At 37.0% G+C, this 71,280-nt stretch overlaps 5 protein-coding genes and 2 long non-coding RNA genes across 10 annotated transcripts; 6 read left to right on the top strand and 1 right to left on the bottom strand.

The window, feature by feature from the left end:
- The first annotated feature begins 26,731 nt into the window (after window positions 1–26,731).
- Window positions 26,732–35,200, top strand: SOS4 (pfkB-like carbohydrate kinase family protein). Of its 3 annotated transcripts, none has more exons than XM_008231013.2 (13): window positions 26,736–26,913; window positions 27,030–27,144; window positions 28,339–28,432; window positions 28,585–28,689; window positions 29,422–29,505; window positions 30,225–30,298; window positions 30,606–30,670; window positions 30,864–30,927; window positions 31,995–32,060; window positions 32,521–32,577; window positions 33,745–33,789; window positions 33,887–33,940; window positions 34,892–35,200. In XM_008231013.2, exons 1-13 carry the CDS (start codon window positions 26,846–26,848, stop codon window positions 35,030–35,032), a joined length of 1,032 nt encoding a protein of 343 aa, XP_008229235.2. In that variant the 5' UTR covers window positions 26,736–26,845; the 3' UTR covers window positions 35,033–35,200. The 3 variants fall into 3 exon arrangements, with proteins under 3 accessions (XP_088907127.1, XP_008229235.2, XP_008229236.2); XM_008231014.3 differs by having other exon boundaries at window positions 26,774–26,913; window positions 27,026–27,144; XM_089051001.1 differs by lacking the exon at window positions 31,995–32,060 and having other exon boundaries at window positions 26,732–26,913.
- Window positions 35,201–36,509: 1,309 nt separating this feature from the next.
- LOC103328611 (uncharacterized) lies at window positions 36,510–43,721 on the top strand. Its single transcript, XM_008231011.2, has 13 exons — window positions 36,510–36,738; window positions 36,877–36,959; window positions 37,114–37,171; window positions 37,298–37,357; window positions 37,753–37,882; window positions 39,697–39,920; window positions 40,054–40,146; window positions 40,228–40,299; window positions 41,084–41,116; window positions 41,755–41,883; window positions 42,102–42,158; window positions 43,125–43,220; window positions 43,311–43,721. Exons 1-13 carry the CDS (start codon window positions 36,529–36,531, stop codon window positions 43,368–43,370), a joined length of 1,305 nt encoding a protein of 434 aa, XP_008229233.2. The 5' UTR covers window positions 36,510–36,528; the 3' UTR covers window positions 43,371–43,721.
- Window positions 43,722–50,847: 7,126 nt separating this feature from the next.
- LOC103328610 (uncharacterized) lies at window positions 50,848–53,608 on the top strand. The gene is made up of 3 exons (XR_513873.3): window positions 50,848–50,987; window positions 53,287–53,387; window positions 53,469–53,608. It is a non-coding gene; the product is annotated as an uncharacterized LOC103328610 (long non-coding RNA).
- Window positions 53,609–54,067: 459 nt separating this feature from the next.
- Window positions 54,068–55,678, bottom strand: LOC103328626 (mitogen-activated protein kinase kinase kinase 20-like). Its single transcript, XM_008231029.3, has one exon. It carries the CDS (start codon window positions 55,211–55,213, stop codon window positions 54,206–54,208), a length of 1,008 nt encoding a protein of 335 aa, XP_008229251.2. The 5' UTR covers window positions 55,214–55,678; the 3' UTR covers window positions 54,068–54,205.
- A 139-nt stretch (window positions 55,679–55,817) lies between these two features.
- LOC103328609 (uncharacterized) lies at window positions 55,818–57,384 on the top strand. Its single transcript, XM_008231010.2, has one exon. The coding sequence runs from the start codon at window positions 55,942–55,944 to the stop codon at window positions 57,154–57,156; it is 1,215 nt and encodes a 404-aa protein (XP_008229232.1). The 5' UTR covers window positions 55,818–55,941; the 3' UTR covers window positions 57,157–57,384.
- Window positions 57,385–58,837: 1,453 nt separating this feature from the next.
- Window positions 58,838–64,479, top strand: LOC107880967 (uncharacterized). 2 transcript variants are annotated; one of them, XR_016126201.1, is made up of 3 exons: window positions 58,838–59,015; window positions 62,585–62,995; window positions 63,905–64,479. It is a non-coding gene; the product is annotated as an uncharacterized LOC107880967 (long non-coding RNA). The 2 variants fall into 2 exon arrangements; XR_001677674.2 differs by lacking the exon at window positions 58,838–59,015 and having other exon boundaries at window positions 59,022–62,995.
- A 4,658-nt stretch (window positions 64,480–69,137) lies between these two features.
- On the top strand, window positions 69,138–70,732 carry LOC103328608 (myb-related protein 308-like). The gene is made up of 3 exons (XM_008231009.2): window positions 69,138–69,325; window positions 69,459–69,588; window positions 69,790–70,732. Exons 1-3 carry the CDS (start codon window positions 69,196–69,198, stop codon window positions 70,244–70,246), a joined length of 717 nt encoding a protein of 238 aa, XP_008229231.1. The 5' UTR covers window positions 69,138–69,195; the 3' UTR covers window positions 70,247–70,732.
- The last annotated feature ends 548 nt before the right edge of the window (window positions 70,733–71,280 follow it).

The raw sequence follows: 71,280 nt of genomic DNA, 5'->3' as shown, positions 1-71,280 counted from the left end.
CGGATCGGTGAAGAAGCCGTAACTGCCGCTCAAAGCCTCCCAAAGCTTGAAGTAGATTAAAGCTCCGCCAAAATTGAACTTTGGTATCGATTTGTAGCCAAGCCCAAGTTGAAGTTGTTGGAGTCGATCCGGCCGGGCATATCAGTCTAGCTGGATTGAAGTCTTTATCCAGGACAAAAATGGAGTTCAATTTGTCTTTTGTCTTTCTAGTCTTTGATACTCATGTTTATGGTTTGTAAAGGCAATTACTGGCGAACAACCGATTTTATATCGAGATAAATTGTGAAAGTCCTCACCAGTGCTGGGGCAAGAAAAGAACTTACTTGGGAGATATTCCTCACCCAAATTCACAATCGTTTGTTTTAGAAATCAATAACTTGGGGCACAAGTTATCTATTCTAGAAGAAATCTGCTAGAATCTTCATTGCTAGCAGATGGCATGCTCGCATATCAAAGAAAGCTGACTTGTTGACCAGTCAATGGTTTCCAAGGCGTTGTGGGAACTTTGCCTTCCATCTCGTGAGTAAACACAAAGCGGGTGAATAATTTGGCACGCCTGGGACTTCTCAAGATACATACTGATAGAATTCTTTTCAAGTTTATGAATATTGGAAGCTCTAGCCGTAACCCGCACTACACTATGGAGATAAACCGTAGCTCTCGTGGAAGGTCCGAGTCAAGAAAGTGAGGCGGTAGTCAGCCCATGGCAAGACAGAAGCGCACGCTCCAGACCGGCCTAAGAAGGATGAATCAAACACAGAATTTGTGCTCCGGCAGAGGTTACAATACGAGAAGCCAAGATACTCTGAACAACATGATGCCATGATGCAATGGCAGTTAACAGCAATTCAGAAGGATCGAGAGGTGCCATGGCTGTGGATCCTAACCGGATCTTGTTGTCCAACTAGACCTTCCCTATGGCCCTCCACAGATTAGTATGGCCTATACCAGAAAACCTCTCATTGCAGATTGCTGAAATACGGGCATGGAGAGATTCGAGCGAGACAAAGGGAGGAGCCCTTCCCATCCAAGAACGTGAGGCTGGCCAAGGCCCTGCACCAATTTAGATCTTGCAAGAGAACCCAAAACCTCACCCTATTCCACAAGATCAACCTTTGGCACCACACTGAGCCACCAGCAGTTGTTGCCTTATAGACCTGAAGGATGGATCCCAATCCATTCCTCCACCGCAAGAGGCAAAAGAGGCGAGAAGGGGTAATAACCTTTTGCCAACAATGACAGAAGCAGTGTTGGGGCAATCGGAGGAATAATCCAGATCCGAAGAACAGGGAAGAACATAGGGAGGAAGTTCTCGCCATGCCAAACAGAGCTGAGCCTAGGATTGATTACGCACCAGAATAGGGGTGAAATCACCACCACCATCAATGCTCTAAATGACGAGGGCATTACAAAGGATGATCGGAGAGATGATGGAAACTCGAAGCCAAAAGAGGAGAGAGGCCCACCTATAAGAAGCCATATCAAACCGCTATATCGATCGAATACTTATCCTCGGGTTCTAAAGTGCCAAACTTCACCTTATTCAACTGAAAGGATCCCCATGCTTCATCAGGCTTGAGCACATAGGCAGGTTCTCTCATTCAAAGGTATAGCCATAGAGAATAATCTCTTTGAAGTTAAGGCTGAATCTTTCTCTCTCGACAAGCTTTACTTGGTACACCAACCGCCACTAATTGCATTCAAACTTAGCGGATGGAAAGTGTTTTCCATGACTATTATTACAAGATTTAGCCAGAAGTCACCATCGTGACCTTTGCCTCAAACAGCAGTGAAGATTAACCTACTCAAGACTTCATAACGAGGTTCGTGAAGCTCAAAATGAAGTGCCGAATCCCTATGGAAGAAAGACACTTCATCCGGATGGCTCAAACTTGCCCTCAAGATCTCTCCGAGAAAAGACTTGATGGGATGTCGTTTAGAGACCTCGCGTATGGCGATAAAGCATCCAAGTATGAGGAACTGCTTAGGGAAGAATAAACAGAAGAGGAACTCATCCAAAGGCATCGTATTACATAAGTCACCTTCCTCTTCAATACATTTGGTTCAGGTAGAATCAAAAGAGGAAGCAGAATACTCAGAGGAGGAGAAGTTGCAGTAGTAGAAATGGCAAAATTGAAACATCCCATCAGCTGCAAGACCCTTACTAAGCCACCAAAGGATCAGAAGCCGCCACCTTTCACATGAGGGTTTGTTCCAAGCAAACCAACACAGAACAAGGTTTATTCCTTTGATCTAACCAAGGTGGATGCTTTATTTGATGAAATGTTGTTGCAAAAGGCAATAGAGACACCCACAGGATGCCCAAGCCAGAAGAGCTCAAGGCGGAGATGTGCAGTGGCACAACTCTTGGAACCATTCTACCAATATTTGTGTAGTTTTCAGAGATGTTATACATGAAGGAATAACAGCAGGAAGGTTGAAACTGGTAGAGAAATCTCCTTCAGTCACAATAGATCCTTTTCCCCAACCACAAGTCAACATTGTCAACTTAAATTGGCCAAAACAGAAGAGAAGCAGCCAACGAGCAGATTCGCCTAAAGAGAGGCAAAATGGTTTCAAGGGAAACTATTGAAAGGCCAAAAGCAACTATCTCAGCTGGAGTAGTGCTCTGCAGCAAGTGCAAATGTGAAGCTGAGCTAGAAGTAGTCCTGGACAGGCAGAGTCAGCCCATTCCAAGTGTTTTTGACAGATTGGAACCTCATCCCGAGATAGAGCAGGAGAAGGAGTATCCCGAGACCAGCCCAAGACGGAGGATGTGAGTAGCCCAAGGAGGAAATATCAATCAAGATGCCCGGGAATGAGAAACCTCTGGTTGGTATCATAGAAGGAAGGTGGTATGCTGTCGGGAAAAGTGGCAGACCAACTATGGAATTAACCAGAACCCATAAGAGGAGGGTTCAAAGGCAATCGCATATTCCTCAAGAACAAAAGTGATGCACAGGTACCTTCGGAGACCACTTCTGATAGGGAAAGATCCAAATACCTTCCCAGCAGAACAAGTAATCCGGCCACATAAAATGTTGAAAGTGGATCTCCAGTTAAGCCTTCTATCCATCTTGCTTCATCCTCAGACAATCAATTTAAACCTTCACAGATACAAGGAGAATCAACCTATTCCAGAGGAATGGCAAGAAGACTGACTGAGGAAAATGAAGAGGAGAGCTAGGTTATGAGCCATCTGCAGATGACTGTAATGCACTTCTCAAACAGAGAACAGGAAGACTGATGTAAGAATTCGGGAGGAGCAGATGGAATATGATGGGGAGTTAGATGCCTGAAGCTTTTGGTGCAGGTGGAAAACTGCGGGGTAATTTGGGCATCAACATGGTGTTCATTCGCCAGAAAAGTTCGTGAGCTGCGTAAGGATAAGAAAGCACTCTAGAGGAGATGTTTTCTCCTAGGAAAGTTTCAATGCAGTTAGCGTATGATGAGGTACTGTACAGTGAGCAGCAGTCCCTGTGACAAAGTGAACTACCAACAAACTAACTGCAGAACAACTTTGTTTCTCCAAACCAACCAAGGAGATGGTCAATCATCTCAGACCTTTGTTTATAACAGCAAATTTTGGAGGTTTTCCTATTCCCAAAGTCATGGTGGATGGAGATGCAGCCATTAATCTTCTGCCTCACAGAATGCTGAGCAAAATGGGCATAACAAAGAAGGACTTGATCCCAACACGTTTAACCGTCACCAACTTTGCAGGGGGCATCACCAAAACTCATGGGATCCTAGATGTGGATGTCATAGTTGGAAGCAAAGAGCTGAAGATTGCATTCTTTGTGGTAGACACCACTTCCACCACCTATAATGCACTGTTTGGCAGAGACTGGATTCACTGGTCTGTGTGTTCCTTCACTCTTCACCAGCAATTAGCTCTGTGGAATGAAGAAGGTTACATGGAGATAGTAGAGGCCGATCCACGCCATTTCTGCCTTCTGCCATGTGTTTTGAGGCAAGGTATTACCATGATGACCTTGGTCCTTTCACTTTCCTTGGAGTCAACCAGAACGGTCGTCCCCATGGTGTCACGGCCCAGAGGCTCATTGAAGATGGTCTAGCTAGTTCCTTAGAAGACTAGAATAGACCTTTTGTTCTAAACCTCCAGAACTCTGATGTTTAGTTCCTATCAACAAGAAAAGGATCGAGCTGCAACAATCCGATCCACTACAAAAAGATTGTTGATATATTGGGAGAAAAGGAAGCTCTTCATGCAGGATCCAGCCATCAATATGGCAGAATTCACTCATGAAAGCACGGCTGACCAGGAGGAAGAAAGTTTACAGGAGGAAATATTAGATTTTGCGCCGATTGGATGGCTCTCTGCGAAGTGGAAGATCCTTTACAGGAAATAAACTTAGGGACAGAAGAGGATCCAAGACCTACTTTTATTAGCGCACTGTTGAAACAACCACTTAATGGTGAACTTATTGCACTTTTGTAGGAGTTCAGAGATTGTTTTGCTTGGCATTATCATGAAATGCCAGGATTAGACAGGGAATTTGTGGAACACAAGCTGCCAATCAAAGAGGGATACCTTCCAGTTAAACAGGCCAGAAGAAGAATGTCTATGGACACAGAACTGAAGGTCAAAGAAGAAATAGAAAGGTTGCTCAAAGCAGGATTCATTAGGCCGGCCATATATGCTTTGATTGGCTAGCTAATATTGTGCCAGTTTGAAAAGAAAAACAGGGGCAGTCAGAATTTGTGTGAATTACAGAAATCTCAATGAAGCATCTCCCAAGGATGAGTACCTTATGCCGATGGCAGATATGCTAGTAGATGGAGCTGCTCATAACCAGATGCTATCTTCATGGATGGCAATGCAGGTTATAATCAGATCATGGTGGCAGAACAAGACATCCACAAAACAGCTTTCATGTGCCCAGGACATATAGGTGCTTTTGAGTACACTGTAATGCCTTTTGGCTTAAGGAATGCGGGAGCCACTTATCAAAGAGCAATGAATTCTGTTTTCCATGATATGATAGGGCATTCTTTGGAAGTACATATTGAAACCATATATCAAATCTGAACAAGAAAGAACTACAGAGTCTCCTAGGAAAGATTAATTTTCTAAGGAGATTCATATCTAATTATGCAGGAAAGATACAGCATTTCTCCTCTTTGTTAAGATTAAAGCAGGAACACACCTTCAAGTGGGAAGAACAACACCAACTAGCTTTTGAGGAAATCAAGCATTACCTCTCAAATCCACCAGTTCTGTCCCCACCAAAGAGAGGCAGACCACTCAAGCTCTATGTGTATGCATCAGTATCCATTGGAAGTCTGTTAGTTCAAGATAACAAAGAAGGAAGGGAACAGGCAGTCTACTATCTGAGAGAACTCTGTAAGTAGAAAGAAAATATTCTGCAATAGAAAGACTTTGCATAGCCTTGTACTTCACTGCTGTAAAGCTTAGACACTACATGTTGCCATATACCATCTACATCATTGCCAAGACAGATCTAATTAAATACATGCTGACCAGGCCAATGTTGAGAGGCAAAATTGGAAAATGGACCTTGGCCTTAACTGAATTTGCCTTCAGATATGTTCCTCAGAAGGTGTCAAAAGGACAGTGTGGCAGATTTCTTAGCAAATCATCCTGGGGAGAAGATTGAGAACATAGACTCTTTGGACATAGCAAATGCAGATCTGTTAACTAGTGCTCACACTTGCCTTAACAATCCTATCTATTCAGTTCATCTCACACCTTCGAAGCTGTATTTTGATGGATCAAAAACTGATATAGCTTCTGGGGCAGTGATTGTTTTGAAAGAACTACTTGGAATCAGACACTGTTATTCTTTCCAGTTAGATTTAAAGTGCACCAACAACAGGGCAGAATATGAAGCTCTTGCTTGTATTAAAACAGATTGCTGGGGAATACAAGTGCCTTAGTCCTTCTCTTGCTGTGTATCTAGTGGCAGCTAGGAATCTTCTAACAGAATTTAGAGAAGCTACTTGGGAACACATCCCAAGGGAGGAAAACTATGCAGCCAATGAACTGGCCCAAGTAGCAACAGGTATACAAATGCCCGAAGACCGTGTATAGAGGATCATCAAGGTGGGAAAGAAAAGCCTGCCATCAGTTCTGACCAGAGGGATGGAGATAGATGTCAATTCTCATTGAAGATGATTGGAGAAATCCTATCATAACCTACTTGCAGTATTTCGAACCTTACCTTCTGAAAAAAAAAAGTCAGAATCATGGCTCTGAACTACCTTATATGGAATGGAGACTTGGTACGGAAAAGCAAGGATGAGGTACTATTGAGATGCCTTGGGCAGAAAGAATACATGAAAGTCATGGGAGAAACCCATGAAGGAATCTGTGGAGCTCATCAAGGTGGAAGGAAAATGTGCTGGTTAATTAGAAGGCACATCTATTTCTGGCCAACCATGATGAAAGATTGCATTAAATATTCCAAAGGGTGTGAGTCTTGTCAAATACACGGCCTAATCCAGCAGGCTCCTTTAGTTCCCATGAATCCAGTGGTAAAGCCATGGCCTTTTAGAGGATGAGCAATGGATCTTATTGGCAAAATCTATCCACCCAAAGAACAAGAAAGACTGTTTTATCATTGTTGCTACGGACTATTTCACCAAGTGGGTGGAAGCCAAGCCTGTTAAATTCACTACATCTCAAGAAATCATTACCTTCATAGAAGAGCAGATTATACAGAGATTTGGCATCCCATAATCAATCACAACTGATAGATGGACTTCTTTCATATCTGGAGATATCCTAGATATGGCAGAAGCATTTAAATTCAAACTGCTTCAATACACTCCTTTATTATGCTCAAGCTAATGGACAGGCAGTAATCAAGCAACAAGGTGATCATCAACATTATCAGAAAAATGCTTGAGAAGAATCCAAAGCAGTGGCATGAGAAGTTGTCAGAAACTCTGTGGGCATATAGAACTTCAAAGAGAGAAGCAACGCATGACCCCTTACGCTTTAACATATGGCCATGATGCAATTCGCTATGGAGATAGTTGTCCAGTCCTCAGAATTGCTCATCAACATAAATTGGTTGGGGAAGACTACTCTCAAGCCATGCCGCTAGAACTGAAGGATTAGATGCAAGCAGAATCGACACCCTCAACAAACTCTTGGCAGGAAAGCAAGCTGTGTCAAGGGCCTACAACAAAAGAGTCAAGAACAAGAGTTTTGAAGAGGGAGAGATAGTCTGGAAAGGCGATTGCCCCTCGAAGACATGTAGCTGATTATGGAAAGTGGTCACCTACATGGGAAGGCCCTTTCATAATTAATCAGATTCTTGGAATGGGAGCATACAGATTGCAGGATCGAGATGGAGAAGTTCATGCTGCCCCAATCAATGGCAAGTGGTTGAAGAAATTCTATCCAACTATGTGGGATTCTCAAGTCGCACATGACAGATCCTAGGATAGAGAAGGAACAAGATCTAAACGTTTGTTTCAAATTGCATTCACGTTATTTTCGCTTTGAATTATTTAAAGTTTGTTTCCCTTTCATTTTTTATATTTGTTTTGTTCAGTTCAACAAAAGAAAGCAACAAAAAAAAAACCAAAAAAAAAAAAAACCAAAATTATGACAAATAAATAAACATTTATTTAGAATAAATAGCCATCCTCAGGGCAAAATTGTTCAAACTTGAAAACAAAAATGAAAATTGAAACAGATAGATAAAATTCAAAACCCTAACTTCCTAAGGGTTTCTTGCAAATTGGCTTTCTTGATGGAGAGTTCTTTATGAAGCAGCACCCCTTGATGAATTGAAGCCTTTGAAATCTCCAGAGCTGGCCTAAAAGCTGCAACCATGCTGCACAAGGAAGGTAGCCTTGGTTTTTGAGCTCAATCCAGCCCCAAGCTTGTTCTGCACCTCCGCACTCGCCAATTGCTTTTGAAGCTCTTCAACTGCTTCTCCAGCTTTGTCTCGCAGTGGCCTTGGCCTCCTTGTATCCCAACACCATCCGTCCGGCCGCTGCAAAATCAGCCAGTTGGCTTCTGAGTAGCCTTTCGAACTCGGAGGTCTTGAAGGTAGGCTTGAGATCCTCATATCGATCGTGGAGGTTGAGCACATCTCTTGCCAAGCCAAGGCTCATCTCAAGTATGGGCTTGGGAGATATGTTCTGTCTGTGCAGCAGTCCGAGTCTTTCATCACCTGGTCAATGGCTTCCTTATCCTCATCCAGCTCCCAAATTAGTGGATGCGCAGATCTTCACCTCTCCATAGCTTCCTCCACGCTTTGGAGTTTGCCTTGCCAACAAGAGAACTGAGCATCTCCAATCATCCATTAGGCATCTAGGTCCATGGCTTCAAACTTTGCCAGCCTGATCAAAAAGGAGGTGTGGCGTATGAACTCGAAGGGAATGAATAGGCATCCGCAGAAGAAGTATAAGTTAGAACCAGGAAGAAATAGAAAAGAAGAAGACAAAATGTGATGACACTTACAAGAATAATTGAGGTCGCAAGGGGTGGTCACCATTGCCAAGGTCCCAAGATTCTTGGTATTTACTGTAAAAATTTGATGGTTAAAAGGACAAAAGATCGTGCCAAAAACTACATAAGACAGGAAAAGATGGAGTGAGAATGAACTCACCATAATGCTAGGAACAGAATAAACCACTTTCACTACGGTTTGGAACTGCAACACTTGTTCTCCTGCTCCATGTGCTCGATCCAAATTGCTCCGCTTGCTCTCAAATTATCGGAACCGCAGTGGAATGTTCTCGCCTCTGATCTTCAAACAGGGCAAACTTTGAGCCACCAACCTGCCCTGTATCTTCCTATTGCTTTTGAGCCAAGGCAATGCTCTCGCTATTACCTCGGCAGGAATTTCCAACTACAGATAGATAGAAATCGAACAAGAAATAAAAAGATGAATATGACAACCAGAGAAACAAGACTCACCTCTTCTTCCACTGTCTTAGCCTTGTCCCGAGGCCCCTCTCCTACTTCCTCCAGTTCTTCCAACTCCTTCTCTTGCTCCACACTTCAAAAGCCTCTCTCAGCTCCTCATTTGTGCCAGGTTATGGTAGAGCTGCTGCAGTTCCTTCAGAGCCACATACTCCTCCACAGTTCTCTTCCTAAGACGTTTTGACTTAGTAGGAGGAAAATAAGGATCTTCAGCTGCAATGGACAGAAAAAGATCATTAAAACATAGATTAAGACAGGCAGAACAAGACAGAACAAAATTATGAAGAACTTAGAAAATTTACCTGAAATTGCAGGTTAAGTAGTTTCCTTTCTCTTCCTTCTAGTAGAAAGAGTGGCCTCAACAGGAGTCTGTTCTGCCTGATGTTCCTCCTCTTCTTCTTCTTCTTCTTCTCTAGAAGGTAGCTCCAGATCTCCAGCTGAAATGATAGAGGTGACTGCACAGGAAACAGATAGGTTAGAAAATCAATCAAGCATATGAAGGAACAGAGGGAACAGAATGAAAAGGAACTTACCAATCACTCTGCCATCCTAGACAGATTGCCCGCCTGCATTTCCTGCTAAGGAAGGATCTGAAACAAGATAGAACAAATGTTAGACATCATCACTAAAGGCAGAATAGCTAAAAGAACAGACGGAATTGAGAGTTACCTTCTATAACTTGGGCATTGATGTCTTTGATGGTCTTCATCATAAACTCATTTGCCTCCGGTGATGCAAAGACAGTCCAGCTGTCCCATCCATCAAAAAGCACCCTAAAAGCGAGTAGCAGAGCGAGGCAGAACATGACATTTGGCCTTCCACAGGCATCAAAATTGACAAAAGTGCAAGAGTTAGGCTCCCAGGATGGATAGAGAGCATCTGCGCTATTATTTATCTTATTCACTGCACACCTAGCATCCTTGTGCACCTCTAGGTCGTCTACATCTCTCCAGGAAGAGCCTCGATTGCAGCTTCTGTATGACTTGAGTGGAATAAGCTGAGGGCAGCCAAGCCGCCTTGCACGAAGTTAGGATGGTACACTTCTACCCCCAAATGATAATTTGGAGGTCTTCCTCCTCCATAGGCAGGTCTCTGGGCAAGGTCACACTCAGAACTTCTTCCTCAAGCCGCCTGGCAGATTCTTCTTCTAGCTCCTTCTCGAACAACGGTATCCAGTGGAACCAAGGATAGGTCCTTCGATCACCAACCGCCACTGAGCGCTGATCTTTTGATGAAGTGCCAAGAACATCAAATATTCTTCAAGGAGCACTTGGGCATTTCTCACGACGCCAAAGGTCGAGCGAACTTGATCTTCAGCAGAACTATATCGAAACCTCGATTCGAAAGTAGACTGCAGCCAGATCCAATCATCCAAAGCACCAAGAGCGCATAAATTCAGTGGGTTCTCCAAGGTGGCAGCAGTGTGTTCTTGAACAGATGAGCGAATCGTGGGACCAAGCCCTACATCAAGTATGATTATGCGAGCTTCCTCCAGTGCCTGTATTCGCAGAATCAGAGGAACGGTTTGGGAACACAAACCTGTTCAGCCATTATAAAAGGAACAGATATGCCGTTGATCTCGTCCTTCTCATAATCAATTTCTTCAAATAGTTTGAGAAAAAGGCGATTCTGTTGATCGTGGCTGGAGAGATGGTGAAAGGTCCGGACACTTCTCTGGTTCTTCCTCCTATGATAGTCACTAACAAAGCATCAACAAGCCTACCATGGGGCTTGAACCCAAAAATTTGCACCAAATCCAGAGAGTATGAGCCATGGGGCCTATGCGAAAGTCGAATGTGTTGGCAGAGTTCCGAAACACAGCGCAAGAATGGCAAGCGTATTCTCGTCCTCATGATGGTGTTTGGACAGAGAATGGCATCATATATGCCAGCCCTCTTCCAGTTGAGCTCCATACCGGGAATAGCCTGTCAATCCACTGCCCATTTCACCGGGCTGTTTCTCACTTCACTAGATGGAAATGAGCGGCTCAGATTCTTGCTCACCCAGGAGTGAGAAACCAGAGCAGAAGAACTTTCAAAGCACAAAAGGGCCTTAGCGTCTTCCTCGAATAAATCCGACATTTCTTTCGGAATCGGACCAAACCAGTGTGGACCCAAAACCAAAGTGTTTTTAAACAAATGAAGGACGTTCTCGTCCAGATTTTTCTTGCCAAAAGGATGGAGCTTACTCCGAACCTTGATGGCATGATTATCAACTCCAGCCCAGTAGTGTAGTAGGAGGAACCGAGATAAGGAAGACTGAGCACGTGTTTTTAGAGAAGACATTTCTCAGGTTTTTGATCGAAAACAAAGAAAATAATAGGAAAGGTAGTTTCTAGCAAAGAGAAGGATGGAAATTTCGAAGGAAAACTCAAAAAGCAAGGTCTGAAATGCTAGGTTTTCAAATGCACAGGAACTGTGGGTTTTGAATTTCTTTTAAGGAGCTCGAAAACGTGGGAAGAAGAAGAAGATGCGACACCTGATAATGACTAGCTAGTAATTGACCATTCCCCCATGAAGTCTAGTTCGTGCTAGTCTGAAACCGTTCCAAACGATTCAGGCTTAATGGGGGCATTGTTTGGGCCGAAAAATTTGGCACACCCAGTCCAAAAGACCAAAGCCCATGTTAATCCTGGGCAGCCACCAGCATTCTTTGAAATTGGGCCAAAATCTTGCAAACCCAGCCCAAAATCAAGGAACCCAGAAAATCCAAAACGGCAAACCAAGACTGATCAGATTAGCAAGAAAATATTGGGCTTCAAAAAGCCAGCTTTTTGAAGGAGCCCACCACTAACGCAGATAAGATTAAAAATATCACAAGATTAATTAAAGCTTATTTTTTAGGAGCCCACGTGACTACCAGAAATAGAAAAGTCAACAAACTCAACTGAGTTGATTGGGAGTTAATTAAAACATGGCAGATGCTGGCAATCGGGAAGGGACATCTTCGATAATCGGAAGATCAAAATCCTCTCTTACATGTATATATATATTCAGAGATATTTTCTCTATTCCGAATAGGGTGATTGTCCTAAGAGATAAGCAGGCCTTGTTATTTAAAGAAGAAGATAGGCAGAAGGGCAGAGAGTTGTTCAAACAGGAAATCAAGCTAACCATCACGGTTTGAGATCTCACAAGGGCAGTTGGGATTAGAAAGGAGTTAGGTTCTCTTTCAAAAACAGAGAAGTGACTATTGAGAGCTCGACTATCAAAAAAATAGATAAAATTCCTTTTCTTGTGTTTTAAAATTAAAAAGATCTTTCTTAGAAAATTGCCGCCCATTATTAAAAAATTAAAAAATTACCCTGCTCCAGAAAACATTTTTCGATAAATAGAAGAGAGGGTGAACGGGTTCAAAGGACTCAACAATCAATTCATCAATCAAACAAACAACCCAATATCAACCAAAAAGCTTACTTGAACTCCAAGAAAAACCAGCTTTAGATCAGAATTCCCAAAGTTCAGACTTAGAAAATAAGTCATTCAAAACGAGATCTCTCTCGTTACAAATTTGGTTCAGCAAAAGCCAAAGACAAGCAGAGTTTGAGTTTTTCACAAATATGAAAACCTCAACAAATTTTACAGTGCAGTTTCAGCTCACTAAATCCTCAAGAACAGCCACTTCTACCCAGTTAGATGAAGAAGCGTAATTCTGCCGCTCAAAATCCTCCCAAAGCTTGAAGTAGATTAAAGCTCCGCCAAAATTGAACTTTGTATCGATTTGTAAAGCAATTGAAGTTGTTGTGATCCATCCAACCTGCATATCCAAATCACTGGATTGAAGTCTTCTATCCGGACAAAAATGGAGTTCCAAAGCTGTCTTTTGTCTTTCTAGTGCTAATACGCATGTTTATGGTTTTGTAAAGGGAAGTTCTGCTTAAAACAGTCCAATTTTTATCAACTATTCGCCAGAACAACCGATTTTATACTGAGATAAATTGTGAATGTCCTCACCAGTCTGGGGCAAGAAAAGAACTTACTTGGGAGATATTCCTCACCCAAATTCACAATCGTTTGTTTTAGAAATCAGTAACTTGGGGCGCAAGTTATCTATTCTAGAATAAATCTGCTAGAATCTTCATTGCTAGCAGTGGCACGCTCGCACACCAAAGAAAGTTGACTTGTTGACCAGTCAATGGTTTCCAAGGCAGTGGGGAACTTTGCCCTTCCATCTCAGGAGTAAACACAAAACGGGTGAACAAATATTTGGAGTTCCCATACCACCCATCTTGATGGATGGTAAGCCAACTCTAGAATTCTAAAAACTCAAGAGGCACAAGGCTCCACCAGATGTTAAGATGAAATCTTGGAGGTCAAGGCCCAAGCCACGGATTCACGCCCAAGATTCGGAGGTCAGTGTACATGTGATGGAGGCCTCACAAGGAAACAAATCAAGGAGATTGATGATAGTTCAACATATTCCAAAACATGAGAGAATCAAGCAATCAGAATATTTCCGCCAATGTGATCCCACGAATTAAGGGGCTTCAAAAGGAAAGAGTTAACATTTGGCCATTCAATGTCCAGCCCATGGGCTGACGGATGCCCTATATAAACCTCACCAAACGAAGGCAAAAGACACACAACATTAGACAAACAAACCTACTTTTCGTCTCGCGCACTTTTCTTTTCATAGACTTAGGATTTTACTTTTCATGCACCTAGTGTAGCGAGTTCTTCCTTTTCTTAGTGTAAGTTTAAATTCTCGTTCAATTTATATTTTCTTGTCATTTAAATTCAAGTTTATTTCAATTGTTTTACTTTTCATTGTTATCGCACTTCAATTAAGTTTAATTTCAAGTTCATTTTACTTTATCGTTCTTATCGCTTTCATTTCATTCTTGCTTTACTTATCGCTTTGATTTATTTTGTCGCACTTTAATTCTCGTCTTTACGTTATTTATCTTTCGCACTTTACTTTACGCATTTGTCTTTAAATTATATTTAAATTCAAGCACCTTTTACTTTACGCACGTGTTCTTCGTTTCATTACATTTCACCTTCAATCTTCATCTTCACCCACTCCACATCATTTGGTCGCTCACATAAAGCCTTGACCCCGAGGTAGTGAAAGAACCTAGACCGTGAAAAGGTTCCTTGCTCGACCGAACAATCGTTTGATTAAAGTCAGATCTCGAACACAACACATCCATCTACTCACATTCCATTCAAGCCCAAATTCGGGGCTTGGTGGTGGCACGCCCCGCACTCAAAAAAGAAGGACCAAAAGTTCCTTCCGTCGACCGCCCTGGCCGAAAAGAGGGAAACACTCTTTTTCTTCCTCTTTCCTTCTTTGTTCCTCATTTCTTCTTCCTTTCCTGCCCACGGCCGTTTCTTTTTTTCTCCTTTTCTTCCTCTTTTCTTCTTCCTTTCCTTCCCCACCCACTCCTCCTTCCTTCCATGGCATGAATCCCATACACCCATCCATCTGTTTCCTTCCCCTAAAGATACTGGAGATCACTAATTTCTAATAAGGTCCAAATCAACGCAAACTTCATCTAATTATCGAATTAAGAACACAATATTTTCTGGAAGGGATAACATAACCATCTTTCATTCCCTCATCTGTTGGAATGAGTCGGGTCCAAAACTCGAAGAATAAGAATGCAGATGAAAGCATGATTTTATCAAAAGTCAAAGAAACAAAACAGAAAACATAATTATCCCAACATTGTTTTCTCCTCCATCTGACAAAAATGGTTCCCAATAATTGATTGCATTCCCACATCTTCCCTACTGTTTACCTGTTTTAGTGGTTTTCTTGCTTTCTGTCTTACCAATTTGTGGAGTCTAATCAAATTGGGGAGGGTGGGATATCAATAAGTAGTTCCATCTTGAATCGTGCCCCATCCAATAAGACGCCAATGCTTCTCAACTCGCCGACTGAGCGCAATTTTCTCTCCTCTGCTGGTGCAAACTGGAGAGGTGAGTTGCAGCTTTGCAAAAGACCACGCGAAGGAAAAGAAGAAGAAAAGAGGAGGAAAGAAAGAGAGAAAAGAAAAAAAGAGAAACAGAGATAGAAGGAGAGAAGAAAAGAACGGGGAAGGAAATTAATTTTTTTTTATTTATAATTTTGGATTGATTTGACGATTATACCCTTGGATTTAACAATTTTTTTTTACAGAAGGACTATTTAAAAGCACTTATATTAACGTTAGGGACCATGAGTTATACAAAAAAACTTTAAAGATGCAATGTGATAGTTTCGCAAACGTCAGAGACGTTTTGTGATAATAAGCCTTTTATTTTTATAATTAGGTTTTGCATGGCTTGAGGTGCAAGATAATGATATTGAAGAAAATGTACTAAAGTTTCTGGTAAAAATAATTTGTGTTTATCTGGTAATATAAATTAGCATGTCAACAAAATGAAAATTCAAAAGACCCTTGCCCATTTTGAAAGAGTAATACTGGGGACATCGATTTATTACAACTACATTTTTTTTCTTTATAGTACAAACGATTGGAGAAGAGGTTTACACAATATTACAACTTTTAAGACATTAACTGATATGCTAATGTTACGTATGTTTTTTGTCTACACACACTAAATCTTATTTATACACTGCAAGTAAAAATTGCCCAATTAAGTGACAACCAATATTTGGTGTAATAACTTTTGATGCATAATGAAAAAAAAATAAAAAATTTGTGGTGCTAGTAATTGATGCTTTTCACTTGCACTCAAAATTAGGGCCCATGGTGAAGCAAGTTTTTTTTAAATATATATTTTATTATTATTATTATTTTTACATGAACCTAAAACCATTCCAACCTTCTGAAATTGGTATCTGCAGCTTCTTCTCTTAAAATCAAAACCAGTTTTTACTCAAATGAAAATTATGATTATGTAGATAATATGCAATTGAGACGAAACCATATTAAAACTGAATCTTTAGATTTGAAAACAATGAAAACTCATTTTCTAAGTGTTAGGTGAAGACTCACAGCTGAAAAGAAGACCAAAATAGGTGAAAATTAAAATTAACCAGACAGTGTCACGTGATCACTTAAACTGAATCGTCAAAATACATGCACAGAAAATTAGTACAGATGACTAGTGAGAGTGCACTAGAAATCTAAGAATAAAAACTGCACGTTTTATAGAGAATCTAGTGCAAGGCATGGACTATAGTTATCTAGGAATAAAAACTGCCAGAATTATACAAGAATGTCATGCCAATGCATGCTTTACCTTTGGAGATCATAAGTTTCAGCTTGTATCAACCTTGAGATAACTATGTCTAAACATATCTAAACCTAGACTAAACATTTGAACTTGAATCGGATTTAGAAAATTACAAGCAAGATTACAAATTTGGCAAGGAAAGCCAATCATAACAAATCTAGAACCTAACACCTTCCTTTGTGGCGTCCACAGCTTCCTTTGTAATCATAAGCAATGTTTTCCTCTAACGAAGTTAAATTTTGGAATTGAATTTGGAAATGTAGGTATATATGCTTTAAATGAGCTTCTTTTTGTTATCATTTTCTTGTTTCTGTATTTTGTTAAAGATCCATGCATAATGCATTATGCGTACATACTGAACCTACAGCTATAGAAGCTGTGGCATAGTGGAATGTGTTGGTAATTATCAACCATGAGTACCTATCTCGACATCAGGTGGACATACATGCATGCTCTGGTTTCTCAATACATAATGTGATATAAATCCTGTTACTTTAGCCACTTTTGTTGCCTTTAATCTCCTCATGGATCATTTGGACACAAAAGGAAAAATCACCTCATGGATCAAATGATTTTTTTTTTAAATTTTAAATTAGTCTGAAACGTTTTGACTGATTCGAGGTTTTTGTCTTATAATTAAATAATTTACCTTTGTCAATGAAGAAGAGAGAATTCAAACTTGGGACCTCTTTTAACATTGAAAAGAGAAGTACCACCAAACCAATAGCTAGTTCGCTACATTTAAAATCACTAAAATCACAACTCAATCTATCCAATTGTAATGGGAAAAAAAACCTTCTTGTTCAAGTTTAACAATCTAATAATTGTTCCATTGGTTATCCAATTGCACCTTCGCAGGGTGTTTTAATGAATTAATTCTAATTTCATATATAGAAATTGTTAAAACATAAAATTTACAACTTCATCATTTAAAATTTCATTATTTGGGTGTCATGTTAGTAAATTATTGAAAATAATTAGAAATAAAAATTAAGTGATGGTTGGTAATACCAAATTTTTATTACGGAAACATTTATTAGAATTAAAGATTAAGAATAGACATTTTGAATTGTTGAAACATAAGACAGAGTGAGCCCTACAAGATTGTCCCTTAAACAAGTTATTTGAGACATTCCTCAATTGAAGTTCCAACTGAAACAATCATAGAAAATGACGCATGTGCATGGTACATGACTTTTTTTAGCAGAATTCTTGAAGGAGTTAGCATTAGTAGACATATTTCAAATTATGAAAGATCGAGATGACAAGTTGTAAGAACTTTCGAGCTCGATCATTAGCATTTGGAATGCTATGTGATATAAATAGGTAAACCCATGATATATTAACAGGAACGATGATGTTTGGCTGAAGTTAGAAGTACGTAACCAATCATTAATTTAAAGGGTTAACTATTGATTTGCCCCCTAAACTTGTACATAACTTTCGATTTACCCTCTATCCTTTTTTTGAGAAAATTAAGGATACGAACTCTTTTTTTCGTCAATTTCCCCCCTCCCGTCTAATCCTCAACATTTCATCTAATTTTCTGTTAAATAATTAAAAATATGTTTTTTTGGAATAGAAAAAACAAAACCAAGAAAAAAACCTTACCCCACCCACAGACCTAGCGCCCCCTCTCCCTCCCCTCTAGTTTTTTTTCTCCTTCTCTTCCTCTCGACTCTTCTCCCAGGCTAACCAGCCCCATCCCCATGACTCAACTCAGCCCCTCCAACCCCTCTCTCTCTCAACCCAAATGTATTTTCACTAAATATTGTCGCCTCCTCATCCTCCTCCTCCAAAGGATGCAACTATTTCCTCTCCCACTCATACCCACCTCCCCATCCCCCAGCTTAACCACTCCAACCCCCTCTCTCTTTCTCTTTCTCTAAATGGTCAATGGGAGTAATGGAAAGCTCATATAGAAACCATAAACATGATCAGAATGTTTTCTTTGTCTCTTAGCCTATCAATGGCCAAGTCAAATGGGTATTTAAAATAACAAATGTGTATTTGATGCAGCGGAACAAGAACAAAATATACAATTTTAACTCCGTTGATTCTAAGAATGCCCGGAACTAAACTCTAATCTGTTAATTCTGAGAATACCCAGGAAAAGAGTAAAGAGATGAGAGAAAAATATCAATCTTCATTCAATAACAAACATCAATCCCTTTCTTACAATTTCATGCATTATTTATAGATGTCTCTCAATCAAGATGAGATAACTCCTCATAACTCACAAAGATGAAAAGACTCTTCATAACTTTATTCATGAACCTACATAACTCCCACATACGAAGAGACACTTATTTGAGACACTTATTTGATATAGGTTATTAAGACTTTCCTCATACACGAACGTGATCCCAATGGTCCATGTATGTATTTGCTAAACTCACTGCATCATCCTCTCTGGGTTGACAAAAATTCGCCCTCGAATTTGGATCATCATCGGAGTTGGAGCCACGGAAAGGAACAAGATATTTCACATTGAACACATCAGACGTGCGAATATGGCTGGGAAGCTTCAATCTGTAAGCATTCAGATTAATCTTCTCAAGAATTTCCACAGGTCCAATTTTGCGAGCAGCTAATTTGTTATATTCACCAACAGGAAAACGATCCTTGGTAAGAATGGCCCAAACAAAATCTCCAACATTAAACTCCATAAAACGACGCTTCTTATCAGCATCATGTTTATACTTGCTAGTAGCGTCCACCAAGCGCTGTTGTGTTGTGCGATGGACATTTTGGAGTTGTGAAATCAAATCTTCAGCCTTGCCATGAACTCTCTTTAAATCAGCAACAGGGGCTAAATCAATTGGAGCTCGGGGATTGTAGCCATAATTGACAAGAAATGGACTAAAGCCAGTGCTGCAATTAACTGAGCGGTTAAAAGCAAATTCTGCTTGATATAATTTCTTATCCCAAGACTTTAGATGTTCACCCACCAAACTTCGTAATAAATTACCCAAAGATCGATTCACGACTTCGGTTTGTCCATCGGTTTGTGGATGGTAAGCGCTGCTGAAATCAAGTTTGGTGTTAGATAGACGCCACCAACAACGCCAAAAATGACTAAGGAAGCGGGTATCTCTGTCTGACACAATGGACAAAGGCAGCCCATGAAGACGATAAACTTCTCGAAAAAATAGTTGAGCAACATTGATGGCATCAGTAGTCTTCTTGCAAGCCAAAAAATGGACCATCTTGGAAAATCTATCTACAACAACAAAAATGGAATCATTTCCACGTTGGGTGCGTGGCAAACCAAGGACAAAGTCCATACTAATGTTAGTCCATGGTTGACTTGGAACAGGAAGTGGCATATAAAGGCCAGCATTCGAAGCGACACCTTTGGAAATTTGACAAATACGACAACCTTCCACAAATTTGGTGATTTCTTTCCGCATGGAAGGCCAAAAGTAAGTATTCATCACAAGCTGCAAGGTCTTGTCACGACCCAAATGACCTTCATTATGCAATTCTCGAATAATTTTCAAGCGTAGGCTACTAGCAGGAACACACAATTTATTTCCTTTAAATAGGAAACCATCATGCAAAACAAAATCTGTATGCTTTCCAATACCAACATCAGGAAGTATTGGTCCAAAATATGGATCAGATGACAACAATTCACGAAATGAATCAAAACCAAGTACCTCATTTCGCATAGAAACCAAGAGTGTTGAACGACGGCTCAAGGCATCGGCAACCTTGTTTAAAGATCCTGATTTATGCTTGATAACAAAGGTAAACTGTTGAATAAAAGCAGCCCACCTTGCATGCTTAGAGGAGAGCTTGTCTTGGCTGTTAATATGTTTCAAAGCATCATGGTCAGAATAAAGAACAGACTCACTGTAGGCAAGATAAGAACTCCAATGCTTAAGTGCTCGAACTATGGCATAAAACTCAATGTCATAAGTGGAGTAATTTGACTTAGAACCACTCAGCTTTTCACTAAAAAATGAAACAGGCCTTCCTTCTTGGCTAAGTACAGCACATATGCCAATTTTGGAAGCATCACAATGTAACTCAAATGGTTGAGTGAAATCTGGCAGGATAAGGATGGGAGCTGAAGTTATTTTCTGCTTGACTTGTTGAAAAGCTTCCGTTGCAACTTCAGTCCATAGAAAATGTCCGGCCTTCATGCAATCTGTTATTGGCGCCGTAAGAATGCTGAAATTAGGAATAAAGCGGCGATAGAAGGACACCAGCCCATGAAAGCTACGCACTTCATGAATATTCCTTGGGATTGGCCAATTTAAAATAGCTTCAACCTTGGACTCATCAACTGAAATTCCATCCTCAGACACCACATATCCAAGGAAAATAACACGGTCTGTCATGAACACGCATTTATTCATGGCTGCAAAAAAATTTTCCCTGTGCAAGACTTTCAGAACTTCTTGCAAGTGCTGAACATGCATATTGTGGTTAGCACTATAAATTAATATATCATCAAAGTAAACCACTAAGAACTTGCCAATAAAAGGACGAAAAATTTCATTCATCACACGCATAAAAGTGCTTGGTGCATTAGAGAGCCCAAAAGGCATTACCAACCACTCGTATAGGCCATCACGAGTTTTAAACGCCGTCTTCCACTCATCACCAGGCCGTATACGGATTTGGTGATACCCACTTTTCAAATCCAATTTCGAAAAGATTGTTGCTCCACTCAATTGGTCCAAAAGATCATCCAACCACGGAATAGGAAATCATGTAGCGGATTTGTAATCTTGTTAATTGCACGGCTATCCACACACATCCTCCATGTGCTATCTTTTTTTGGTGTGAGTAAGGCGGGTACTACACAAGGGCTAAGACTTTCCCGAATGTGTCCCTTGTATAGAAGCTCTTCCACTTGGCGACGAAGTTCTTCATGTTCTTTGGGACTCATGCGATAATGTGGTCGATTGGGCAAAGTCGAACCAGGCACTATGTCAATTTGGTGCTGTATTTCTCGAAGTGGAGGTAAACCACTGGGAAGCTCACTTGGAAATATATCTTGGAACTCTGCAATCAGACCTTGGGCTGCTTCTGGGATGCCATGTTGTTTTTCACATTCTTTTCCAATCAACACATAAACAATCCCTGATTTTTTAATCTCATCACTGAACTGTCTCCTTGTTAATAGAGTATTAGTTTCCATAGTTATTGATGGCTTGGAAACAATCTCCTTATTGGGAAATAAGACAAGTCTGGTCTTGCCAATCAAAAAGCTATATGTATTCTTCTTTCCATCGTGAATTGCACCCCTGTCATATTGCCACGGCCTCCCCAACAAAATATGGCACGCGTCCATAGTGATAACATCACACCACACTTGATCTTGGTATTTAGTACCAATTGAAAAAGAAACTAAACAATGTCTTGAAACACTTAAGTCATTTTCTTTCTTTAACCATGATAATTTGTAAGGATGAGGATGCTTCTCTGTCTCCAATCCCAACTTTTGAACTGCCTCTTCGGCAACTACATTTTCACAGCTACCAGAGTCAATAACAAGTCGACAAACCTTGCCCCTAATTGTGCATGTGGACTGGAAAATATTATTACGAAGCCATGAATCACCATCAACTGCTCGTGGAGTGAGACAAACCCTTCGAACCACTAATAAAGGACCATTATCACCATGAACATGTTCTTCTTCAAAATCGTCATAATGGCTATCAAACTTGGGGTCTTGTTCAATATTATATTGCTCGTCTATTGGTGTGTCTTCACTGTCAATGAATAATCCCTTCCCGTACCGATCTCCCTTCTTGCAGTCAGCCATTCTATGCCCGGGTTCACCATATTTAAAACAGCGTGTTGCAGCTCCACTGGTTCCGCTTAACATGTACGGGTAGGTGGAGGGTTTACTTGGTGGTTTTTCAGTTGGTGCTTGAGAATTGACACTTCAAGACTGAATTGGGGATGAGGTATTCTGGCGATTACTACCACTACCTTGCATTCCTGGCTTTCTATTCATTTGCTTTTCTAATTGCAAAGCTCACTGGTGTGCTTCAGAAACAGAAATAGGATCAAATAAATTCAATGAATCTTGAAATTGAATTCTCATACCTCCAATATAGCGAGATACCAACTGATCTTCAGACTCTCCCAAATCAATGCGGGCAATCAATTGATAGAAGTCTGTTGTGTATTCATCGACAGAGCGAGAACCTTGCCGCAAGTTCTGGAGTTGTTGATACAATGTTCTGGAATAATTGTGTGGAAGGAAGATGGATCGCATATACTTTAGCAATTTTTCCCACGTATCAATTTTCTGCTTTCCCTTTCGGACTCGAGTTTGCTTCAGTTGCTGCCACCACGCAGCCGCTCTGCCTCGAAATCGAGTAGCCACTAAGGGAACCCGCTTGTCTTGTGGCACATCCTTGAAATCCAAAACCTCTTCAACTGCAGCAACCCAATCTAAGAATTCTTCTGGCTGCAAACATCCTTTAAATTCTGGAATTTCGAGTTTGAAACCTGACTCCCATCGTTCATGATCTCGTAGAGGGACATGTCTTCTCTGTCTATGATTCCCAAATGGATTTTCAATTTCTTCACTTTCATAATGTTCTTCCTCATCTTCATGACGACTTTGAGATCGATTCTCGATATTCAGTGCAGCAATCTGTTCTGCGATCATGTCAAACCGCTCCTCAAATTGCTGGATTCATTCCTCTAAACGTGCGTACCTTACATCCTCAGATTTTGTCGCCCACCGTGGCCTCCGCCTCTTGGAGCCATAGAGCTAGACTCTCTTTCTTTTTTCTTTTTCTTTTTTTTTTGGGCACCAGGATTTCGAAGTGCAAGCTAAAAGCCCGCTCTGATACCAACTGATGCAGCTGAACAAGAACAAAATATATAGTTTTAACTCCGTTGATTCTAAGAATGCCCGGAACTAAACTCTAATCTGTTAATTCTGAGAATACCCAGGAAAAGAGTAAAGAGATGAGAGAAAAATCTCAATCTTCATTCAATAACAAACATCAATCCCTTTCTTACAATTTCATGCATTATTTATAGATGTCTCTCAATCAAGATGAGATAACTCCTCATAACTCACAAGGATGAAAAGACTCTTCATAACTTTATTCATGAACCTACATAACTCCCACATACGAAGAGACACTTATTTGAGACACTTATTTGATATAGGTTATTAAGACTTTCCTCATACACGAACGTGATCCCAATGGTTCATGTATGTATTTGCTAAACTCACTGCATCAGTATTGCTTCAATTGGTTTTTTTTTAAAACAATCATGTTGAGTTTTTGAAATTAAATGTGGGTGTTGATGGCTTTGTGAGTTGGAATTAGGGTAGTGGCTAGTGGAATTGGATGAAATTTCGGGGAGGAGGAAAGGAAGAAAGAGAGAGAGAAAGCCGTGGGAGTGACGGGTTGATTTTTATTAAAATTCTTTTATTTTTTGTATTTTATATTTAATGTTATTTTATTTTCAGTATCTGGTTATTTTTAATGTAAAAATTGACCAATTTGCCCTCATATTTAACGGCAAATTGGATGAAATGTTGACGATTTAGAAGGTAGGGGGAAATTAGCGAAAAATAAAAGTTCATATCCTTAATTTTCTATATATAAAAAAAAAGAAAGTAAATTTAAGTTTTAGCAAAAAAAAAAATTTCACTTTTGGAAAAAGCAAAAGCTTTTTCAAAAAGACATAACAATCTCTCAACTTTCAAATCAAAGACATGCAAATGTAAAGGATTCCTTAGGAAATCCAAAAATAAATAAGGGCAATTTTGTCCATTTTGGCTTCTTTTACAAAATTTCTCTCTCCTTTGTGTTTTTCCAAAGTCTTCCTGAAAAAAAAAAAAAAAAGGAATATGGGGTAAATCGTTAAGTACAAGTTCATGGGGCAAATCAACAGTTAACCCTTAACTTAAATACTTATTGGAGAATCTTCCACTATATAATATAAGTGGACCCCATCTTCTATTATATATGTGGTGGGCTCCTTAAGTTGTTGGGCTCAAATTGTTTACCACTTGTGTTAGGATAGTTAGGGATTTTCCTTGATGGTTGGGAAACCCTAACTTAACACAATATATATAGTTTGAGTTAATCATTTTATTAGTCTCTAAATTTAGACCCGATTTGCATTTGAGTAGCTCAATTTCCAAAATGATTCCCGTGATCCTTTAACTTTAGTTTCATTAGAATAAATGGTCATGCCGTCAATTTTGTTAACTTTTCTATTAAGTGCAGGGGCAAAATAGTATTTTTGTATCAAAATTGATTAAAATATGAATAAAAAATTAATAAAATTAAAATCAAACTCTCTCTCTCTCTCCCCCCTCTATCTCGATATTTACTCCCCCAAACTTTATTTATTTATTTTTTGTTGGTTTTTTATTTGATTTTCTTTTATTTTTATTTTAAAGATATGATTTTATTTATTTATTTTTTTGGTTTTAATATAAAATACCATTTTACTCCTGCATTTAACAGAAAAAGTTAACAAAATTGACAACAAGACATTTGTCCAAACAAAACTAAAGTTAAAAGACCACGGGAACCATTTTGAAAATTGAGGTACTCAAATGCAAATCGGGTCAAAATTCAGGAACTAATAAAACGATTAACCCTATATAGTTTTGTTCTCTCACTAGCAACCGCAATGTCTATGTTATACCCATCATAGCTCTGGAAATATTTAATATTGAGGAAGATCATACTATTGCTGCTGGTTATTCAGTATATGGTTACTTATGATGTTATGGATTCTTGTATTGACTTGCACAACTCTCTTAAATTTTTCTTTAGGCCATCTCTCAAAGCAAGTTTTTTGCATTAATTTAAACATTTGTGTCGCCCACTTTGCTAGCACCAGCCAGAAGAACACCATCATTTTCATCATCACGAATTACAAACCTAGAAGCAGCTGAAGACATATCTATGACAAACCCATCAAAATTCAGCTTGACATACGAAGGCTTAGGAGGCAGACACTTTTTGATATCAGTACTTCAAGCTCTCCTTGCCTTCATTGAATGACTAGCAGTACATAAATGATCATAAGTACCGGAAGCAACTGAAAGAAAGTTTTGCAGAATGAAGATGTAATTGGCAAAATATGAAGTTGCTACAAGCCTTCCAAATTTGCCAACAAAGGACTAAAACTTTGGTCAAAACATCAGCATTTGAAATTCCCAAAGTAGAGGAAGAGCAAGTTGCAAGCCAATTAATAAAAAGGGAGTTTCACTAAAACACCCAAAATGGGAGTTGAAATTATAAAAAAACCCAAGCACTATTTAAACATATAAACACACCCAAAACCCATCATTACACACACTCAAAACTCATTTATAAACACACCCAAAAAGTTGACTTTGGGGTTGATTTTGGGTGTGTTTCTATGTTTAAATAGTACTTGGGTTTTTTTATAAATACATGTCTAGGATTGAGTTTATTTATAAATTTGTATAATAAAAAATCATTAAATCCCACCGAAAAAGGACAATGATTAACGGCACAATTACATATAGAAATAGCAAAAGGACAATTCGTAAACAGACACTTTATTGATTCGGCATCATGTTAACAAATATTACAAATATGGATTATTCGGGATTTCAAGATAGAGTGGGCTAAATTTTCCTAATGTAAAAACCTACTAAAAAGATAGAAAACTCAACAGTATAAATGAATCATTTATAACAAAAAAAATACACTTAGCCATGAGTGAAACATTCACTTCAACTGAACAAAAAACTTCATTATTTATGAGTGTTAAGAAGTTTTTTTTTGTTTTTTTTTTTTTTTGGGGGATAAGCCCAACGCATGTTCAACCTAGGAATTGAATTGGGGTTTGAGCTTTGGCATCCCTAATGCCAAAAGGAGAAGAAACAAAAATATTTTGACTTGAATGGGTTGTTCGGTAGAAGAGAGAGAATAGGTTAGAAAAGGGTATAATTGAGTTTTGCTTTTGAAAATATATTTTAACTAGAGTGGGTTGTTCGGTAGAAGGGTATAATTGAGTTTTGATTTATTTTGACTTGGTGATGTTGTGTGCTATATGTATTTTGGGCTTAAAAAAATTAAAAATCGCATGGACTATGGTTCGTCGCTAATTACAAATAAATCGGGCTTATTGATCACTTATATTTTTTTAATCTCAATGATTAGATCTCCGGAGTGTATGTATCTCATCTTTGAAGTCAACTTGTTATTTGAAGAATTTTTTTTTTATGACATTAGCAATTTGAACAAAAAAGAAATCAGATATATAAGTTTTATGAAAACAATTTAAAACTTCAAAGAGGTTTAGTATAGTTTTCAAAACGTTAATAAATTTTACGAAAATACCAAAAACCTCACGAGATGTAATGGAAATACATCTTTCAGATATCCCTTGAATTTTCCTCCCCCTGTTCTTTTCTTCCTGCTAGCATTCCCTCTGTATTTTAAAACTCTTTCCCGCTGACCACACTGAAACGTATGCCGAAATTTTCTCCAATCTTGTCCGCTTTCTCAACAAGCATTTTTCGACCTGTCAACGCAACGCTACTGCTACACCACAGAGTCGTCTTCCACATGCATCGAATTTACCAAATTAGACTCTGCATCTCCACCCACAAAACATGCACCTCTTATCCCACCAAACCCAAATCTGACCAGAGGCAGTTCCGTACTTTCAACAAAAGTCCACGTCACTCCGCCCGCCTTATAAATACCGTCACTAAATTTCACAATCTTCTTCGCTGCTCTTTATGTTGTTTCAGTCTGAGCTCGCAAGCCATTTCCGATTGACAATTTCCCGAGAAAATCACATTTTCCGGTAAAGTATTATCTCGGAAAATCTTCAATTTTCTGAGAATTTGCATTCTAATTTCTGTTTGTCTTTGATTTTGACCCTTTTTTTTTGTGTTTTCTTTTTATTGGATGGTAAGGAAGAAGGTCAGCAAGCTCGCGAAGCTTGAGAAATTCGGAAATGGCTCCTCCGATCCTTTCCTTGGTTCTGCCCTCCGAGACTGGTCGAGTTCTGAGTATTCAATCTCATACAGTCCAGGTATTGGCGGTTTTGTTTGTGTTTGGTCACTGAGAAAACTGAAGGAAAAAAAAATGCCAAACTTGAATCTTAAATTTCCTCTAAAAGTTAAAATATTGAATGTATCCTTTCTGTATGAATGAATTCCAGTATTGAATTTGATATATCGCATGTGATTTTTTATGGCATTAATGGTATTTGTGTGATAATGGAATGATAAATTGTGTGCTTATTTGACTGGTACTTCAAGGTAAAGTTAGTGAAAACAAATACACATTTTGTGTGTGTGCGAAACTTATTTAGGATTTGTATGGCATATTAGATTGTGATGAACTATGGATAATATGTCTACCCCAAATTGGAGTTGTTGGATTTCTCATAAGTAAGCAAAAATACGTTATACGGTCTGTCCCGTGTTCTAAATAGCTTACTAGATTTTGAGGTAGATAAAAGTCCAACAACAAGGTTTCAAGAGAAGAACCAAAACTGCCATAAACTCTTATTCTCATATCAAACTTTCATACTACTTGATACAACTGAAGAAACACAGGCCCTCCTCCTAATATTCATCCCCCAAATTTAATGCTAATATGTGAACCTAAATTACAATTAATCCATCTTTATCTCTTCGACTCTCAATTCATTTAACCACATTCTAAATGTAATTACTTATCTACTCAATTAAGGAAACGTCTATATTACTCTCAACAGATTTGCTGTGTTTTTTGAATTGGCCTTTAGTCCATATGAAAGCTATGGTATGTGACGTATAAATTATTGCGCTAGTACCTATATTTTTGAACGGATATGCGCCATTATTAGACCTAACATCCATATATTTTCTCTTTGTTGTGATTTTCTTGGAAGGGACATGACATTACCTCATTTCCCTTCTTTTGCTAATGATACAGGCAACTTGTCTGTTTCATGCCACCAAGTTCTGCCCTTGACATGTCCTGAAATATAATGATTACGTGATTCCAAATTCCAAATTTGTCTGTATTGTGTCCCTTCCCTTATTTTCTCACCTTCCTTGAAGTGTATGAGCCATAATTGCCTGCCCTGTGCATCTTTCCTGATCCTAATTTAAGTTGGGCCTTATTGTTTTCATAAGTAAATATGAATATGATTTGAGAGTGGGTCAGGGATATCTACCTGTACTTTGTAGATTATGTTTTAACCTTACATCATTCCTGGTCTTTTACTTTTGGTTAGGGATATGTGGGGAATAAGTCGGCTGTATTTCCCTTGCAACTATTAGGCTATGATGTGGATCCAATTAATTCAGTCCAGTTCTCAAACCACACAGGCAAGCTGCTTCTACTTCATTCAAACAGTCTCAGAATTTTGAGGCCTGATATGTGGCGTGATGCCATCTGTGAACCTGTATAAAGTCAAGCATGATGTCTTAGTTTTAATGGAGGTAACATCCTGATTCAATATACCTGAAAACATTTGCAGGATACCCAACTTTTAAGGGTCAAGTTTTGAATGGACAACAGCTATGGGAATTGATAGAAGGCCTTGAAGAAAATGATTTATTATACTACACTCATTTATTAACAGGTATATTAAATTATTCATGGATTGGTTTTGAAGATCTGGTCCTGTATAACATGGTAACTATTAAGTGAATGTTATTCTGACTTTTTGCCATTGGAAGAAACAAAGAAGAGAGAAAAAATAAAGAAGGGTAAAGCCGAATGCTTAGGAATAGGACTGGTGGTTGCAATGTTGGTGTTAAGCAAATCAATAGATCTATGCATGAATATAGTACGATCTGGACCTATATAACACAGATTAAAATTACATAAAACACGCTTTCCAAAAGTCTGAAAGAAATCATTCTTATAGATATTAATGAAATAAAGCAGCCAATAATTCCTTTTATACCTTTCTATTGTCACCAGTTCACTTAGCCTCATTCTTTCTTTGGTTCTTTGATTTTTTTGGTTGTATTTTTAGAAGAAAAAAATTGATGCCATTCTCATGAAGTTAATCAGATTCAACTTCTCTGTCCTGTCTTTTCTTTTCCCCCATCTTCTGCGTTATAATATGCTTTGGAGACTTCAAAACAGTTATTGGTGTGATTTCCTTGTTTGGGAGGGCTTATACAATTGTTCTGACCTCTGAGTTGATGATGGAAAGAGGTTACATTTTATTTAAAACACTTCTATAAAATAAAATAAAAACTTTAAATTGGGGAAAGCGTCGTAAAATCTTTGATATCTTCTTATAGTACTACCTTTACTTTCCTTTGAAGTGTATATGGCTTTGATCTAGTTGATTTTTGTGCAGGTTATATTGGTTCAGTTTCGTTTTTGAGCACTGTATTGGAGGTTGTCAATAAACTTCGCTCTGTAAACCCAAAACTTAAATATGGTGAGTGGATCATGAATATTTCAGAAGTCCTTGCCATCATCAAATATGTATACTAATCCTTTGTATAGCTGCGGTATTTTTATTTTGTTGGGGCACCTGAAAATGTTAATCTAACTTACTAGCGCTTCTCCTTCACACTTTCGTTGTTGTATCTGTTTGGTTAACTTGATACATATGGATTATTATTTGCTTTGCTTGGTCGTACGTGTTATAAGATGCAAGAATGCAAAATAACTTGTGCATGGCCATATGTTTTAATCAGAACATTGCTAAAATAGTAAAAATTCAGGATTCTGTTGTAACTGGTATATGTTGCTAGACCGAAAATGTAATTTTTTTTAATGGGGCCATAAAGATAAATTCTTCTTGCTGACTTTGATAAGATTATTTAAGTCAATTTACTAGTGAATTTTGAGATCTTGCAAACTTATCGTCAAGAGTTTAGGGACATAATAGGAATATATTTGGAAAGCAGAGTTGTGGAACATATGGCATAGAGTAAGCCCTTTTTGTTCTTTCACTCATGAGTGGATGCCTTGCAATCTGTCATTATCAATTTGAGTATGAGGGCAACAGTTGAATTCTGCAGATTTGTGGCTCCATGGAATGTGATTGTTCATCTTCTTCTCTATAGAAAAGAATAAACTAATGTATTTTTGGGTCGTATGCATTTTTCATCTTTGTTATGATATAATTCTTGCTATCCTTTCCTTGCCCAGTCTGTGATCCAGTGATGGGTGATGAAGGAAAGCTCTATGTCCCTCCAGAATTGGTATCAGTATATCGAGAGAAGGTAAGCAATATGACTTGTCTATGGGTGCATCATAGAAGCATATCTATCATATTCTTTGCATATACAAGGGTGGAGAAGATTTTTAATTATTAGCATGTTAGTAGTTTGACAACTGCTTAAACTTGAATTTATGTCAAACCAACATCTGTATGTTTGTGTTAGATACAAATCGACTTTCCTAAGAATTTAATCTTGAATTTTTTCCTTTCCTGTAATTTTCTTGATACAAAAAGTATTGACGTTGATATAGTAGCTTGATAATGAAATTGATTTAATAGCTATTTTCTGGTAATGCATTTTATATAAGGTTGTCCCAGTAGCTTCAATGTTGACTCCCAACCAGTTTGAAGCAGAACTCTTGACTAACTTGAGGTAATTTCTTATGCCACAGTATAATGATAATCAACATTGCCCCTTGTAGTTAAACAGCATCTGGTTTTTCTTGTGGTGCATTTGTTTTTTTCCCATTTAGGGCCAATAAATGAAACTTTAGACAAGTAAAAGTTAAAAACCTTACTTCTGAGTCCTTTTTATCAATAACAGGTGAAATCTTATGCTGTAACAGGATTGAGTCTGAAAAGGATGGTCGTGAAGCTTGTAACATTCTTCATGCTGCTGGACCTCCAATGGTACTATTATTTAGTAATGTTTTTAATTTTTTTATATTTCACTGTACAGGTCCTGAAATGCTTGCATTCATGTTAATATGACAGATTTTGTTATGGTCTTGTTTTGTTTCTCTCCCTAATCCTTGCATCCTGAAAAATTATCATTGATTCATTGGTTATGTTTTCATTTTGGGATTTTGGGATTTTGGGTTCTAGATGAATTTTTGTATCAATAGTGAGCCACTGTTATTTGGTATCTTATTGAGTTGCAAGTGGCTTAGGTGAATTCTTTTTATTTGTTTAGAGAGAGAGATAAAGAAAATCCAGTGCTGCCACTTAAAGAGGCTTTCTATTTCTGGTTAATACTGGTGTAGAGCATTTATTCAGAATCACAAAGCATGAGTGGGCACATTTGGTATTTCAAATCAAATAATTAAATCTGTTTATGATATAAGAGTTTTGGTATTTCCAAACTAATTCATGTACCTTAGTTAATATAGGGGCCCATACAAACTTTCCTAGTGAATATCAGCTTTGCTTCTCTATTCTCTCCTTTTCTTTGTTGAGTCTTTGTTGTTTTAAATTATCCTTTATCCTTACCCTCTGCATTTTATACGGTAAATCTTTTATAGTTACTTACTGAATATGCACTGTACTGATCCTGATATTCACTTGTTGTGCATCATATTATTTTTTGAATCAAAGTGAAGCTGAATTTGGGGGGATATAGAATTACTTGATTGTGCACTTCTAGTTGATGTTAGATCTGTCTCTGTCCCTGCCTCTCTCTCAGTTTCATATTTTAATGCGTAAATTTGATCTATCTCAGGTTGTGATTACAAGCGTAAATATAGATGGTAATCTTTCCTAATTGGTATTCATTAGAGGGTACTTGCTTGGTGTACATGTGGAAACTTGTTTGTGCGTTTCTATTTAATGTTACATCTGTTTTGCTTGTTGTACACGTGGAAACTTGTTTGTGCGGTTCTATTTATGTTGCTCTCTCTCTCTCTCTCTCTCTCTCTCTCTCTCTCTCTCTCTCTCTCTCTCTCTCTCTCATATTATAATGTTAGTTTGATATATTGTAGGTTGTGCTTACAAGCATAAATATCAATGGTAATCTTTTTCTAATTGGTAGCCATCAAAAGGAAAAGGTGAGTTCTTGTCTACGAATGAAATTACACTTAAGGTTTGGGATTTTTTTAGTTGGGCTTAAAAGTTGGCCATTCCAGTGTTAAAAAAATATGTATATGTTCTTTTAGAATTTTCAAAATGCAGTCACTGTTTTGGGAACTTTTATTGCTGGAATACATTTTACTTGTCAGATTATGCTTCTTATTTGAATGCTTAGTTAGATATGAATTGTTGTGCCCTTTATTATGTATTCTTCCACAGAAAAAAAAAGGAAGTTTGATTCTTTTCTTGTATGCCAAAAGCTTCTAAATGGTCTGTTTTTTGTACAAATTTTTGTGCTGACCTTTAATGATTCCTGCCAAAAGCAAAAACCTTTTATGATTTTTCCCTAATGAAATAAATGTAGACTTTATTATAGTTTATGGCAAGATTTCTTTTGACAATGTGCTTTACACAATTTTTACTTTAATTATGTGATAGGGTCTGTCTCCTGAGCAATTCAAGATTGTGATTCCTAAAATTCCTGCATATTTCACGGTATGAAAATTTCCTCCTAATTTTTATCAGCAAATCTGCATTCATAATTCTACTAGCACACAACGAGGAATATCCTTTACACTGTACTGTTGAATACTGCAATGAACTGATGTTAGAATATATATATATATATATATATATATTGTTTGTTATTTCTATGTCCCTTAATTTTATCTTTTTGCTAGTTTGAACCATTTATGAAGATGTTACTTTATAATTATACAACAGCATATTAGAACATAACCTGCCCTATTAGCCTTGTTTTCTGATCCATGGTTTTTACAGTGTGACTTTCTAATCCTTTAATCGGATTGTATGCAGTCAGTTAAATGTTACCTTTCCAATTAAATATACCCAGTCAACTACTTCATTAATGGACACCTGGATGGCATCTCATTTGAAGAAAAAAAGGATTTCTAAAGTTTGCTGATTTCATGTTTAGAGCATATTGTTAACCATTTTTTTTGAACTCTTAGGAGAAACTCATGTTTTTCTTTGACTTTTCCCATTCTTATTTTACTGGATAAAAATCAGGAGACGTAGTGCCAATTCCCATACTGTATTTATGTTTAAATTAACTCAAGATTTTTGGGGTTTTACTTGGAGAGAAACAGACAGGGAGGGACAATTAATTTATGTGGCCAAAACCAAAAAGACACAAGGGATTCCTTCTTCGTAGTTTATACTGACTTCATGATGGATTTGATTTGCTATCTGACCTTATCTTGTAGGATTGACGACTTAATTATCCTAATTTAATAGCTTTGGATATGTAGTTGGGGACCATTAAACTTGCAAGTTTTACTTTTTATAAGATTCCTTCTTTACTAATTCAAAAATTGGATTTAATGTTGTGATCCACACAATTTTTATTGTTTATCAAATCTCCGGTAAGCAAGTACTCCGTCAAGGTTCTTCTATTCATAATGTAAATATGTATAAAGAAAATACTAATTCTAAACAGTATGGATGGAATAGTTAGAGATACTGGATCAACTTGAAAGTTGAGCTGCATGGTGAGCATAGTTAAAGCATCAAGTTGAATGATTTGATTACCAAAAAGAATCGTATATATGTATATATGCTGGCGTCAATTGATCCTGTTGTTATCTAGTTTATATGGTAAAACCAGTTGTATGATTGACAAATATGTGCATGAACTTGTAGGGAACGGGAGATCTTACAACTGCACTTCTACTTGGGTGGAGCAATGTAATTCCTTTAAACTATGTTTTGGCTTTGATTCAACTCCTGAGCCCTTCTTTCCAATATTGTTCTATAGCTATAAATGGTTGTTCTTTCTACCCAGAAATATCCTGACAACCTGGACAAGGCAGCCGAGCTTGCTGTATCATCCTTGCAGGTATTCCGCCCCTCCCCCACCACTTTTTTTGTTTCTTTAATTGCTAGTGTTCTTTCATATATAAGTATTTCTGAATGATGTAAAGTTCTTTTGAATTCCACCTTGGACTAAGTAGGAGTACAAAACATATAAAGGACATATCAACATACAAAGAGCATAACAGCATTATGGTCTATTTTCTGAATACTATTTTTGTATAGTGTTTGTTAAAGAAGAGTCACGATATATTTATAAAAACATTTTAGTGGAAATTATTTATTCTATGATGTGTCATCACGTGTCCTGCTGGCTGCTACTAGGTATTGTGTTACACGCGACATATACACGGTAGTTGTAAGTGATATGCCTGATAAGCTAGATAAATAGATGCCTCATGGAAATTAACAATTCTCAGAAAGAAAGAAAAAAAATATATATTCCGCAAGTGATAGGACCCAGCTTTCTCAACCTTAACTCTATGCTTATACAGGAAACCAATCTTGATATTATTGTAACAAAATCCAAAATACAAGCCGTCTTGCTTTGCACAACTAATCAGTAAACTAAGACTTAGTTAAACCAACTCACTGAATAATTCTCCACTAATAACCAATATATCTAACAACATGACGCGTGTGCCACTAATAACATGCCAACTTATAGGACTCTATCAGCATGAGTAGCAATTTTTCTTTTGTGAAGTTACCTGAACTTGGTCATTATTTAATTTGATTTACCCTAGTAAGGATCAAGTTTTGGAGGCCTGTGGGTGAATACAACTAGAATATAAATGATAGTTGCAGGCCCTGCTGGTTAATAGTTTATACAATCTGGATGTATTTCCCTTGCTTATTCCAACTGGTGGCAAAAGAAACTTTTACACGAATTTATTGTCTCTGGTTTAACCTTATCACCGATCCCCTTATGTGAGCCATGGTTGGCTGATTCTGTGTTTACAATCAATACTTACAGGCCCTGCTACGGAGGACAATTAACGACTACAAAAGTGCCGGCCATGATCCCAAGTCAACCAGTTTAGAGATTCGATTAATCCAAAGTCAGAACGACATTCGTAACCCCGAAATTAAATTCAGAGCTGAAAGATACACTTAAAATGGTTGATATGTACGGGACATGGTATATGTAATTTACCATGATCGTTTGAAAGCTGTTAACCAATGCTATCACCATGAAAGTTGGATACATTTTCTTTTCTTTCGAAATATGTACATGGACATAGGCAGAAGCCAACTGACAGATGCTCATTTTTTTTGTTCCATACTCGTTAGGGCTTCTGGTTTTGATACTTTTGGTGGGGCAACAATTTGGACAAATTTACTGCTCTTGGGGTATCCGTATTAAGGATTGTTATTATTTTTTTTAGGGCGGGAAAAAAAAATGCCAGTCAGTTGAAGTGAAAAGTAAACTCCACGTTTAAGTGACTTTTGACGCACAAACATGTAGATTTTATTAACATGAAATTTACATATTTAAGTGGATTTTTGACACCCTTCTCTCTCTCACTGTGACTTTGATTGGGTTGCTGTCTCCCTTCAACACCAACCCAATCTGTTTTATCTTTCTTTTTTTTCTTTTTTTTTATATTTTTGTTTCAAAGTTATGCAAGAAATTTTCTAATTCTCTCCTAAATTTAAGAAAAATTCAGTAGCATTAGTACAATACATGTTCTAATTTGAGGACAACATAATCTATTATTGTAATTTAAGGGCAAAAATACAAATCGGGGTATAGTTGAGTAGCCATTGCCACAATTTAGCCTTGAAAAGTATTTAAAAACTCCTTTTTTTTTTTTTGGGTATTAATACGATGAAAAAGGTGCACCTATAATATCCTTATTTAAAAAAAATAGAGGTATTTAATTATATACCTATTCTTAGCATTAGTGATATAAATAAATCCTATACAATTTAACTTCTATAAACAAGTCCACAAAAAGACAACTGGCCTTGTTGAAGTTAATTTTGATTATTAAATTATGTTCAGTGTTTTGGGTTTTTTTATGAGATTTTGGAGTTGAGTTTGTTTTAAGATATCTACGACAGTTTTGTAATTTATAGAAAGTTCGAAACCTCTTTGTTATGTTGTAAATGAATTTTATGTGTATTTTTAAAGTTCATTTTATGTATGATTTTTTTAATATATAATCTGGGCCCCTATATTGGGCATAATAGTGAAACTCCCAAAAAAATATGTATAATATCTTGACTTTAACACTCCTTGAACCCTCTTTTAATGAACCATAACCATAACCAAATTATTATTACCGTCAATTTTACATTGTGATCGAATCCGAATGACTCTTTGATAGTGTGTGTGTGTGTGAGAAACTCTACTCTACCCTATATTTTGTATTATCATAACAATTTAAGAATAATTTATGCAGATATAATTTAATTTAGAAATGATTTAGCTATTTGATTATCACAATGATCATTTCAATGTTAAAATGTATTTGTCTATTTATTTGATGATAATCGAAAAACCAAAATGATTCTAGGTTTTGTTGGCTTTTAAAAAAAAATATATTTTAGACATGATGCTAAAGTGTAAATACAAATGAGTATTGGGGCCTTTTTTTCAGGCCGTCAATGAAAGAGGCTTCTGGACGCTTCGCAGTACTCATACATAGTTCTTCTAACAAAACTCAGAGCCATAATTTTCAAAACAAACAGAATAAACTTGTCTTTCTAACTTTTGTTAAAATGGATGCTGAAATGGCGATGGAGCTTGTGAAGCATGGCCTGACGCTTCTCTTCCTCGACGTTCCTCAGCATACCCTCATTGGCATTGATACTCAGGTAAACTACTACCAACCCAGCCACACATGCTTATGCTCTGTTTTGTTGCCCAGAAAATTCAAAAGAAAATGGAAACGAAGAAAATTTGGATTTCTGTCTATAAATTAACACTTGAAACTTGGTTCGCTGTATCTTCAGATGTTTTCAGTTGGCCCTGACTTTAAAGGCATAAAGATGATTCCTCCTGGTCCTCACTTTGTGTACTATAGCTCATCCACCAGGTTACCTCTTCTTGCTCATTATGTGTTTGTTGAATGTCGGCAGAGAATAGACTGACTAGTTGCTCTTCATTTACTATTGAATTTTAATTGTTTTATGGGTGCTTCTATTTTGTATTTTTTTTAAAAATATCTTTGGCTTTTTTTGGGTACACAGAGATGGCAAGGAATTCTCACCAATTATTGGGTTTTTTGTTGATGCTGGACCATCTGAGGTTAGTAACCAGTCTTTTATTATTACTTTAGTGGCCACTGGCTTATTGGGTTTAACATGTTACTGTAAGTTGTTTGTGGCATGATATCAAGGCATGTGAGCCAGACTGACCTTTCTCATGTAACAGGTAATTGTTCGCAAGTGGGATCAACAAGAGGAACGATTAGTCAAAGTACCAGAAGAAGAGGTTGGTATTCATGTTGATTGTATTACTCGGGGTGTCACATTTTTCAAAATATGGAACCAAAGTGATTCACAATGTTTGAAACTTTAGATTGAATTTTGTAACCTCAATCTCAAATAAGCTTCATAAATCTTAGCTGCTAAGTAGTTAGAAAATATGGTCAATATCTTTTCAGGACAATCACAGTTTATCTTTTATTTATTATCTTGCAACTTTAATTTTTTTTTTTTTGGTCCAATTTTATTGTATTAGTGAGCTCTTACATTATAAAGGGAGCAAGAGGGAATTTGAGAATTTTTTTTCCAAACATATTCTATGGTCGAACAGAGCACAGTAGTGATTTTCTCTGTTCAGTTTAGTATTTTGATTTCACATATGTATCATTTTTGTGCCATCAGGAAGAGAGATATTGCCAAGCAGTTCGAAGTTTGGAGTTTGATAGACATCTTGGTCCTTATAATCTAAGCCAGTACGGAGATTGGAAACAACTATCTAATTACATTACAAAGAGCATCATTCAACGGATTGGTAAGCATTATTCACAACTTCGAAGGCGTATATTCACAATTATCTTAGATTTTTCTATCAGGAGTTTGTTCGGTATCATTGCTTGACTTTTATGGGACGAATAGATTTTATGCTTCAACTGCTGCCATTTGCTTCTCTCTCTCTCTCTCTCTCTCTCTCGCTCAATTCTCAAATTTAAAATTTAAAATTGATGATCTTCAGACCCAGTGTTTGTATCTTTAATTTTACTTTACTTTTTTTTTTTAATGCATAGGAACCCACATTGTTTCTCTCTCTCTCTCTCTCTCGCTCAATTCTCAAATTTAAAATTTAAAATTGATGATCTTCAGACCCACAGTGTTTGTATCTTTAATTTTACTTTACTTTTTTTTTTAATGCATAGGAACCCACATTGTTTGTCTGAGTATTTTATCTTGTTATAACATACAATGGGCACATGCTATCAAGGATGAAAATATTGGCAATACAGATAGTATCGGGCCTTCAATTTACGGATATTTAGGGGGATATATAGATGTTGTTTTAGGTATTGAGGAAAATCGACAAAAAAGATAGATATTGGCATAAAAAATGAAGTGAAACTTTCATAGGTATTAAGTACATTATCAATGAATGTATTGAATAAATAAAATTCAAAATATACTAAGTATAAGATATACATAAGATGAAACGTACGTGATATAATGCACGATGAAAAGCCTGAAAATAAAATTTTGATTACAATGATAAAATAAAATCCATTGACACAATTGGTACGTAACCCAAACAAAATAAACACAAGCAGACTTAACACAACAAACATGCAGACTGACCCATTAAAACGTAACCCAACCCAACCCATTAATACATAACCCAATATATTACAACAATCAGACTTAATGATAAGGGAAATCATAGAAGATTAAATGAAAAATAAAATTAAACAAACAAGAACTTGAGCAACCAAAGAGAGGAGAGGAAGAGCCAAAGATATCCGAAATGACTGAGAAGAGAAGAAAAAAGAAGTAAAATATTAGAGCTTGGTTTTTGGCATTGATTCAGTGGCTGGGACCTTTGATTACTTTCAAAATGAAGACAAATATCTGGGTTATTTGTCCAGTATCAGTAAATATCGGGATATCAGGGTTATCAGGGATATATCGCTGATAAGGGGGAAGAAATAGGCTTACCCCCTTTATCTGTATCGACACCTTAAAAAAGGGATATATCGTCCAATATTTTCGTCCTTGCATGCTATACAATTATGTAATAGGCATTAAAAGAATAATTTTTCATTTGCTTAAGGAAAGTTCTCAAACGCAGACTTGGTGGGAACCTTAATTTTCCACAAAATACTTGTTATGGTTTAAAATTAGATGTTGGTCCATCTGCTCTTTGTAAGGAGTACATATGATATTACTGCTGTGAGCTTGTAGACATGATGGAATAGTTAATGACCAACATTAAAATCTAGTGGTATCGTGAGGTAATAATACTTCTAAGAATATCCCTATTTAGCTTTTCCTTCTAATTTCTGCATAAGGATGGATATAATTATTCGTGTTGATACTTCTGGCCTAGTACCTACCAACACAATATGATATGAAATTTTTTTTCAAATAAATACTTCTAAGAATAAGACTGCATGGAACTCTTAAGAGGAAAATTCTTACAGGAGAAGTTATATTTATAGTGGCTACTTGGAACTTTGATATTTCTTGGTTGCTTTTATGTATGTTGTTAAGGACTGCTTCAGATGAATTTTATCCAAAGAATTTGTATAAGATTCATTCTTTTTATCCCAACAACCTTTGAATTTTAATTGACTTGTACAGAACCCATTGGAGGAGAAATTACTGTTGCATCTGAATCTACAATGCGTGTAAACACTCCTAGCACAATGATGGAGAAAGCTCTAGATGAGCAGTTGAATGCTAGTAGGTGCTCAACACCCAGTGACAAGTCTCAGACGAGAGGATGTTACTACACATCAATTCCCCGTGTTATCAAACGAAAGGGAATCCATGGCCAACAACTTACTTCTTTGAATCTTGACAAGGTAAGAACCCCTCCCTCCTCTTTTTCAGTTTTTTTTTTTTCTAATGTTTTAAATTAACTGATTTGACTATATACTTTCACTAATATTATTATTTTTTTCTTTTTTTTTTGTGGTTCGACTTTCTTCTGTTTAGACACAATTATTAGAAAGTGTACTATTAGAAGATTATGGAGGTTCTGAGGACTTGCTTCTTGCTGAGCTGCAATTTGCCTATATTGCTTTTCTGGTGTGTAAACAATGCAGACTCCTACAGCATTTTATGTTAAATAATAATCTGAGATCTTTACGATAGTTTGAACTTATGCAGATGGGGCAATCACTTGAAGCATTTCTACAGTGGAAATCCTTGGTCAGTCTTTTATTTGGATGCACTGAAGCTGTAAGTATTGGTTTGATTGCCTTGTTTCACTTATTATTGGGATTTGTTCACTCTACCGAGTTTGTGTACTTGTATTTCCTTTTTCCACATTGTACATCTGAATTTAAAATTAAACTCCCCACTTATACATTCTGTCCCTTACTATTAAAGTATAAACATGTGATTGATATGTTTGCATTAAATTTGTACCTCATGAGCGTCAACTTATTGTTGTAATCTACTTTACAAAAATAAGCAACCCTTTCCCAAATCAGTATATACAGTCATTTTAATATGAATACAAGGAACTTTTTACTTTTGACCTTTGATGGCGGCTCATTTGCATGTCTATGCAATATAATGTTTTCTCAAAAGATTTTTTTAACAGATAATATGGTAATCTTAATAATTCTAAATCTTCAAAAGATTATTGTCAACAATCAATCTATTTAATTTATATGCTAAGATTTCAGACATTATAGATTCACCAGCTTAAAGCTTTGGCACCATAGATTCAATAGATTTTCAGTATTACACAACAGATCCTACCCAGTCTCTCACCAGTTATCTTTGGGTTGACTAGTGTTCTACTGGTACTAGCATTAACATTTCTTGGGAATGCGCTATGTCAAATTTGTACCAGACTATAGACATAATCCGTCTTAATAAGTTTCTGCGTATCTTTGAGTTAAATACTAGAATGAAGCTTTTTTTCCTAATGATGCTTGCTTCATAGGTAGTTGATACTGAAATACAGGAAATCTGAAATACTTTCTGACAAAAGTCTAATCTGCCATTAATGCAGCCTTTCCATACAAGAAGTCGGCTATTTGCAAAGGTAATGTCCAGAATTGTCTCACTTATAACTAAACTTTCTGGCAGTATAATATAACTATGAAGTTGCATTCATGGTGATCTGGGATACAGTTATGTAATTGAAAGTCTAGATTCCATTTAGCCCATTCTGGGATATGTACTGGCTTTTCAGAAAGCTTTACATTTTATTTTTTTTGCATGGTTATGCTCAAAATGTGTCAGTTGTTGCTTGATTTATCAACCTTCATGTCTTTTCTGTGTGGTGCTTTATTATTCCAGTACAAAACAGAGACAATGTTCAACATTTAATCATCCTGGTTTGATATTTGATTTGTCTTTTGTAATATTTATGACCTTTTACGCACCCATTCTCCTGTCTAATTATTTGTCTCTTCTAAGGTGTCGAATAAGTTTTTACATAGCAGACATATGTCAAACTTTTGGCTAGTTTATATTTATTGTAATAGAATGTTTGTGTTTCTCATAAAAGGGAAAAGGAAAAAGAATTCTAGCTTGATCGTGTTTTCTTTCCTGAGAGAGTAACACGTTTAAACCGATTTCGTTTTCCATTAAACTTGCAATGAACAGAACTTGCTTTTCTTCTTCTCTTTTTTCCATTTCATTTGCACTGATAAATGACAAGTCATGGGAATCTCACAGTTTATTAGAGTCATCTACTATCAATTGAAACAAGGACTTCAGAAAGATTGCACAGACACAAACAGTGGATCAACCTTGCTAGATGATTCATGGTTTTCTGCTGATAGTTTTTTGCACCGTCTTTTCAAGGTACGAGATTTGGGTGCTTCATTCTGCTGTTGCTGTTCTTTTTTCATATTACACAGCCGTGTTGATTCATTTTTTTCTTGTCAGTTCTATTGTCATTCAGTTTGTTTTTTCTATCAAATAGAAAATCAACAGAAAAGTATCATGTAGTCATCTTTCTCACATCCATGGAACTTTCTCTTCATTGCAACTTGATGACTAACCTATAAATGGGCTTCCAGGATTTTTTTTTGCTGGTGCAAGATGCCTCAGTTGTTGATGGAGATCTTCTATCATGGGTATGCACGCTAAGCCTGAATTTTCATGAATTTCTTTTTCCTATCAGGCAAAAGTAGACATCTGGATTCTACTAATATGCTCTCTTTCTTATTATTTCTGCGGTTCTTGTTTTCATCAGATTTTTACTTCACAGTTGCCATTGTATTTATCATGATATGCATGTGCAAACACACGCACAGAGAAGCCTTTATTTTGTTGCTTTAAACATGGAATTTATTATTATAATAAGGTAGTTCACTTTTTACATATGTTAAACACTGACTCTTTAGCAAACAAGTGTATATTAACTCATAACCATTTTATTGGGGCAAGGGTGGGTTGAAGATGGATGCAAGAAAGAAAAAGAAATTTATATACTTTAGGCATGAGCACAAGGTTAGAATTTAGGTTATTTTTGTTTTGTTTTTATTTGTTGGAACTAAAATGTAGTTGATGGTTATTGATTTAATTCCATCTATAGAATTTATAGTATTTTGTTGGAATATTTATAATGTCTTTAGGTACTTTGTTATTTTGGGTTACCTAATATAAATTTGTCTCACTTTGATTATGTTGAGTTTACCCTAATTTTCACTCACTCCCCTCGTTATACTTATCCTTCCTTTAGCCCTTTTGATGTGTTTTTCATTTAAATGGAGTCCTGACTTGATTTCTGATCCTTTACTTTGTTGCCATTGCTCTGCATACGAAGCATTTCTTGTTAAGTCATCTCTTTTTGTATTTGTTTCCAAAACTTTGCTTCTTATGAGAGATGGTAGCTCATCTGTGTGCTTCCTTGTTGTCACTTTTCATGTTGCATTTCATATGAAAACTTGGTCTGTGTACTACAATTGGAAAAGCAATACAATATATCTATGTCTAAATTCATTAAAGAACCCTTCGAGCTTAAATTACTACCAGTACTCATCTCTTTTTTGGCTAATCATGTCAACGAATCCTCATTTGCATGGTTCTCATTCTTAAAGACAAGGAAACTCAAGGAGTTGCTTGAAAACAATCTTGGATGGGAATTCCAGCAAAACAGTGCAGTTGATGGGATGTACTTTGAAGATGATGACGAGGTCGGTATTTATTTATTTATTTTAATTGAACTGTGCTCACTTTCCCCACCTTTTTTTTTTCTCACAACACCTAACACTCGACATTTGCAGTTCGCTCCTGTGGTTGAGATGTTGGATGACCCGAGTTCTAGTGTAGCGTCATCAGTTTAACACTTGAATCTCTCATCCTCTACCATTTAACATCTCCAATTCAATCCCGTGGTTTAGATGTTGGATGACCTGGGTTGTAGTGAAACGCCAGCAGGTTACGACTTTGGTCATCTACAGTAGGCTTTATGTCATAACCAGTGTGTGATCAGTATAAAATCATTGCACCTAGAAGACCTTTTTTGTTAGTATGTATAACCTTGTATAGTATCATAGTTGAAATTTCCATGTAAATTGACGAGGATGGATGCTATACAAAATACAGCACTGCTGTAAACTTTCCTTGCTAATTTTAGACAGATGGGACAATTCCCTTGAAATGCTTGGTGAAAGGTCTAATTATTTGAGATTCAATTTCATAATCTTCATTTACTAATCGTATTATATAAAGCTAATGGAACTCAAATGCAATGACATACATAAAAAGGAACCTGTCGAACAATCAAACTGTGCCCTCAGTTGATTCATTCGATGAGTGTTTTGTTTTGTTTCCAGTAAAAACACCATAGAGGGATTTCGGGACCAAATCAACTCCCTTAAAGCTTGGACTGTCACGGCAGTCCCCAAATCCTGACAGTTCCATGCTAGTTGTATCATTAAGACCTTGTGGCTACATTGGGCCGGCCACCACAACCCTTGAGACCCTAAGTTTTTTAACTTCCTTTGAATCCAAACTTTCCAGTTTCGTCTCAACCTCTTGCAGTTTATTCGAAGCCTCAACTCTGAGAGACTCCGTCTTGGTTTTCAGCGTCATGACTATTATGTGCCATGTTGGGGTTTCTAACCCTACGTGCTCCAGCGGCGGCCCATTTATTTCTACCACGCCCACGAGGACTTGCACCACTCAGTCTCGCCAATCTTAAAGGCCCACCCATCAAATGTCCAGAACTCTCCCTCTCTTTATTTTTCCCGACCCAATAGAGTTCATGGGCTTATAACCAAAAGGCCCACCATTCCCTCCCTCTACCTCCAATCTTCTTTTTTTTAAACCCTGCTGAGGTGTCGAGGCTTCAAATTCTAGGCCAAGTGGAGTGGAGGGGGGTTTTTGGGGTAGGGGGAGGTGTGGGGGGTGGGGAGAATTGGACGAGGGGGAGGTGTTTCTATGCCGGAAGGTTTGTCAAGGGTAGGGTAACAACGATGGTTGAAGGAGGAGGGGGTTTGAGGGTGGGAGAGGAAAGACTTCATCTTTGACCCTTAATATTTCCACCCATTTATCTTATTTTCCCACCCACCATTCAAATTTGAAAATACATAATCTTATCTTTTTCCACTCACCATTATTCATAAAATACTCTTTAATTAATTAATAATGCAATTAAATTCAATCCCTCTCTCTCCAACTCTCAAAACAAGAATGCAAAAGAAGAGGAAAGAGGAGAAAGAAGAAGATGGATTGCGAAAGAACCATCTCTAACAGTGTTGTCTCCATTCTCAGCTCCTTTGACCACCGCCTCTCCACACTTGAAACCTCCATGCGTCCTACCCATGTGGGTCTTCTCCTAACTTTCTGTTTGGGTCACCAGAAAATCTTATTCAACAAGAATAAGGAACCAATAGTTTTGGTTCACTTTGAGTTTGACTTGGCCTTTACTTTTCTTTATAGAACCAAATATGGGTCTTAGAGCTTCTTGATTTTTTTTTTCCCTTTTAATTTCTTAGTGACCAAACAGTGGATCTCTCAGGAAATGTTGGGATTTTGAATTTCTTTCACAATTTTGCACATTTGTTCATGTTTTCTTATTGGGTTTGTTTGAATATTGGATAGTACACATTTTTCCCCGAAAGCACACATGAGAACGTTGATAAGACGTTGTAGGTAGCGGAGGTTATAGGTGTGTTGAGAGTTTTTCTTTAAGTCCTTAGAAGTCATTTTATAAAAGGGCAAATTTGTCTTTAAAATTTTGAAGATAAGGTGGGTGGGAAAATAGGACAGGTGGGTGGAAATAACAACACTCTTTACTTATCAACACATGAAAGAGCATATGCATTTACCATCAGCACAACCTCCAAAAATGGCTCATTCCTTTTTCCTACACATATCCAAATAGTGTGGGTGCCATCTATGTGACCTGTACCTATAAAATTATAGATGATTCAAACTTTATTTACCTCAAAAATAAATTTAAAAATAATAATAATAATGCTTGGCTCCTGAAAGAGGACTTCTTCTGAAATGAACATGTGGTCAATTGAAAATGGACACTTGCCCAAACAATGATAAATAATAAAAACTAAATGTGAAAAGTAACACCAAGAGACTAAACTTGAATTAATGTTCACAAGGTGTAAAAGTCTCTAAATCATTTTCAAATATATATATATATAGTCCTATTCTATTGAGGGATTCTTCAAATAATTTTATTTGAGGGTTGACCTTTAGGGTGCCCTACAATTTTTTTTCCAATGATCCAAACTATCTATTTTTTAGGTCTTCATTCACAGATCATCCTTACAAAAAATTAGACAAATCGAAAACCGTTTTGACATCCAATTGTGTCATACAAAATCAATGAGCACGGTGCTTCAAGAAAGTACTAAAATTTCAATAACCCAATTGAGTGGTCAAATGAAATCAAATTTAAGTGATTTTTTGTAAAGATGATCTTTGAATGAGTATCTACAAAATAGACAGTTTGGATTAGTGAAATACAATCTGGAGTGGGCCTTACAAGGAATGTACCTTAAATAAGCTTATTTAGGGGATCTCTAAATGGAAACTCTCTGTGTATATATATACCTTTCTTGTTGAGATAGAAAATAATATATTAAATTCATACACATTACACGGATGCTAGGACTCGAACCTATAATTTTTCTTTGGGAGGCAAGTACTCCAAACCACTACACTAGTAGGTCATTTGCATAAATATATATACTTTTAGATTAATGGGGGAGTGGGGAGTCACATCTGGAACATTTTCCAATAAAAGAAGTAAGAGGAAGATAAATTCAACATGAGAGGGGGCATCAAAGAAATAACTTTTAATGAAGCACACGATGCAAAATTTGTAAACAATTTTTAGATCTTTCACTTAAAAACTTATAGTTTCAATTTTGGCAATTGAAGTCGTATAGTTTGGCTTTCTTTTGTCAAGGGAAATGAAAATTTTCATTACCAAGCAAAAGCATACACTGTCATATGAGAGCCCAAATACAAAAGTGAACAAAATAAAAGTAGGGACTCAACCATATTAACCCAATCCAAAAGACCTAAGTCTAAGGCCAAAAAAACAAAAAACCCTAAAATCACAGAAACCTTAAACATAGTATCAAACCCTAGATAGAGGAAGTCAGCGTTGCTGCCGTTGTCTACACAAGGAAACTAAAGTCCAAACGAGCAGTGAAGGGGATTTCTAGAGTATGGAGTTGGGGTACCAAGGCACCAACATGCATATATGCTTAAGATATGAATTAAGCATAATTCTTTAAATCAACAAACGAAATTATTGATTTTTTTTTTATCAAGTGAAAAACATGGAAGAGGCGAGAATGATCTTTTGGAGTGTCAATCAAACATAAATACTCTCGTATTATCATAAACGATGATTTGTTGAATAATGTTTGAAAATGTCGATTTTTCATCTTCACATGAAAAAAAAAACATCAAATTTGTTTGATTTTTCAACGCATTATATTTAATTGAAATCTTAAGCATACTGGCCTCTGGAGGAGACAAACTCTCTCTCTCTCACACTTTCAAAAGAAGCGAATTTCTCTTTCAACCCTAGCCCCCTTTCTTCAACTCCACTTAGAGGGGTACGTGGTCATGACCCTCCTCCCTCTCCCCTCTCCCCCTCCCCCTCCTCTTCCTCACTCGTTCCCTCTCCCCCTTCCTCCTCATAGTCCTCACCCTTTCTCCTCTCTTTATATTCTCTTTTTCCTGTTCTCTCCCTCCACCTTTATTTGGGTTTTTTCTATTTTATCTTTTCCTCTTCCTCTCTCTTTCTTTCTTTTATGGGTTGCTCCTTCATCCCATTTCTCTTGCCTTTTCATTCCTCTTCCACCTCTTAAAGAGCTGCTCTGTTTTTGCAGAGCAATTTTCCCTTTTTTTGGTTTTTATTTTATTTTATTTTTTCATTTTTATTAGTTTTTGTTTTTCACTTATATTGTTTGCTCTTTCTCTCATTTTGCTCCCCCCATTCTCTCCTGCCTTGGGCTTTTTGGTGGAGTTGCTCTTCTTTCGATTTGAGCCTGTTTGGCTATGTCTATGGCTCTCTTTGAGAGTTGGGTGCCTCTTCACTCTGTGGTGTCTGCTTGAGCCTTTTGCTCTGTGTTAAGAGTAAATGTCTCATGCCAATTTTGTGTCCTTTGTTCTCTGCCAAACAACCTCTTCAACCGGATTTATGTATTTCTCAACTCCTCATCCTCTTTTTGCCTTATCCTATTTCGGGATCTAGATTCTTCTTTGGGATACAGCAACCATATCTATAAGCGCTTTGTCGCTCATTTCTCAGATTGTATTTAGAGCTTTTGCTACGGTTCTTGCTCTGGTGGTGCTTGCACCAATACTCTCTTTTCTGTTAGTGTTGGTCTTTTGGTATATACCTTGGTGTTGTGATTGGTTGTTGTTTTCTCTTAGGTGCATTGGCAAATTTGGGTGTGTTGGAGAAGGTGACTTTTGGAGGAACGTTCGAGGGCTGATGTGTTTCCAATTTTTGGGGAATATTTGTTTTTGGTGGAAGATCTGTAGGTCTTTATGTGCAACAATGCTAACCTGTGTGGTGGTGGTGTATTCCCTCCTTTGTGGCCATTATGGTGCGGCCTCCGTCCCTTTTGCGGGTGACGGTAACTTTGTATTGTAATTTGATTTGATTTTGTGATGGGCAGTAGCGGACCCACATAGGTGTAAAGAGGCGCAGGCGCACTTCCCCTCGCTTGAAAATACTATGGAAGTCAATCATCTTGAGCTCTTGGATGGCTGGGCAAGATGACTACAACCTGTTTGTGGAAAGACTAGAGTGAAAAGCAACAACAGCAAGCGCGGCCTATTTTTCTTTTTAATGATCTCGCCAAAATAAATTGTTTTGGACCATATCAATTAATATGTTTTAAAATCTCCACGTGTTTTGTAACATCCCACATCAACCAACGGAAAGGGGGTGATGTGCTTTATATGTACATGCCCGCCTCCATCTTGCACGAGGCCTTTTACGAGCTCACTGGCTTCGGAGTCATGGGAACTCCGAAGTTAAGCTAGTTGGGTCTAAAGCAATCTTAGGATGGGTGACCCACTGGGAAGTTGCTTGTGAGTTCCTAGAAACAAAACCGTGATGGCAGAGAGGGGGGGCTCAAAGCAGACAATATTGTGCTACGACGGAGCCGATCCCGAGATGTGACATGTTTAATTTTTGTTCTATTAAAGACCACATCATGCTGCAACTTTAGTTTGAGGGTAGAGTAGTCATTAAAGTTTGATGGCTTAACCTGAAAACACTTTTTTTTTTTAATCAAATAGAAACTTCATTGGATAAACTTCAATGGTACAATCAAAGACACCAACAAGACATCTAAAATACAAATCCCAAGAGTGCAACAAACTAACAAGCTAAAAACACAATTAACGCAAACAAAAGCATCACTAAAACTACTAGTCCACATCACCACAATTAACCATAAGCCCAAACAAAGCCCACAAACCCAACATAACCAAAACCCTAAAACAACCCATGAGCCTAGACGAACCCTACCACCACCACTTGATGAAGCGCTGTCGCGGCCACACCTACCACCACATCTGTAACAGATATGGGGAAAAGATGATTTACAATGATCTACCTACATATAAGAGCGAACAAATAAACGAAAACAACAACTTTTCCAAAGAACAATTAGGTGATTTGCAACAACCTCCGTCAAAGACAATGTAGAATCAAATTTAGAGAACATGAGTGATGTCAGGGAGCGGGTTTTGGGAGCATGATTTTATTGAGAACATAGACTAAAAGGGGTGATGGGGAACTTCAATCTAACCATGGCTAAAAAGAAACCACCACAAGGGGCTTTTTTTCAAAACGCTCCAATGAACTTATTCACTAACCTAAAAGGAAAAGATGAGAAGAGATGAGGGATAGTGACCTTCCTCCTCCCCCTTCTATGAAGTTTCCTTTATGACTCACAGAGGGAGAGAGCAGCTAGAGTTTCTTTAGAAACCAACCTAAAAACACATTGATATATATATAAAAGCACATATTGAACATAACAATGCTGTTGAATTATTAATGAAATTATTTGTTAATTTAATCTTCGACACAAAGAAATAAATTGCAAGTTCCTTTTTTCCCCCCTGAATATATAAATTGCACATTTATGACAAGCGAATTTTGTTAGTTCATATATACATTACACTATTGTAAATCCAATTAATCAATATATTCAATTCATGAATGTGCATCATGCAAGTTTTTCAAATTAGAAAAAAAAAAAGATCTTTCAATTATACAGTTATTTTTGTCTAAACAATTGACAATTTCCAAAGTAAATTTTGTTGTTGTGTGGAACAGTTAGTCTTTGAAATGTTGCACCTCCTTTTAAAAATTCCTGGACCCACCAGTGGTAGCACGGGGAAAATTTTTATACTAGACTGTACTGGTTTATATTTAATCTTCTCTGTTTTGTGGTAATTTGTTCCTTTAGTTGGTCTTTTTGGCTTTTGTATTCTCTATTTGTTTCCTCCCCATTTATGGTTTTTGAATCAACATGATTGATTATGACCCAAAAAAAAAAAAAAAAAAAAAAGAAGAAAAAAGAAGCAAACTATGCACTAGGGCTGGTTTTCAAATGGAATAGATCGGAATCAAGGCATTAAAATTTCAATCCAAAAAATTTCGGAATCTGTTCCAAAAAAAATTCAGAATTTCAGTATCCATTACGATTAGGAAAATAGTTTAAACTTTTAAGTAAATTTAAGTTTTAGCCATAAAAAAACTTTCACTTTTGGAAAAAGCCAAAGCTTTTTCAAAAAAGACAGAAAAACCTCTCAACTTTTAAATCAAAGACATGCAAATGTAAAGGATTCCTTAGGAAATCCAAAAATAAATAAGGGCAATTTTGTCCATTTTGGCTTCTTTTACAAAATTTCTCTCTCCTTTGTGTTTTTCCAAAGTCTCTCAAAATTTTAAACATATCCAATGATTTTAAAAGGTTAAAATTGGCTCAAAATTGAAAAATCATATGAAAAGCTCGAAAACTATTATATGTTATTACTTAGATGTTGTTATCATTTTTGAAATTAATCAACAATGTCTATTTGGTTATTTAGTCATATTTAATTCAGCATGAAATTAGTCATTATGTGTATTCTAAACTTGAAACCCCAATATATTTTGATATTCGTAAGTTTCCGAATCTTGAAATACATTCCATTTCCTCAATAACTAATTTATTGACCGGATTATTATAACTACGTGCTTCATCGGTGATCAGCTGACAATTTCCTCCGGGACTGTCAATAAACACCCCAAAACCCCCCAACAAGTTGAGAAGATAATGGTTTGGAGGCTCCTATCAAATTCTGAAATACCCGTTTGTCTCTTTTCACTTTCAGATTCGAAGCTCTGTCTGGTTCTGCTCTAAGCACTTCAACAAGTAAAATTAGCTTTGGGTTTTGCCCAAACTTTCAAGGTTTGCTTCATTTCTTGAATTTCATAGCTACTGATATTGATATGCATATGTTTATAACCATGTTGTTACATTTTTGTTCCCTCTTAGACATGTAGAAGACCCGCGTATGGATTGTGGTTAGCATGATGTTAGAATTATGAGTACAGTCTACGTATTTGATAAAACTTCTCATAGAAGATTAATTCGTTGCTTGAAGCTGTGCCATCACCGCATCAACTTCTTTGGATTGCGGGATAAAACAACTTCAGTTCACTGTTACATTGAAGCTAGAGGTGTCAAACGGGACGGGCCGGCCCAGCACGGCACGAGCCCAGCCCATTTAAATGAGGCACGCGGCACGAGCACGAATATTAATGGGCCGGCGCGACACGAAAACTTGGGCGGGCCGGGATCAAAAATGAGGTCCAATGGACCGGGCCGGCCACGGACCCGACATGGGCGGGCTTGGCCCGAGCACGCTTCAAGCACGGCACGAGCCCAAGCACGAGCCCAAGCACGGCCCAAGCACGGCCCACTTAACATTTTTTTCTTTCTCAAAAGTCAAAATGCAATAATTTGACATCTAATGTCATTATTTATATGTTTTTTTAATCATAAATATATATTTGATGTATTTCATTTTAGGGAAATTACTTGGGTCCTTAATTAATTAAACATATCAACTACAAATTAATTAAACAATATTGGACTTGATATCTAATCAGTACATATGACATATATGCTTATCTTATAATCAAAGCAAGACATTATTTCACATATAAAATAATAAGTTGTTTAAAGATGAAAAGTTGAAGTGGACTTTGTAGAGTTTAACACTTTTTGCCCTCTGCCATTTTCATATTGTTTGGATGTTTGATTGATTAATGTTTTCAAATAGTTCATCATTTCTTGCCTTTAATTATATTTTTAATGTTTATAATTTGAATTATCTAAGTGAAAAAAAAAATGAAGTGAAAAAAATTCAAATTAAATGGATTAGTTCTTGGGCCCGAGTGTGGCACGAGCACGAGCACGGGCACGGCACGAGCCCGGCCCGGCCCGTTTCAATATGGACATGGGCTTTGGGCGGGCCGGGATCAATAATTTTACTAAATGGGCCGGCACGGCACGGCCCGATAAATTAAATGGGCGGCCCGGCCCGACACGAAAACGTTAAAAGCACGAGTTTAAATGGGATGGGCCGGCACGGCACGGCCCGTTTGACACCTCTAATTGAAGCCAACGTTGTATATTTTATTCCTATTGTATAAATAGGTTTTCTTGCTATTCATTGCTGCAGAAAAAAATACAGCTTTGCTTTCACAAAATAATAAAAGAAAAAAGTGAGAGCTTTGCAACACAAATGAAAGCAATGATAAACATATAGATAAACTATTTGAGTTTGAGGAAACTTCATCCCCCAGAAATCAAGCTAGGAAATTGCAGTTGAGAATGCCTTGAAAAAGTTGAAGAGAGAGCCAGATGCGCGATGCATTAATGTATGGGAGGTCATCAGTGACTTAGATATTCTAATAGGATGATTTAAAAATATAGTTTCAGGACCAGAATATGCAGAGCTTAGACAGGGAGGGCCTAAGATTTAATATTCACTTTTTCAATGATATACAAGCACGTATGAGAGATCCAAATTATAAGCTCTCAATGGAGTTAAAGTTGAAACCAAAGAGCAAACTAGTTCGTAGAAATCAATGGCAATGTGAGCTTTGCTTGCCACGTCATCAAAGTTAACAGACTTTTGGATAGAGTTGACGGTAGAGGGCAAAATGGATCAATAAACCTCGGTCAAGTGATGAAAGTGAGTCATTTTAAGTTTGGGAGGGTAATGTGGGATTTGACTGAAGTTTCAGGGGGCATTGGTGCAATTAGTGGTAAGGTTCCATGCATGTTTTCTGTGTCATTTACGTTATTTTGCTTTGGAAGATTGTAGGGTGACATCAAAAAAATGACCCAAAAAACATTAGCTCATTATGAAACTAACCCATTTATGAAAAATATAGAAAAGTGACTCGTTTTGGGCTTGAAAAGACAAAGACACCCTTATTCAACTACACCACTCAATACATTTTCATCTTTGTCTGCTCAAGAATTCCCCTGCCATATTTACTTTGCATGTTGCATTTCATATGAAAACGTGGTCAGAGAACTCCGTTGTCTCCTACAATTGGATACGTAATGTAAGATATCTGTGTCTAGAATCGTTAAAGAACGCTAAAAAGTTTGAATTATTACAAGTGCTCGTCTCTTTTTTGGCTAATCATGTCAAGAGGAATCCTCATTTCAATGGTTCTTATTCTTAAAGAGAAGGAAACTCAAGGAGTTGCTTGAAAACAAACTTGCGTTCGATGGGAATTCCAGCAAAACGTTGCCGTTGATGGGATGTACTTTGAAGATGTTGATGAGGTCGGTGTTTATTTGTTTTCAAAATTGAACTGTACTCACTTTCTACCTCTTTTTCCCACTTCTTTTGCTCAACATCTGCAGTTTGCTCCTGTGGTTGAGATGCTGGATGACCCGAGTTCTAGTGTGGCGCCAGCAGTTGAACACTTACTTCTCTCATTCCCTGCCATTCAACATCTACAGTTTCACCCTATGGTTGAGATGTTGGACACCCAAGTTGCAGTGAAACGCCAGCAGTTTACAATTTTCGTCATTAAGTTATGTAATTTATACAAATTTTGTCATTTTTGAGACTGCGTGAGATATTTTTATGTGATGCATAAAAAGAAAAAGCTGATCTCTTGCTGAAATAGTCAAAATATTCTGTCTATCAGAGGAAACCTGTCAATTTTGTTCAAGGAACTGAAGAGCCCTCTCTCATAAAGGCCTTCCACTAAATCAGAATCTGACTGAAGAATTGATTTATCATACCAATAGAATTCTTGACAGAGTTTGAGTTTAATTGATTAAGTTGGTACATATATAGGTGAAAATGAAAATGTCCTAAATCCTTCAACCTTTGAATGAGCTTAAGAAGTTGGCACATCTTCATTTACTCCAACTTGTAAACTACCAATCTTGTATAAACCAAAAGATGCAATGAATAACATGAAAGGAACCCAAAAAAACATGTAAAAAAAATGTGGCATTAGCTCTGTATTAATAATGAATGAAATCAAAGAATGTACATCAAATTACATACAAATTTAGGATAATGAAGTATTACACCAAATTGTTAGAGAGGCTTACAAACAAGCATATACAAAATTCTAACTTAAGAATCAAGCTAAGCAGCACCAAGTATAGGGAAAGCCGATGGCTTTTGGCAAACAGCGGTTCGATTTGGAATGACAGGTCTTGAATCCCAAAGGAAGAATCTGTTGCTCAGAAGGCGACGACGACACCGAAGAGAGTTCCTTTACTGTATCCAGATTAGTCACAAATGGATGATTCAATAGCTTAGCAGCTGTGAACCTCTCAGAAGGGCTCCACACAAAGCACTTTCCCAAGAAATCTTTGGCCTCTTCTGATAACCAAACAGGAATAGTGGGAGATTTTGAAGCAATCTGAAGCATTAGGTCCCAAGGTCTCGCCCCGGCTTTCAAATCCCATGGCTTCCTCCCAGTCAACATCATAAGCACAACACAGCCCAATGCCCAAATATCAGAAGGTTGCAGCTGAATATTTTGAAGCACAGTTTCTGGAGACCAATACAGTGTAGTGCCTCCAGAACGCTTCTCTATAATCCTCTTTGCCAGACCCAGGTCTCCAATTTTGGGCACAAATTCAGAACCACCAGCATCAGTTTTGGAGACAAGTAATATATTCTCAGGCTTCAAATCACAATGCACATAACCCATTTCATGAATGTGCTTAACCCCTTTCAAAATTGCCTCTGTATACTTCCTTACTTGAAATTCAGGCAACCCCCCAGACTTGTTAATCAAATCCCTCATTGTTCCTCCATCGGCATATTCCATGAACATATTGAATACCTTATTGCCATCAACACCAGCCGTCACATCCTCTCCATAGCGATGGATGATAAACGGGCAGTTGCTAAACGTCTCAAGAAGTGAATTTTCCCTCACCAACTCAAGCGCATCACAGTATAATGTCGACTTCACCGCGAAAATAGAGGGCAAAACATCGGCTCTCAAATTGGGTTTTTTGACCCAACCCAAATACACCGACCCAAACCCCCCTTTTCCGACTATCCGGCCTCGAACCCACTCACGGCCAGCAACCGACAAGCTCTGTTCTTTCTTTGGCCTTGAACTCGAACCCATTGTTTGAAAAACAAAAATTGAAGCTTTCTGATGAAATGGGTTTCTGGGTCTAACAAAACGAAAGCAAAGAGACGCAGAAAAACAGAAACTGGGTAGCAAGAGAGAGAGAATAACTCGTTGAAGCAGTCGGTGATCAACGAAAAAGACGATGAAATGTTGATGTGCAATAGAGGGCTTCGATTGCTAACGCTCAATTGTTTTTCCTTTGTGATTTGAAGCTGGTGAAGAAATCAGAGTATTGTTTTCCTGGTTGTGTTGGGTTGATTGATATAGCTTAACGCGTAACCTTCAAACGGTCATATATCTTGCGCGGCTTTCGCTTCCGCTTCAATTAATAATCTAATATAATATTTATTTATTTACTTTTGAAATCCACTGAAAAGATTTACTGAGGATTTGAAATACTTTTGTAAATCTTAAGCCGCTCAGATCATCACAAGCTGAGAACATCTCATGACCGTTGATTTGGGGAGATCTAGGGGTAAGGGGGAGATATTTGACCTAATTGGATTAAAATTAAATTAAAATTCAAAAACATATTAAAAAGAGCTCACGTGACTTTCACGTGACCTTTACTTACCTCAACAAAAAAGACAAAAACGAAGAAGACAGAGCTCAGAAAAAATGGAAAGCAACACAGCTCCATTTCCCTTCTCCTTTCCTTCGTCCCCAAATCTCTGAATCTCTCTCTGCCTGGAATGTTTGATTTTTCAAAGTAGTTTCTCAAAATGAAGCGCAAGAAGTGGTCGGAGCTCGAAGAGCTGACCCTTCTCACCAAGTACTCGGAGCTTCTCATCTCTGGGGCTCTAGCCAAGCTCAAAACTCGTGAGAAAAAATTCAAGCCCATAGCGGACCACGTGAACTCGGTGCATCATCTTCACGACCCAGTAACCTTCCCTTTCAAATGGTCCTGGCGCGACGTCTCGATCAAGGTCCAAAACATGCGCCACCAGTACCTGGGTGTGAAGCAGAAGATCCGGGTCTCCAAGGACGAGTTCAACTGGAAGGATGGTGAAAACCACTGGGAGAATTTCTTGAAGTACAAAGAAGTGTTTGGGGATGTGGAGCTTGATGTTAAGGGCAAGAGGGCGTGCGAAAGTGAGAACCTTGATGTTTTTGGGGATTGTGGGGACTTGGGGTTTGGGATTGACTCTGAGGATTTAGAGGAAGAAGAGGACGAAGAAGAAGAAGAAGAAGAACCATTGGAAGATGATGAAGAAGAAGAAGACGGTAGCGGTGATGGCGATAATGGTCTCGTGGAATTAGGTAGGAGTGAAGGTGGTGAATTTGGGGGTCAGAGAGAAATTGGGGATGTGGGTTTTGCTCCAAAAAGGAAATTGAGTAAGGTTGGATTACATAGGAGGTTGGGGTTGGTCAGTGCACAAGTTTTGGACTTGAGGGATGTGGTGGTGAAGAGGGAAGAGAGGACGAGAGAGAGGGAGTGTAGGAGAGAGAACAGTGAGGCTGAGAGAGAGGAAAAGAGGAAAGAACTTGAGTGCAGGAGAGAGAAAAGGAGGAATGAGAGGGAGGAGTGGTTGGAGGATAGAGAATTGGAGTTAGAAGAGAGGGAGGTGATGTGGGCAAGAAAGGAATTTGAGAAAAGGTTGAGGCTAGAGAGGGAATTCGATGAGGAGCGGCGTAGAAGGATGAGGATGGAGGAGAAGAGGGAAGAGGTAGAGTTGGAGTGGAGGGAGAGGATGGTGAGTTTGCAAATTGAGCATGAGAAGCAAATGATGCAAATGCATGCTGAAGCGAGCCAGAACCAAATGCAGATTCTTGGAGTCATGGCTAGGCTAGTTTGTCAATTTTTTGGGTCGGTGAATGATGGGCTGGGAGGTGGTTTAGGGGCTTTGCCGCCTCAGGTTTTGCAAAATTTGCAGCATCCGGGGGATTTGGGCCACAATGGGAAGCCGGAGGCCAATTCACCTTCTGAGTTCCTCTAGACTGTAATTTACATGCTTGCCACATACTACTACTGTTATACCTCTAGTGAAATGTTACTAAGTTGAGTTCTATCATTTTTTATTTATTTTTTGTTTTATCTTTGTAGTACGATGATCGAAAACGTTGAATTCTTCTTGATGCCTATACTTGCAGTGACTATTCTAAATCTGTAACGATGGATATATATTTTCTTTATATTTTAGAATGTCAGCCTTTTTCAAGCAGAAGTTGCCTATATTCTTTTGAATGTTCATCCTTTTCCTACTTGCTGTATTTTTCTGTCATATTAGTTCTATCTGAAACTCATTAATGTTCATGTAATAAATGATACAGTTATATATTTTCGAAAAGAAGGAATCAAGTCTTGTTGTGGTTGTTTACTTAATAGGCTGTTTCATCTGTTCTGTCAACCATATCATTGCTGGTTTTGCAAATTAACTATGAAAAGGGGTTTTTTTTTTTTTTTTTCCTAAATAAACTTTTAAAATTTGGATTTATCAATTACAACTATGAAAAGGTTTTTGTTATGGTCTGCTATTGTTGCTTTTCGGAAAAGAGGTGGTAGCCAATGTTGTTATGACACCAGAGTGCAGCTTTTTGCTTCAACCTTTGATTGTTTTACCCAGGATGGGGTTAAATATTAAGAAGAAAAGGTTGTGGTTGGAGAAAAACAAGAAGTATATTTCAGATGCTAGAAATCATTTAAATGTGGAACTATTACCATGCAGTCAAATTTCTGAACTTGGGATTGTGAGTTTCTTCATATGCTAGAAACCACATGCTGCTGCACATACTTTAGAGAACATCATTATCCTCATAACGCAACTCCGATATATCATCATGGTGGATTCAACGCTCATCATTATGACAAATATCAGGTAAGCATGCCATCCATACAATGCTTGGGCCACTAGATCTGTGCTATGTAATATACTTAAGTTTTTTTTTTTTTTTTTTTCAGAGGAATTGTTTCTGTTTCTTTATATGTATTTTGAGCCTTTTTCTACTAGCACCTTGATTGGTTTTGGTTAATGGAAGTTGTGTCTGTTTCTCAACATTCAGCACCGAGAATTACATAATCCTTGGTATGTCAATCATGTTTCTCTTTCGTACCTTATCTTTTCACATAACATAGTAATATGGTTCAAGCAGACATATATAGTGGCACCCTTTATGAAATTGTTTTAGTATTTGTGATAGGATAAGAGTATGAGGCCTAAAGGATTTAAAGCTAGCTTTTATTCTCTTTTTCTCTTCCTCTTTGTTGTTTCAGTTTTGTTTTATCCTTTTTATTATTTGTTAATTTTAATCACAGTTTGGGAACTGCACACTTGATCAATGTCTGTAAAAGTTCTATTCATCTGTGACAAAACTGATACTGTTGTTTATTGGGTACGACTTTTGCAAAACTGGTGGAATCTGAACCCCATGGATATAAAAAAATGGGTCCCTGGAATGGATGCAATTAGTGAAAGTCTCAATCTGAAGTTCTTCCCTGTTTGTCCTGATGGCATACATGATTTATACATGGGGAGAATCACCTTACAGGACATTGATTGTACTTCATTTTGTGCATGTAGACTGAGTTTTACATTCTCTGGCTTGGTGTCTGAATTCTAGAGACTGCTGATGTTGCATGCAGATGTTGAGAGTTGTTGCAACTGCTTAACCCAGGTGGGTGCTTTATATAGATTTATATGCAAATTCAGTGCATAGAATAGAAATCTTTGCTATTACAATGCAATTTCATTTACATAGAAATCTTTGTTATTATAATGCAATTTCAGTTGCCTGTGTAATTTTAACAGGGAATGTGTATCTAGTACATGCATGATCATTATTACAGGCTGTTTGGAAGGTAATTTAAATAGATTGGAAAAAATCTCCCTGTTTTCCTAGATTTCAAGATCTTGCTTACTTTTTATCTCATTTTGTGATGATGGAAACTAGACTTTGTTTTCATAATTGTGTGGTTGGGCTTCAAAAATAGTATTCTTGGAGTGTAACTGTAAAAACCTGGTGTTATTATTTTGAATGAGTAGCGCATACGTGGTTTATGCATAGGAAACGTGTTTTTATCTGTGTTGCTCATGTTACTTTTCCAAAATTTGGGTTGAGATAATTTCCAAAAGAGCTGCCTTTCTCTAAACAAGGATCTCAACTTTCTCTTATCTCTACCAGACCATAAACCTTTGACCTTGAGATTGAGATCAAAAGACTCTACCATCATGAAATCAATTATGCCCAGAATTTTAACTTAAAAGGTCCTCACTTCCTTCCACAGCAGTGTAGACATGATTTTCAGTTTTAAATACCAACCTAATTTTTGTCCAGATTTCATTAGGTTTTAAAAGCAGTGTGTTTGACCACTGTTCATCTGTGTTCAAATCATAGTGGGAGCTCCAAGCTCCTAGACTCTCCACTGAAGGTTCATTTGTCCATTTCCAAAGTGAAAAATTCTTTTTTAATGTTTTCCCCATTTTTCTTTTGCATGAAAAAAATAGCTTGTAAAGGTGCTCATATTCCCTCCATCCTACTCTCACACCTCCTGTGACATCTTGATATGCGATTTTCTGGATGTTACCAATTATGCTGTTTGCCAAATCTCTAAAAGAATTATGGACTTTTATTTTTGGTAAACAGAATAGTGTAATTTATACAGATCTTCAATGACAGTTATCTTCTATGATTTTTAAGAATTTTGTTTATTCCTTTGTCCTATCATGATGTACCATTTTCTTTGGGGCACAATCTTTGATCTTCTTTTGTAAAATATTTGAAATCTTATTTATCTTCTCTAGAACTTGTTACTTGTTATCTACTTTGTTCTGGTTTTTCGACTTTGATAGGGTTCTTATAAATTCATTGACATTGGGCTGTATGGACGTGCACTTTGGAGCTTTCTTAGATGGGTAAGAGGCCCTTTAGAGCTTAAGTTTTGGGTCTCTTCAAGGCCCTTGTAAGATTCCAGGCTTCATCCCTCTATTTAGGAAAAAAAAAGAATAGGCTTCCCTTTTTCCAAAAAGATGAATCTAATAGATGCACATTTGTCTTAACGAAATTAATTTTATGCCCTGATTACTTGGGGAGGTGCTGTTCAATCAAGTTTAGTAGACAAGTAACCTTTCTCCCTCTTTGGTTGTATACTTTTAACCTTGAAATTAGTCTTTGGAAATTCCAGTGAATCAGGGATTGAACGAATCACGTTGGTGGTAACTCTTGTTTCATTGTCACTTGACATGGTTGTTTTATCACTTGTGCCACTCCAATGTTTTTAGCTGACAACATTGTCTTTTTTATTCTGTTTTCTTTTTGTTTTGTTCTTTTTTAATTTACTTTAGGTAGTTGCACAGCAGCGTGAAATTATGACTTCCAATTCCAATTAGAAATGGAAAGACATATTTGATTGGTTGGTGTGGATGTTTGATAATTACACAGCTTTCATGTTAGATAAGTATCCCATTCCAATATGTGAATTATTTTCTATAGACCAAATTTCAAATTAATTATTGAATGGTTAGCTGTTCAAAGGATAACAGAAATTTTAAATTGTTTGTCTTACATCATCTTGTACTGACCAGTAATATAGTATCAAGACACCTTTGATGACTATTGAATTTGGCATAAAATCATTGACATCTTGTGATCCTTTTTCTTTGCCCTTTGAGATAGTGCACTCAGATTTCCATGAGTACATCAACATGGCTGAAAGCCCACGACAGTTGTGCCTGCCATGGGCTTCCGGCCTTTCTAGGTTGTTAAGGTTGAATGTATCGACACCATGTAGGCAGGCACTTAAGTCCAGAAATGTCAGTACTTACGTTCAAGTTGGGAGATGGGTGGATATATATTTTTTAAACATGAGCTCTTTGCATTATTAGATTACAAAACATTTCCATGTCAACCAGTTTTTGGTAGCAATGGTAGAACCTTGCTGGCTGCAAACTGGGTAGATATGACATTTCTTGTTTTTGCAATGGTGAATGAGGAGCAGTGTGACTTGGAGCATGCATTTTGTGAAGAAATTTCACAACGTCCATATGAATAAATGGATGAGAGTTGTCCACCTCAAAACACTAAAGCATTAGCATGATGCATGTTCATGCTACATTTTATTTGTGTCGTCCCAGAATGTCGGGAGACACACACACAAACATTTGCATAAGTTTGGTTGTATTGGGTTCGATTATGTGTTCATTAAACAAGTTATATAATTAAGATCTGTTGGTTCTATTAGACATGTTTAGGGAGTGGCTGCTGCTAAATTATTGGCAACCAATGATGCTAGAAAATATGGGTCAATTAAGAGGCAGCTTATACATAGCATGTGTTTAGTGAAGATGATTTGTTAGCATAGATGAATGATACCACTGGTTTCAAAGTTTGATTCAAGTCAAAGAGCAATAGGGGTTTTGGTAGTTAAGGGAAGTACTTGATTGTTAAAAATAATAAATTAAGGTTGGCTGGAATAATATACTTTCCAACATCAAAATTAAGGTTTAATATATTGGGATTTTTGTTTTCTAGATGATTGATTGAAAGGTCATGTGAGTTCTAATAATGCTTAGGGGAAAAATCATTTTTTCTCACCATGTGGTTTGGCTCAACTTCATTATTCTGCATCAGGAGTGGAATGGTGCCACTTTTTCGTTGTGGCTTATTTCCTTACCTTCTTTGTGGTGCGTCATGTATCATCCTCACTAATCCAATCAAAAGTTTGCAAAACATTCCCTATTAATGATTTTATGGTGGATATAATAAAATTTTACACCCCCTCCTAATCCTCAAATTTGTTGCAAGTGCAAGTAATTGTAGTCACTAATGCCTGTCTAGCCAACAGCATAAACCATAGCTGACATTTTATAATTGGGTTCTACCACAGGGTGGTAAAGGGTTTCACCTAAAGCTCTTTCCAGTTTTTGCTTCTGCATAAAAGGAAGTGGTATCGACCAACCAAAGTTTCATTTTCTGCATTTGATTTGTGGCTCTTCGACAAGTTGCTTTGACTGTTCTAATACATTATATGAATATAAGAAATATTGAATATCGAAACAAATGAACTTGTGAGCTAAGGACAGTAACTCAATGATTCTTAATTACATCCTTTGACTTGTAAACCAAGTTGAGATTTCTATAAGCATAGGCAGTTTAGACTGGTTGTTGCCAACTGTTGGTCAAATAGTGAAGGTAGTTATAATGCTTTTGGGAATTTCAGGGCCTCAGTATGTTCTATATTCCTTTTTCATGTTAATGAATTCTCTTGATTATTCATCACCTAGACTGTTGTATTCATATGATTGTGTAGAATGTGTAGAACGATGATTGATTCAAGTTGATGATTATTAGTTCTGAATCTGCTTGGACATTATGCTGCATAATCGGCAAGAAACAATAGAATAGAAATTGTCTGTTTTTTTCTATCTGCAGAACTCTGTGAAAGGTGACTGTTAGATGGAGCAGGTTTCATGGCCAACCAGTCCACATAAATGTGGATCAGATCCTTCTAGTGGGTACATTTGACAACAGGTGGTGTTAAATTAAACATTATGAAAGTTGAAAAATGAAAATCATGACACTGAAAAACTGAAAGGGGGAAACGATAGTGAATATGGTGGCCCCTTGTAGCCTTAAATGTGTAGCCTTTTTTCATTAATTTTTATTCAATTAATTGGTTTGAAATCCGTGTCTTGTAATTTGTTTTTTCATACATGTTAATCCTGTCGTTTCTAGGACTGTTTGTGAAAAAAAGAGTAAGAATTCTGCAACATTCCATTGTGACAGCTTTTTAGCCTCTTTTGGTAGGTAAAGCAGTTGGGAGGGAGCAGCAACTGTTACTAGGTAAACATCATCACACCTTCCTTCTATTTTACGGACACACAAATGTAATGATTTTATTTTTTAGGTGAGTCTGTAATATTAACTGGTTGTTGGGCTTTCATATCTTGTTTAACAATTGGTTTCATACCCAAGGCATTAGTATGTTTTGAAATATTGGATTCTAGACTTATTATCTTTTTCACCCACCAGTCTTACATCTGCAACTTCAACACCCAATATCCAATATCCAATACCCAATATCCAGTTCTAAAAGATTAAAGCCCTACAAAATGTAGGGGTCCTGCTTAAAACCTCTCTGGCTGAGATATTGCATTTTGATATGTATTTTAAGTAATTTTCTTCTGTCAAATATCTGGATGGATATCCATTCGTGCTCATCCTTATCTTACATATGTTCCCCACTTGCCCCCCACCACCTCTGTGCTGCTCACAGCTTCATAAAATTTCACTTTTGTAGTTAGCAATAACCTAAAATTTCAGTGCAAGTGGACAATACATTAAGATTTCTGTTTGTTGTTTAGCCTTGATTTTGTACGTAGTGAATTCAGTTCCTTATTAGCGGACCTCGAAACCTTCTCAAGATTATACTAAGGGCCAAGCTGTTGAATGTTTCCTTTTTGGTACTTGTGTTTCGGAATTTTTTACTTGTTGTCTTTTTAACTTTTAAGTTTTAACACTTTCTTGCTTCACTTGGAGCAGAGTTGCAATTTATTTTATTTTCTCTGGCAGGTGTTGGAGTCTGAGGTCCTGGTTTCTTAGGATTCCTGACCTTAAAAATTTCTGTGTACATTGTTTACTGTTGTTTCCCTTTTCTATTACTATAAAACAATGAAAGAAACTTGTATGCCTAGTAAAAGTCACCCTGTATTTCTAATGGGGAAACTGCCTCTGCTTTCAAAATTTGTGTAGGTGAGGATAGAAAATAGAAGAAAATGAGCCATTTGAAATGGTAGTTGAATATGTTGCTAGGCCTTTGGCTTGGATGGTATTGGGAATATGGGGTGCCTTGAGAGAATGGTAGGTCCAAAGTTTTGCTGGGACTAGTGGAGGTCGATTATGAAAAAGATGGATCAAGTACGAGACTCATTGAGATGGTCCCTTCTGGTTTACAAGACCCTGCACCATATTTATTTCTTTATTTTTTCGTACGCACCACATTTAGTACGGTGAAGAGATGGTCTTGGCTTCGATTGGAAGGGACCATTTTATCCATTCGGGCTCAAGTGAAGTGACAAACTATCATTTCTTTCTTCTTGATATAAAATATATTATTTTATTCATCATGGGACGTTGTATTGCAGTAGTATTTTGTCAACCTTATTGAGGAGGTCTTTTTAATTCGAATTAAATTAGGGATCCCATTCAAAAAGGGTGCATCATGCGTGAGTGTAACGTTCCTATTATGTAAGATGAGGAATTCTGCCTATGAGTAAACTTTTATGGGTTTGCCGGAAATAACAAAATGCATTTGTTTTTCCTGTTCCTTTTTATTCCCCCTCGATTTGCTATTGTTCTTTCTTCTTATATGAACAACTAAAACACATGCAAGAAGTTATACACACAAACATGGGAAAAGTGTTCTCAAACTATACACTAAATAACCTAATCTAAACCCCATAAGTTAATGTCCAAGCTCGTTTAAATTGAAAACATCTCTTCTTTTTTAGCAATAAAAAACAAACAAGGTTCTGCACAAAGTCACCATAGTTAGTAAACGGGACAAGTATAAAACATAATATGTACGTGTATTATTCGATAAACTTCTTAAAAAATATGCGGTATTTTATTCGGGCAAATTTCTTAGATGTGATCCAAATTTACATTTCCATTGCAACATTTGCTTGACAATAATGTCAAGGGAAATTCTGGTCCACTTCGGGCTATTCTTTATCATCTTGTATTGATTATCTGGAATTAATAACAGTCCTCCTAATCCAAAAAAAAATAAAAATTGTTAAGGAAAATTCTATTGCCACCCCGAATTTGTTGAAACCACCCCTTTAATTTTTAGCCTAAAGTGTCGATTTTACCCTCCCATAACTTTCTTCGCTTACTTAATAGCCCGCTGGCCCCCACAAAAGGGAAAGAGAAAAAGACATGAGAGGGTTGCGGGCACCGACAGCAATTCTAGCGACAGTGGAAGGTGGGGTTGGTCTCAATAGGTAAGCTTGGAAATTTGGATAGGGGTAGGTTTCAATCGATTGGGTGCGAGAATTATAAATTTTAAAAATGTCACCTCATTAAAATTAAATTAAATTTAAGAAATTAAATTGGAGACCTCATCCTAAGCCTAGGCGCGGATCAGTTTGAAAGAGTAGATGGCTCTTCTGTTAATCAAATTAAAGATTTCGGTAGACCATTTTCTCTTTTATTAACTAAACCAAAAACTTCGGTAAACTTCAAATTGGTTAGCCTAACATTCAGTTCGGATTTGTTTGATATGCCGGTAGTACCGTAATAAAAAATACTAATAAAAATACAATTTATAATTGTTTCACATTACATAAGTTCTTTAACAAAAATACCAAATTATCCTTGTAAAATATAAAAATCCAATAGTCTAATTCATCCTAGTACGAAATCAAATAACTTAATCACTATACCATTCAATATATACTCAAGATGTACTGGGAGCCACTTGCTCTTTCATTTGGGAATCTACTCGTACACCATTAAACAAATTATGAAAATAGAAAATAGTACACAAATGAATGCATAGGATCATGTGTCTTGAGCCACTAAAATTAGAGTTTAGTTACATTTTAAACATTAGAATTAGGTCCCCTTTTGTTTGTGTTTGTTATTTGAAACTTTGAGTGTTCTTTTTACTTAATTCTGTACACGTATGTAACTGATTTTGACATTTGGTCCGCATTGGATTCTTTAGTTAACATTTTGAATTCAACCTTATAAAGAACATAAAATTTGGATTAACGGTTGGAAAGTTACAGGTAAAAAACAGGACAAATGTCGAAACTGGAAAACAGAGGAAGTTCATAAATTCCTCTATGACCTAAAAGTGCTACAGTACCCGGGTAATAAAGAAGCGATACATAGGTGATACAAAAGGTTGATTGTGTTTACCTTTGATTTTTTTGTTTTGTATTTAAATAATAAAATAAGTGTAAATATCATATCAGTACGAGTTTCCATCGGGTTAGGGATATTGTTACTTGTTAACCAAACCAAACATTTTGATACGGGTCAGATCGGAATAATTAAAATTTTAAAAATAATTATTTAGCCAAACCAAACCAAACCAAACCGTTGGTACGCGGATAATTGAAACGAGATGCCCACCCCTACTCCATACTTAAAATAAAACCCCAATTTACTCCAAATTAAAAAAGGAAAAAAAAAAAAACAACAACAAACCTAACTTGACTAACGCCTAAACTTAACGTCTGTAGCAGTTTTTTTTCCTTCTTCTTCCTTCTCTGCACGTCTCCCCCCAACCCCAAAAGGAACTAGCTCCAAGGGTATAGGAAATTGAATCATTAAGTTCACCCAAATAATAGAAAACCTAACATAATTCATGTATAAAAATATATAGAAGTATAGAAAACTCTACGTATTCAAAGAAAGAAACAGGGAATTTATGCCCATAAATGTTGAAGATAGACAAAGTCTTCAAAACCTACAAGTCAAATACAACTAACTCTCTGTTCTTCTACAAAATGTGAAATCGGTGGAAGTTATAACACTCATATTATTGAAAAAAAACTTTGGTTTATGCCTCGGTAAAATTTTGGGTGAAGTTACGTTTTGCGTCAATCAATATGAGACAAAAAAGCGAATTTGAACCACTCTAAAAACAAGAGTAAACTATAAGAAGAAGAAAAAAGGTATAATTTAATGGAAATTGCTTAATCATTGTTACAGTACTCTCTCTCAAAAAAGACCTCCTAGAGCCGTTTTCACTTTGAGGGGGAGGAAGCCACTGTTCTTCCTCCCCTCTCCTCTCTTCTCTTCCTCACTCTCTTCTCCCCTGATTTTCAGAGACAAATGTTTTCTCTATTTGTCTTCGTTTTGTTATGATTTTCCTCCAACCACCATAGGCGACTGTGTTTCAGCATCAGATCTCCACCACCATCTTTTTTGCGGTTTCTTGATGTTTGGAATAAGTCACAAAGACTCTTTGGGTTCTCTATGTAGTTTTCACCTCTCCGTTTGTGAGAGCTTTTCACCTCTCCGTTTGTGAGAGCTTTTCATCTCTCTTTTGTGAAAGCTTTTCATCTCTTATTTGTGAGAGTTTTATTTGTATTGTTATGGTTTGGGTTTTTCAAGCTTTATCTTTTTTTTATTATTTTGAGTTTGCAATCATAGTTGGGATGCCTATGCTAGAGTTTCTTTGATCATGTGTGATCGTTAGTGGAGGCACACCAGATTGTCTTAATTTTGATATTAGATTGCTCCGTTATTATAATGGCCCTTATGGCTAGTGACTTTTTTGACTGAATTATGAATGTAATCCAAGAATTTCTCAAAAAAACAAAAAACAAAAAAACAGAAGTAAACCACGTTGTAGAACTCAATATGATAATGCAACATTGGCTGGAAAAAAAATTGATTATAGCAATAATACTGTCGGGTTTAGGGCTTTTGTTTACACAATAACCATCTAAGGCTTAATGGGGTTTCACTTTAGGTTTTAATTTTCGAGTTTATTTGTGGGTTTTGTGGGTTCATAACTGAGGTTTTGCTTCTTCTTGAGTCATTAACCATATAAAAACCCTACTAAGATATTGAAAGGAAAAGAATAAAGTTCACAATTGTGGACACATTTGCTTTCGTTTTTCTTGCTTTAAAGGTTCTATTAAAGGGATTCTTTCAAAAAGGAGTCGAAAGATTGGTCAAATAATACTATTTGTGGACACATTTGCGAGACTCATTTTACATTATAATTCAATGACCCAAGTCGTTTTCTTTCTAAGTTTTCGTTCTAAAATTGGCATTGAAAAATATTATTTATAAATATAAATTGCTTAGTTATTTGATTATCATACCATTTCAATATATATTTATCGATAACACATCATTTCATATATTAATTTTATCATTTTCATGTATTATTACTTTTAATCCTTAGTTATATATATAATAGTAAATAGTCAATTTAGATGATGGACTGATCGAAAGACCAAGGTCTATGATGATATTCAACCAGATAACGTTAATTAATAAGAGGAAAGGAGCTGTATGCGCATCAAGTATATATTTTATTCCAGAAAAAGCAGCACCAACCAAAATGTTGTCGGGTTGGAAACCCTAGTGATGATGCTATTTGTGAGTCATCAAGCCAAAAGCAGCCTTGGAACTATATATTACATTTTACGATCATGATGATCACGATGAGGACCAAAAGCCTATGAGCTCTGTGTATAGCAATATGGTGGATATGCTCTAGCCCTTTCCAGTCTGATTCGGACATCATAACATTCTGATGAAATGCTTTGATGATCTTATGACCCGTACGCTCTCACTTTTGAATCTGTCTTTATATGTATGTATGAATTAACGTATAATAAGGATACTACGAGTTATTTTTTTGGGCTTACACGTGATATCGTGATACAGACCACCCAGTTTTAAGTATCTTTTAAAATTATGATGAAGAAAAATTACCAGTCAAATGAATTAACAATTTCTTAGCTATTTGATTATTATCCCGATCAAATGATGAAATAAAAAAGTTGGGTATCTTTTTACCTTTCTAATGTTAATAAATAAAATAATCATCGCTATCCTTAATTATAAGTTCAATCATACATCTATATCATTGCAGATGAATCTTCTTTATGGCTCTTCTAGACGAACACCAGAACAGAATATAATTTATACATATACAATTCCATGACAATATGAAAACAAATTAATGAAGAACTAGGGTTTTAGTGAAATAATATTCGGAATTCTAGAAAACATGTGGAATGGAAAATGACATATACTTAACGGTAAACAACTGACTATAAAGTCTACAAAGAAGGCACACACACACGACCTGATCTTCTTCAAGCCCGTATGACTTTGTAAGAGTGAGACCCACCTAAACAGCCAAAACCACCAGTCCAAGTCAACCGTCTCATTTCTCACCTCCCTTCTCTCTTCATGAAGCAGCTCTCGCGCGCTATATCTACGCCCATCTTCTGCCTTTACATGGGCCTCTCTCTCTCTCTCTCTCTCTCTCTCTCTGAGCGAAAATGAGAAAACCTTGCTGTGAAAAAGAAGGCACAAACAAAGGAGCTTGGTCTAAACAAGAAGACCAAAAACTCATTGATTACATTAAAGCTCATGGGGAAGGCTGTTGGCGATCTCTCCCCAAGGCTGCAGGTGTGTCTTGTGTTTGAACAACATGAGTTGTGTGCATTTTTATTTTTTGTATATAGAAATAATAGTCTACGTTGTGTTCTTTTATGTTCCAAATTATTGATGACTTATAATTTGTGTGATGTTGTATTATTAGGGTTGCACCGCTGTGGCAAAAGTTGTAGGCTAAGATGGATAAACTATCTAAGGCCAGACATCAAACGTGGAAACTTTGAGCAAGATGAAGAAGACCTCATCATCAAACTACATGCCCTTCTTGGCAACCGGTATGTACCATCAATCTTTCCTTCTCCTCTTTCTCGTGTCAAATATTTAGTAAATAAATATGTTGACCAGACTGTTCGATAAGAAGTGAACATTTTCCTACATATATGACGTAGATATTCACATGTGTTAAAAGTGTTAGCGCGTAATTATAAAGGTCAACTATATAGCTAATGGTGAAAGTTTCGTGCATGGGCTGTTAGGTGGTCGCTTATTGCTGGAAGGTTGCCAGGGAGGACGGACAACGAGGTGAAGAACTATTGGAATTCTCACATCCGGAAAAAGCTAATTAAAATGGGCATTGATCCCAATAACCATAGGCTAAACCAGATCATTCCTCGTCCTAATCCTCAAAGCGACTGTGTTTCTGCTGCTGCAACATCATCTGGTTCAATGAGCAATATTAGTGCATGTACTAAAGCACCAATCAAGTCTTCACGTGAAATTGATCAAAGGGCCTCACAAGCTACAAGTGTTCTTGAAGATGAAACTTCTGGTTCATCATCTCGTGACTTGAATCTCGACCTCACCATTGCTTTTCCTAATCCTCCGCTTCAAGTTGGGGAAGAGATGCAAAAAAATATTAAAGGGTCCTTCACTATGGCGAGAGAAATCGAAACCAACCTTCAACATTCACCCACTCTTGCTCTTTTTAGATAATACATATAATTTGGAGAAGGAGATGAATTGATCTCTAACTAGCTGATCTTGGCCAGGAATTGGAAAAGGAGGGAATTAAAAAGGGAATTATTGTTTGGCTGATCAAGAACTTTGGCTAGTATTGACAGATAGCTAGCAAAATTGTGACTAATGGAGGCATTAACATGGAGATAAGGGCCAAACACTTCATCATGAAGGCAGCTAGAATATTGATCCCATTGTATGATAATCTCATTAGGCTATATAAATTCTTGGATGTAGCATACAAATTGGAGATGAACTGCAAAAATCAGTTGATCACCAAGAAATGAATATGCATGGGAAGGGAAATGTGTGGTGATTGTAATTTGTATTCAGGCTGGGGAAAATTGATGTTGAATGACAAATAAGCTAGAGGAGCACTATATGGTACATATCTTATTCTATAGGAGTTATAGTTTTAAAACTATGATTGCCAATTGAACATACATATTTTTGTTGCTTAAATATTCTTTCCATTTGCATTTCTTTCCCTTTTATTTTTCTCAAATGATATAGTTATAGATTTATGAATTAATCTTAGACATTTCTTAGCATGTGAAAGTTAGGTATGTGAAGGCTTGGTAATTCCAATATTAACACAGGAATTGGGGTGAAGAGCATCTTTAACACCAAATCAGGGTGCTGTTGGTTTCCAGTCATAAAGCACAAAAATCTGTCAACCATATATATATATATATATATATATATATATATATATATAAACCTACACAATACTGATTTTAATTTGTATAGTAGTACATTACATTAATGCTTAATTTGTATATCATGCAAAGCTATATATATATATATATATATATATATATAGTTAGCCCTCTTTTACTGTATTTGTATGAACTAGCATCAAGATAATAAAAGTAATCTCATCAACGGGTCTAGCACAATGTGTGTGTGAGAAATCCCTTCTCCCTTGTAGTTTAAACTATCGCTTTTATTTAAGAAGAAGAGTAAAGCAGTCTCATTAATCTCATTATAATCACTTAATTAGTATATTG

Source organism: Prunus mume, linkage group LG4, assembly GCF_029339155.1.
Source record: "Prunus mume cultivar Tortuosa linkage group LG4, ASM2933915v1, whole genome shotgun sequence".
NCBI classification, from domain to species: domain Eukaryota; kingdom Viridiplantae; phylum Streptophyta; class Magnoliopsida; order Rosales; family Rosaceae; genus Prunus; species Prunus mume.
The sequence above is the reverse complement of the archived record's forward strand: the minus strand, read 5'-3'. Positions and strand labels throughout refer to the sequence as shown.

Bases quoted from the DNA above. Each gene is read 5' to 3' on its own strand.
- LOC103328609 (XM_008231010.2), top strand. From the start codon at position 55,942: ATGAAGCGCAAGAAGTGGTCGGAGCTCGAAGAGCTGACCCTTCTCACC.
- LOC103328611 (XM_008231011.2), top strand. From the start codon at position 36,529: ATGAAAGAGGCTTCTGGACGCTTCGCAGTACTCATACATAGTTCTTCT. The intron at 37,172-37,297 runs GTTAGTAACCAG...CTCATGTAACAG, and splicing joins TTGATGCTGGACCATCTGAG to GTAATTGTTCGCAAGTGGGA. The intron at 43,221-43,310 runs GTCGGTATTTAT...CGACATTTGCAG, and splicing joins ACTTTGAAGATGATGACGAG to TTCGCTCCTGTGGTTGAGAT.
- LOC103328626 (XM_008231029.3), bottom strand. From the start codon at position 55,213: ATGGGTTCGAGTTCAAGGCCAAAGAAAGAACAGAGCTTGTCGGTTGCT.
- SOS4 (XM_008231013.2), top strand. From the start codon at position 26,846: ATGTTGTTTCAGTCTGAGCTCGCAAGCCATTTCCGATTGACAATTTCC. The intron at 29,506-30,224 runs GTGAGTGGATCA...TTCCTTGCCCAG, and splicing joins AAACCCAAAACTTAAATATG to TCTGTGATCCAGTGATGGGT. The intron at 30,928-31,994 runs GTACTATTATTT...GATATATTGTAG, and splicing joins ATGCTGCTGGACCTCCAATG to GTTGTGCTTACAAGCATAAA.
- LOC103328608 (XM_008231009.2), top strand. From the start codon at position 69,196: ATGAGAAAACCTTGCTGTGAAAAAGAAGGCACAAACAAAGGAGCTTGG. The intron at 69,326-69,458 runs GTGTGTCTTGTG...TTGTATTATTAG, and splicing joins ATCTCTCCCCAAGGCTGCAG to GGTTGCACCGCTGTGGCAAA. The intron at 69,589-69,789 runs GTATGTACCATC...ATGGGCTGTTAG, and splicing joins CATGCCCTTCTTGGCAACCG to GTGGTCGCTTATTGCTGGAA.